Source organism: Pristis pectinata, chromosome 5 (genome assembly GCF_009764475.1).
Source record: "Pristis pectinata isolate sPriPec2 chromosome 5, sPriPec2.1.pri, whole genome shotgun sequence".
NCBI lineage: Eukaryota > Metazoa > Chordata > Chondrichthyes > Rhinopristiformes > Pristidae > Pristis > Pristis pectinata.
Genome location: NC_067409.1, coordinates 104,301,116 through 104,373,204, shown reverse-complemented (window position 1 = coordinate 104,373,204; position 72,089 = coordinate 104,301,116). Strand labels below are relative to the sequence as shown.

Sequence of the window (72,089 nt, the reverse complement as noted above, 5' to 3'; positions counted from 1 at the left end):
TTAATTGAACTGTGTTGAGAACAAGGTGACAGATTTGTTTGTAATTCTTCTGTGTTCAGAGACAGATCAAATTTCTCGAGTGGATATCTTTCTATAAGTCTAATGACTGATGTAAGGTAGCAAATCTGAGTTCCTGTATTTTAATCTATAGATTACAGCAACTAAACTGAAAAAAACACACGCATTGTTGAAGTATGTATAATACAATGTAAAATATTTAAATATTTACCTATCTTGTCCACCATTTTAAGCAAATCAATTATTTAATGCTTTTATATCCCCTCAGTCTTACACTGGGATATGCACGAGGTTGTATAATACATAACATCCTTCAGCATTAATACAGTGGCTATCCTGATAATATTCAAACAGAAACTGTGTCAGGTTTGTAGCTGTGTTGTAGCCAAGGGCATTAAAATCCAGTGGCAGAGACACTCAGTGCTCGATTAACCTAAAGCACTCCTGACAGAATACTTGATCCATCCCACAATCAAAGTAGCTCAGTTTATATGTTGTAAACCCCAGCAAATGCATGGATTAAAATGTTCACTTTTGAATGAAAGAAAGTGGTGATTAAAATTTATGGTATTTCCAATGATAGTCATTTTAAGAAATAGTGATAAAATGCTTTAAACATTAGCTATTTATGTAAAAGGACTAAATCTGGAGAACTTAGATATAGATGCCCCATTGTCCTGCTGAACATGGCAATAATTGTAAGGACACCTCAATCAAATACTGGAGCTCCAAGTTTTAACTAATTTAAGTATCTGTCTTGACATTAACCTTTGAGAAGGTCATTAAGGAAGTTATTTTGCAAAACAGAAGAATCTTCTGAAGTCTCTGTAGCCTTGAGGCCAATAAACAATGAAAATCTTTTATCATCTCTGTTAAATTTACATAGACTAGAAACACAGCCTGTTTTGTGCACTTTGTGCCAAGCATAAGCTTTAATTTCTTCCTTTCCCATGTCATGCATTCCAAGTTGCTGATTTGACCTCACCACTTGAATGAATTTGGATCATTGTGCTGCAGAAAAAAAACAAATTAATACATCAAAGGGTGCTGATTCTCCATGAGATGGCTAGATTTATAGTAATCACATTATCATTGGATTGAAGCTCTTGAACAGTTCAAGAGCAGAACATGAAGAATCATTATGACTGGATTTTACTAATGAGTTCTCAGAGTAATTTAAAATTTAGATCTTTCCCAATCTACCTCCAAGAAGACCATAGTTACATGTACAGTATTCACCATATCCTGAAATCAAGAATTCAGTCAAAACAGATCCACCAGCAGTAGATCAGTTAATGCCTCTGTATTGCAGTACTTAGGTTCATTGGCACATGGATGGCAATGAAATAGAAACTCAAATTCTTAATCATCCATCAGCTTACACCAAAACCAATCCACCAAAACAACTTACAAAAAATATGTGCCTGAAATTGGTTATAACATGATATTTAATCGTTAAGTATGAGTTTTGGGGTCAGCAGGTTTATGCGATTCTGTTTCTTGTGAATCAAGCCTGGATTTTTTTCTCCCATTAAGCAAGACTGGTAAAATACATGATTGATTGTATTTGCAGCTGGAACCACTGTAACACCCGGAATGTCACTAGCACAGATATTCTGTTAGAAATCCTGCTGAGAAAAATGTTATAGACGAGGAAGGTCAACATCTTTTTTTATTGGACCAATTCATCCTGGATCCAGTCCACCATCTGAATTCACTGCCACGGTGCCTGTCCAGTTGCACTGCCCAGCTGATGGTGTGGAATTTTTGCTCAGGCTGAACCAACCCTTTGCACCTGTGAGGGAGAGTGAACCACGAGTTATGACTAGGCCCTAGGCAGTACATCCTGATGCCCTGAACGTACTGACAGCTTTTTGATAGCTTCCTGCTGTAAAAGGCTTTGGAACAGTTTCTGATAGTCAGAGCTATTTTAAAAACTATTCAATAGACTTAAAAGTTAGCATTAAAATAATTGAAGAATAAATAATAAAATATATTTAGTTTAAAAACACCATTAAATTACAAGAGATTAATTAAAAGAAACATTTAGATCAAGCAAAGTAAGCAAACCATTTATCTTTCTGCTCAGGATTGGTGAACCAACTCAAATGAATGGGGTTAAGCTTCTTACATCAACCATCCCCAAGTGTAAACCTAATCCAAAGGAGGGACGGGCTGAAGAATTATCAGAGGATAGCCAGCTGTCCTCCGTAGAACCATCGGCTAAATACAATTACAATCTGAAACATTATTCATTCCTGGGATGTTGGTGTTGTTGGCTGGGCCAACATTTGTTGTCTATTCCTAACTGAGCTTGGAAGGTCTTCTTGATGCCTATTGACTTCAGTTTTAAAAGAGATCCTTGATGCCACATTCAGTCAAATGCTGCATTGATGTTATGAACAGTCGCTCTCACCTTCACCTCTGGAATTCAAGTATTTGGATCAAAGCTGCTTTTAGGTCTGGTGCTAAGTGGTCCTGGCAAAATCTAAATTGGGCATCAGTGAGCAGGGTATTGCTAAGTAAATGTCACTAGATAGCACTGTCAATGACAACATATCGCTTTGATCATGATTGAGAGGAGACTGATTGAGCATCTCAGGCGGGTCAGTCGCTGACGAAACAGGACGTACCCAGGGATTGATATGAAGGAGTCCGTCACATTGTCTATAAGGAATCATCCTTTGATGACAACTATGTCAGGTGTTGATTAACTAGTCTGTAAGACAACTGTCCTAATTTATACACCAGTCCTCGAATATCTTTTGGGAGGATCTTGCAATGTCAGCTGGGCTGGGAGTGATTTTGCCCTGTTTGGATTTGGTGCCTTGGTTGATGCTGGTTTGTCCATCTAGTTTGATTCTTTCTGTTTTAATGGAGCAAATTATGATATGGATGAGTGGCTTGTCAGGCCTTTTCAGATGGTATTCAGGAGTCAACCAGGTTAGTGGACCTGGAGTTACTATGGAGTAAGGATGGTATATATCAAAGAGTTCAGACAAAGAGCTTTGATCCGAAACATTGACTGTCCATTTTCCTCCACAGATGCTGCCTGATCCGCTGAGTTCCTCTAGCAGTTTGTTTTTTGCTCCAGATTTCAGCATCTGCAATCTCTTGTGTCCCCAAACTACATTTGGTGTCTCTAATGTAAAGGACACCACACTGTGAGCACCAAATGCAATTCTCTGAATTGGAAGAAAGCTCTTTGGTTGCTATGCCAATGAGGACCTAATCACCTGATTTCACCCTTACATATCAAATTAAAATTCCAAGACAATTTTGTAAACGGTGAGAAGTAGTCTGTAAATATTACATTCCCTCTCTACTGATCACTTGCTACGAGACCATTTCCAAATTGTTTAATTCAGGATGACTTTAAAGCTCTGGTGGGCTTATTTAGAAAGCTTGAATTTCATAACCAGCATGGTGGCTGATTTCTAAAACAAATCTGTGATCAAAGCTAGGGAAGAAAAAAATGCCAGGAAGCACATTCATTTGAGCAATTTAATGCTAATTAAAATAGGTTAGAATAATTATGTAGGAATAAATAGGCCAGAATTGAATCAAATCAAGACAAAATTAATTGTATGGTGACTAATTTCCCTCTGAGAAGCTCTACTTATTTAGCAGTTCCACCTTGTCTACTTTTAAATTATCCTCAGAGGGAAGTTAGTGCAAATGACTCCCAACAGTTTTTCTGTAGCTGGCTTGAACTGGCTGCTTCTATAATGGTGCTCATGAATTGTCTGTGAATTCAATTCCTGAAGTACCAGTCTTGGGAATTGGCTAGAACTGCAATGTAAGTTTGCTGGATTTTAAATGCTGTCACTTTGAAAAAACACAGCAAAAGATTGTTCCAGTTTATTTCACACTTACCTGTATAAATTACAGAGAATATTGGCCCCACCTGAAGTCATGCATTGACAAAAGGTGCCCGCTGAGTTTCCTTACTTTTAATTCTTTAGATTTGTTGCCTATAATGCAAAATTACTACCTCTGTTGCTTTGGTTTTAGTTACAGCTGTCTTAAATTGGATAAAGTGAAATACATTACAATGTGCTAGTGAAGTTCTGAATGCAAGAATATTTCAAGGGCAAGTAAGAGCATAATGGAAAATAATTGAAAATAATTGAATTTATTGGAACAACCTTTAGTTTGTGCTGAGAACCTATGGTTTATTTGTTCTTCCTGCTATACTGCTTGAATACGTCAAATGTAACTGCTTGTTTGAAATTTAATTAACTGTGGAATACATAAATAATATAAGTAATCACACACTCCCAAAACAGAAACATGAGCAAAAGGATCATGAATCAGATTCAGACCTTGTAAGGGCTTAATTTTTTTGCTGGCTGGTTTGTGTCTGAGTTAATGCTGATTTATTATTAGGGATTATATTCAAGGCCTTTAGACCAATTGAAACAAGTTTCCAAGTAACGATTTAAATAAGATAAGATATCTTTATTAGTCACATGTACATTGAAACACACAGTGAAATACATCTTTTTGTGTAGTGTTCTGGGGGCAGCCCGCAAGTGTCGCCATGCTTCCGGCGCCGACATAGCATGCCCACAACTTCCTAACCCGTATGTCTTTGGAATGTGGGAGGAAACCGGAGCACCCAGAGGAATAGTTGTTTCTGAACCAAAGCCTGTGAAGTCAGGAGGAACATGTTCATCCAAAGCACAAGTCACAATAGTCACTGAAGTCTGAGTCCATCCATCAGCACACTATCCACGACAATCTCACCACTATGGTGGTTGTAAGGCTGTCCAACCGTAGGGGAGCAAGCCCTGTGGAGTAGACAAAATCCTTGCTTAAGTCCTAAAACATAGCATGAATTCATGCTCATCTCTCATATCTGGGAAGAGGAGTGGGTGTCAGGGAATCTCAAGAGATGCCACAATTGTAGCCATCTGAAATCTGATTGTTGTGACTATGGGCGGGGGTGGGGGTGTGTTTGAGTCTCCCTGTTCTCTGCCACAGGGAAGATTATTGCAAGGATCCTACTCAACTAACTCCTCTTGGTAGCTAAAGACCTGCATCCAAAGGTATAATGTGAATTCCGCTCATCAAGCGATATAATGGACCTGCAGAGCATGACAAATCCAGAATAAGCATCACCGACCATTTTACATGGGCTTTTCCAACCTCTCAAAATTCTTTGAATTTGACAGCTGAGAGGGATCATGGAGAATCCTTCATCAATTTGGTTGTTCTCAGAAATTCATCATCATTCTACATCTGATCTCTGATGACACATGAGTCATGATTCTAACAGATCTAGAATACAGAGACACAGAACTGGCTCAGACACAGAGCCAGTCCCAGTAAAAACTGGGGTCAATTAAAGATGAGTCATCACATCAGTTCTTTTCTCTGTCTTGTTGCAATCCTTCATCTACTTTCAACATGCTTCCTGCCAGAATGGAGTTTACAGGATGAATGAGAAACTGCTAAACCTTTGTCACCCTGACCCCAGAACCACATTAACCTAACATCAGACGTCAATCTGTAAAATGCAGCTGATGCACATTTGGAACCAAACTCCAAATCATAGTTATCCCACGCACTTAAGTGCATGAAATCATGGGTCTCACACTAAGAATTTGGTAGACAAAGGTCATTGGCAACGTCAGAGATCAATCATAAAATTCACCACTGCCTCTGGTGACCCAGAATAACGTTCATCCAAGTGAGGAAAGGAATTTTCTAAGAATCTAATGAGAAAAATGAATTAAAAGGAAATTACTATCAGTAAAAAAAAAGGTGCTGGAAATATTAATGGGCCTGAACGCTGGTAAATCGCCACGTCCTGTTAATCTGTGCCCTAGCATACTGAAAGAGGTAACCATGGAAATAGTGGATGCATTGGTTGTCATCTTTGAAAATTCTATAGATTATGAAATTGTTTCTGCAATTGAAGAGTGGCAAATGTAACTCCATTATTTATGAAGGGAGAGAGAGAGAGGGAGAACTAGAGATCAGTTAACCTAGTAGCAGGGACAATGAAATGATTCTTTTATGCAAGATGTGATGACAAGACACAGAAAATATCAACAGGATTAGACTATGTCTCTGCGGATTTAAGTTAACATCGACAAATATATGGCAGATGCAGTATAACAAAGATAATTGTGGGGTTATCCACTTTGGTAGGAAAAACAGAAAGGCAGAATATTATTGAAAGGATGATAGAGTGGGAAACATTAATGTACACAGGGATCTGGTGCCCTTGTACACTAATCCGTGAAAAAAAACAAAGGTGCAGCAAGCAGTTAAGGTGGCAAAAAATATGTTGGAAAAGGTTTTGAGTACAGGTTCAAGGAGGTCTGATGTCAATTATGCAGAGTCTTGGTGCAACTACACATGGAGTATTGTGTGCAATTTTTGTCTTCTTATCTAAGGAAAAATATGTTTGCCAGAGGGGGTGTGCAACAAACTGATTTTTGGGATGGCAGGACTATTGCATAAGGAGACATTGGGTTGACTAGGTCTGTATTTAACAGAGATCAGAAGAATGAGAAATCTCATAGAAACATACAAACTTCTGACAAGGGCTAGGCAGGGAAGGCGGGGCAAGCACGGTAGTGTAGCGGTTAGTGTAACGCTATTACAGTGCCAGCGACCCAGGTTCAATTCTGGCAACTGTCTGTAAGGAGTTTGTACGTTCTCCCCATGTCTGCGTGGGTTTCCTCCAGGTGCTCCAGTTTCCTCCCACATTCCAAAGACGTACAGGTTAGGAAGTTATGAGCATGCTATGTTGGTGCCAGAAACGTGGCGACACTTCCAGTCTGCCCCCAGAACACTCTACACAAAAGATGCATTTCACTGTGTGCTTCAATGTACATGTGACTAATAAAGATATCTAATCTTATAAGATACAGGCAGGATGTCTCTACTGGCTGAGAAGAGTCATGAACTGGGGTCACAGTCTCAGGGTAAATGACAGGTGGTAACAGGGAGAACATGCAAACTCCACACAGACAGCACCAGAGGTCAGGATTAAACCTAGATCCCTGGAGCTGTGAGGCAGCATCAGCAGCTCTACTTAGTAGCACCAGTGTAGGAGCTACCACGTCACTCTGCATAGCAGTTGGCATGAACAGTATAAGTAGCTTCAAAAAATCAAATGGCTATGGTCTGGCAGATACCAGAATGGGAAAGTGAATGAATCCTTAAGTTAATTTAGAGTTTATATTATGCTCTTATGTAACCATTTACCTATTCTGAAAAACAAAATATGTTTCACTTATAATCTGTAATTATACTGATGGAGGGACACCAAATTTATTCTGTGCAAGGTAAATAAGAAATCAGAGGCATTCTGCAACTCAAATCACAGGAAGAGGTGAAAACTTTCAATTACAGTCAATGCAGGCTTGTTCTGGGGTTACTTTTGTCTGCAACCTCACATAAAGCACATGCACACATGCTTTCCTGGATACAATGCTGTGAAGTTCCACAGGAAGGAAAAGCGCACTGCATTTGGAGTCAACGTCTAGTCACAGAAGTGGCAAGTTAAACGGAAAATAAAGTTTGAAGTTTCAGAGAAAATGCTCATTAATGGATTGCAGCCTTTCAAGAAGGTGCCTCACTCTCCTCAATATTTTCAAGGGCAGCACAGACATGGACAAAAAAATGTCCTTGCTAGCTATTCCCTGAACTCAAACATGTCTTAATAAGCATCAATGTTACTGCCATTATGCAAAGCTCTTTAATAAACATTGTTCTGTCTCAGCTTTTGTATAAAAAAGTTTCAGTGTTATTCTCTGTCAGACTGTGAGATACAATATGCAACCAATGGCCTACAATATATCTTTACGAAAAAGCTTATGCCCATATACTGTAGCCATTCACGGTAGTGTAGCAGTTAATGTAACGCTATTACAGCGCTAGTGACCCAGGTTCAATTCCGGCAGCTGTCTGAAAGGAGTTTGTACGTTCTCCCCATGTCTGTGTGGGTTTCCTCCGGGTGCTCCGGTTTCCTCCCACATTCCAAAGACGTACAGGTTAGGAAGCTGTGGGCATACTATGTTGACGTTGGAAGTGTGGCAACACTTGCGGGCTGCCCCCAGAACACTACGCAAAGATGTATTTCACCTTGTGTTTCGATGTACATGTGACTAATAAAGATATCTTATATGTACTCTGCACACAAAACATGTTTAAAATCATTATCATATTTTCTCCGTTATAAATTACTCTAAATATGTGGATGTAGAAAATCACCAAAGTAATCTGCACCCCCTCCACCAAACTCCCATCACTGCCACCTACTACTGGCACTGATAATCAATAACTACCAAATTCTCCAGAGTAGAGAAAGCATCCATTTCCTTTGCTTTTTGTCCCATAATCATCTGCTTAGCTTGTGATTCTCTACCTCAAACCTTGGGTCCAGTACTTCTCTCAGGGCTCTTGGCACCCACAGCACATATGTCTCCCACTTTACAATGCAACTCCCACTGCTGTCTGAGTCCTCAAAATCATCCAATAAGTCAAATTCCACCACCCCTAGATTATTCCTGGGCTCTAGGCATGCCCTCTGCTGAACTGTCTTAGCCCAGAACAAATCCCTGGTGCCAAGAAAAGCTTATGCTGTTCACCCTCTGAAGTTCCCTCCACTATATGGCATTTAAGATTAAGATATCTTTATTAGTCACATGTACATTGAAACACACAGTGAAATGCATCTTTTGCATAGAGTGTTCTGGGGGGAGCCTGCAATTGTCGCCACACTTCCGGCACCAACATAGCGTGCCCACAACTTCCTGACCCATACATCTTTGGAATGTGGGAGGAAACTAGAGCACCAGTAGGAAACCCACGCAGACATGGAGAGAACGTAAAATCTCCTTACAGACAGCGGCCGGAATTGAACCCAGGTGCCTGGTGCTGTAATGGTGTTACACTAACCACTACACTACTGTGCATGCCTGACATATTTAAAAAAATTATAGGACAAAAATGAACTATTTAGGCCATCTATTGGTTGTTGCAGAAAGTGTTCAAAGTTGTGAATTACCATTGTAAAATTCCTGTTAAAAGATCATTGATGGGCTTGATAACATTGTATTACATGGCACTTGACATCCCCATTACAAATCTGCATACCCTTCAACTCACTGCTGCCAGTGCCATAGGAGAATGCAGATGGATAGATATATACATTACTTGGAAAGTATAAGCATAATTATTCAGTTTGTATTTGGTAATCTGAAAGTCTACACTTGCGAAAGGAGGGTAGTAGAACTGGAATTGAACCTGCTAATACTGTCAGGAATGTAGCTATAGAAATAACACTAAACACTGCCCTTTTCTATCTCAACTCTTTCTCAGAAAGAGAAATTTTAAATCAAGTACTTCAGTTGAATGTTGTATCGATAGTCTTCTTAGGCAGTCCCTCAGGATTGAGGATAACCTGTTTCCACTGCAGGTTCATGGGTTCTGTCATGGCTAATGAGGCCATTATGGGAACCATAGTCTGGGGAGGGCAAGGGGTTGCTGATGACGTAGATAGGTGTATGCCCCTTCCACTGCTTCTGTGTGTTCCTGATGCATGACCTTGCTGAGTTCCTGCACTCTCTCTATGCTTTAGCTCATGGATGTCTTCCTTCAGGTCCCTGTTAAGCTTCGTTTTCCCTTGAACAGAGGTGGACTTGTCAATCCAGAAATGCTTTCTGTCTGTGGGTGGTTAATTCCTTGATCTCCTTGTGATTCTTCATCAAACCCGTCCTTTTTTTTCTTGTCAGAGACATAATGTGTCTCTTCACATGGTAGACTTCAGGGCAGCACATCAGCTGTGGACAGTTTATGGGTCCTGTAGTCAGGGAATTGGTAAATTGGTTTATTGGTTTATTATCGTCACATGTACTGAGGTACGGTGAAAAATCTTTTTTACACGTGCCATCCATACAGATCATTTCATTACAACAATGCATTGAGGTAGTACAAGGGAGAGCAATAACAGAATGAAGAATAAAGTGTTACAGTTACAGACAAAGTGCAGTACAGGCAGACAATAAGATGTAAGGCCATCTTAGAGTCATAGAACTTAGATATAAAGGAGTAGAACAATTACAGTAGAAGAACTGAATAGATAAAAAACACTGTGATGATGGAGGAACTCAGCATCCGTGGAGAAAAGCAGGCGGTAATGAATAGAACAACTTGCAATGAGTCGTCATGCTCTGGTGCCATTGATCTCCTATTAATGTTAATTAAAGCTATAGAAAACAAACTGCTTGCCACCACTTTGAATGAGGGTCACTGCTTTAGATGGAGCAGCCGTGGTTGCTTACTGAAAGTGGCAACATAAGAAGGTAAGGTGGTAAAGGTGTACAGTATACTTGCCTTCATTGCTTGGGGCACTGAGTATAAAAGTTGGGAAGTCATGCTGCAGTTGTACAAAACTTTGATTAGGCCACATTTGGACTATTGTCTGCAGTTCTAGTCGCTGCGTAACAGGAAGGATGTCGAGACTTTGGAGAGGGTGCAAAATTGGCATGTTTCTCTTGAGGTGCTTTCTAAGAAAAGCTGTTTTTGTGGGGTTCTTGAGAGCTTCAACATTCATCTCCTTGCTAAAGAGCTTCTTTTGATGCTGTTGTTTTGGGCCCAGGTTGATAGAAATAATGTAGTGGATTGTGCAGTGCTCAGTCCAGCAATCGTTGGTGCCTGTCATTTTGAGGGTGATGCAGATGTCTTTGCAGTCCTTATTCCAACAATGATATAATCTAGCAGATGCCAATGCTTGGACCATGGTGTTGCCATGGCATCTTATGTCCATCTCTCTGAAACAGATATTTATTATGATAAGCCTTTTGTCAAGATGAGGACCCCATTAGAGTTGGTCTTCCTACTCCATCCTCACTGAATATGCCTTGCCCAAGCGTTGTGTTCCTTCCCACCCTGGTGTTGAAGTTGTCTAGAATCAGCTTGTTTTCCTTTGGGATATGGATCAAAATTTATTCAAGGTCAGAGTAGAAGTCTACCTTGGTCTTGTACAAAGATTCCAGGGTTGGGTCATGTGTATTGATGAATGTAGTGTGTTGTTTCCATGTTAGGGTGAGGTATGGGCCATAGGGCATTCACTAGTTCCACATGGGAAGGGGTTTGCTGAGATATTCAGCTAGCTCATTCTTCATGGTGAAACTCACTGTGAAGATGGTGTTCCTCTTCTGGTTTGCCCCTCCTGAAGGAGTACCCCCACTCCCCCCCCCCCCCCCCCCCCCCCACCATGATCTTTAAACGGGCCTGCTCAATATGTTGTACTCAGTTTGGCAATGCCAACATCAAAGAGCCTGGGTTTCTGAGCTGACAGCAGAGCAGTGTTCAGCTCTGTTGCTCTTGGGATTGTTCAGAAGAGTTCTTACATTCCACGTCGTGAACTTCATATTACAGAGGGAAAGTTGCCTGTGCTTGGTTATGTTTAATGGGGGAAACCACTCAGACTTCACAGAGCAAGGTCTTGTTCCAGTGCTAAGGTCACCTTATTTGCAAATGGTCACCAAAAAAGACCCTTTAAAACACATTTCTGTAAAATGAGTTAATTGATGCTGTTTCCTGGATTGATCTAGTCTATAAGTTGCTTTGAAAGCTCATTTAATTTTATTGCTGGGAGGTCAAATATAAGGGGAAAATGTACAGTTTGGATTCAGAACTGACTTGCCCATAGAACATGGAGGGTTGTGGTGAAAGGTGTTTTTCTGGCTGCAGATCCGTGACCAGTGAAGTTCCACAGAGATTGGTGCTGGGGCCTCTGTTGTTTATGATAAATGATTTGGATGAAAATGTAGATGGTTGGGTTAATACATCTGCAGGCGACACAAAGATTGGTGGAGCTGTGGACAGTGTAGAGAGCTGCCAAAAGATACAGCAGAATATAGATTAGTTTTAGATGCAGGCTGAGAAATGGCAAATGGATTTTAATTCAGACAAGCGTGAGGTGTTGCACTTTTGGAGCTCCAAGGGGAAAGTATGGTTAATGGCAGGACGCTTAGGAGCTTTGATGTACGGAGTGATCTTGGGGTGCAAGTCCATAGCTCCCTGAAAGTGGCAACACAAGTAGATAAGGTGGCAGAGAAGGCATATGGCATACTTGCCTGCATAGGTCAGGGCATTGAGTACAAGAGCCAGGAAGTCATGTTGCAGCTGTATAAAACTTTGATTAGACCTCACTTGGAGTATTGCATGCAGTTTTGGTCGCCCCATAACGGCAAGGATGCAGAGGCTTCGGAGAGGGTGCAGAAGAGGTCACCAGGATTAGAGAGTATTAGTTACAAGGAGAGGTTGCACAAACTTGGATTGTTTTCTCTGTAGTGTTGGAGGCTAAGGGGAGACCTGATAGAAATTTATAAAATTATGAGATAGAATTCATATATAGGTAGAGATTCAGAGTATTTTTCCCAAGGTAGAAATGTCAAATACTAGAGGGCATAGATTTTAGGTGAGAGGGGGAGATGTGTGGGGCAAGATTTTTTTTAAAGAAACACTGTGGTAGATGCCTGGAATGTGCTACCAGGAATGGTGATGGAAACATATTGTAGTGCATTTAAGAGACCATTTTTAGACAGGCACATAGACATGCAGGGAATGGAGGGATACGAATCACATGCAGGCAGATGGGTTTAGTTTAATTCGGCATCATGATCGGCACACACATCATGGGCTGAAGGGCCTGTTCCTGTGCTGTACTGTTCTATCTTCTATCCACTGTTCATTAGCTGCTGTCATCTTAAGAGTTAAGCATCACTTCTGAACTGAAGATTCTAAGATGTTGCAAATCTCAAGTGGACTTGTAATAGCATAAAATAATATATTCTGAATTACACACGTGTACATGCATATAGAAAGTTTTAGTTGAGTTTTTCTTTAAAACCTTCTACATTCATTATCAAACAATACTAAGTCAACTTAGTGAAAATTAAACTGGAATGAATTAAAGATAACATTAATGATAAAAGACACGATTCGTAAGATGCAGTTGCAAACCATTCTAGTGAAAATCAATATATTAAGCTTGACATTTGTATATAATCGGTTACATTTTCTAGTCAAGTCGATTTCTATCGGCTATCTTAAATAAACTGATGGGGCATTTTACTTCAACCCAATCTCCAGGGTCGCTGTCCTAAAGATTTTCAGTTAGATTTTTCAGTTGGACAAGGAGGATGTTTGTTGTTGTGCTCCATAGCACACTTCCACTTCACTGCTGCTGCCCACTCCCAGCACACATGATGCTGAATCTGTCCTAAATGGCCAATGTGCCATTTCTGCCATCACACTCAGTCCCTGAGCATCCAGCTCATAGCCAGCTCTGGCAGTCACAGGAGAGCAAATTGGGGGTTAATGCATTTCTTAACTAACTCAATAGTATGCTTACATTATCTCAAAAATTAAACAGGGAAATTTTTTTTTACAATTCTGAATATCTGGTACTGCAGGCACTAAATAATAAAGCCTGATGAAAGTGAAGACAAATATTAAGATGTGGGTGAGACTTGGGAAAGCTGAAGTAGTCAATTGGTGGACCTTGTGTTTTATGTATTTTTGTTTGATCTTGTGGTGCTGCCCTGTGAAGCATGTTTTGGAGAAGGAATCATTGATGCAAAGATACATCAGTAAACATTTCTGGTGAGGATGCTGTGCAGGCAACCCAGAACCTAGCTAATGTTAAATAAGGTGTTACACATGAACGTATGACACTCTCCTCTCATGGGTTTCCACTGGACATGTAACATTTAATGTACAAGTGCAAGTAAATGACAAAAAGAAATTTGTTCTGGCTCAAGACTGAATCTGGATACCTCAGTAAAAATGGGAAATGATAGTGCTCAGAAATGAGGCATCAAGTTTGTGTTTATATTTTAAAACAGTATTTGTTCAATGACATTTTTTCCATTACAACTTGTAGTGCACTTATACATTAAAATACCACTCAAAACAAGAAATGTGATTCCATATTTTATTTTAATATAAAAAGTGTTGCACATGAAAATTCCAGAGTTTGTATAAAAGTTTAAAAAAATTCTTGCAAGTGTTATACATATTTACTTAGTAATCTTTATACAGAACCCAAAACCTACATTGCACCTGTGACTTTATACATAAAACATTCCTAAATGGAACAAAAATATTCAGAAACAAAGTTTCATCTAATTACATGCATTCACAGAAAAAACATCGTTTTTCACTATGAATAATCATATATACATAGCTATAAGCAAAAGACATATTAATCTAAAGTTCTGCCAATCCAGAGACTTAGGGAAACTCAACACAATGCAATACCCAACACATCATTTACATTGCTATTTTTGTATCAATCTGGACATCATCCAACTGCTTAAAAACAAATCTCACTGAATCACCATGGCACAGATGCACAAACTCATAGTTTTAGACTGTGGTCTGAATTGAAATGGAAAAACCCAAAAATAGTTACTTTGTATTTGGAATTCTGTGGTCAGATATATCCTGTTAAATATTCTTTTCAATCCAAGTTCCAGATTTTTATTATTGTACAATACATCCAAGTGCATGGAATTTGTAAGTGCAGTGTAAATAGAAAGAGCACTTGGAATGGTGGCGTACTGGCAAACAATTTAAGGTGTAGTATGAGAAGAACTTATTTAACTCTCTCCCATTGGGCCTGCTCACAATATCCTCACCACATCCTGCAGCAGATGAATGTGGGCATCTCCCTATTTCCAACCTGCAATTTTCTACAAAATCCAAAATGGAGAGGTCGATCAATTTACAAAATAACTACTAATTAACTGACTACACAGCTGGAGATAGATGGAAGGTAGTAAAGAATTTTGTTAAAGAATAACAGCATGAAAACCATGGCTGTACTAAGTTTTGAGAGCAGCTCACAAAGGCTAATTCAATACTTGCTTCCCTTCCTTCCTTCCCCACTGTTCTTCACCCACCTTTCCCCCCTGAAAATGTTCTTTTCCTTCAAAGGCAGTAGCTGAAAATGAAATATTCTTTTATCTTTCTCACAGTACTCTCACATTTGCCTATTTATAACTCTAAATAACAAGCATTGACCATGTGTGCATACTTTTTGAGCTGAAGTTACTCAATACTGATTAACAACAGGCCAGAAACATTAATGCCAACACTTTCCCACTTTTGAAATTAGTAAACTCAGGCTTGAAATAACAGAAAACCTGGAAATATGCCATCACATCCTGAAATCCTTCAAGGCAGAGCTCGACAGCATCAAGGTTTTAAGACTACAAAAGTGACATGCTGTGATTAGTTTAATGAGGCTAAGATATAGTGAACTCTTTGCTATTACAAAACATTTGCTTCATCATTGTCTGTGTTCAAATATTCAATATTAGTACCTTCTTTGACAAACTTTAAAGAATGTGCCATTCCAATTTTTGATTTTAATCAAATGATGACTAAAGTAAAATAGCATCACCATACTCCCCTCTGTACACTTTGATAGACTGTAATTCACTTTATAGTAAAGATTCCTCAATCATCTTCTTTCTTTAGGCCCCGGCTCACATAGCAGTTCTGAGCACAATGTAGGAGTCCAGTCAAAAATAACAGCTTCTCTTAAATATGCCTTGAACTTGATTGGTAAGGGGGTTAAGGGTTACGGGGAGAAGGCAGGAGAATGGGGTTAATGACTGAATGGCGGAGTAGACTCGATGGGCTGAATGGCCTAATTCTGCTCCTATATATTATGGTTTAATATGTTCCCCAGTTGCCCATTCTGATTATGCACACTTTTTATTGCAGTGTCATGGATAACTTTCAGGGCAAAATAATATCTTCCCAAATATGTTTCCCTTTTTTAGCAGGGGAAATGTTATTGCTGACCACAGTGTCTTCTTTATCCAAGCCTTTGATTGGAATGAAAGAGGAGGAAAATATTACCTGAATGGGAATTAATTATAATAAAGGTTTAAAATGAAGAAAACCATATTTATTAGTTATTATTCAACAAATGTAATTTTTCTGTTCATTTAACTATTTGCTAATCTTACACCATTATGTTAAGATTGTACTTCTGAGCCGGTTAACTTTGTATATTGCAGCCATCACATTTGTTTCTTTTCAGCATTGGGGAAGGACCCTGAAAATGGGAATTATTGAATAACTGTTTGTAAAGAGCCAACATAGCATGATGACAGCCTTCAGTGTGATAAAACCCCAATTGGATGGGTGTTTTTGTATTTTTTTTTCAAAAAGGCATATAATCAATAACAAAGTGAGGTTGGGATTGGTAGAAATGAAAGAGCAGCAGAGTATTCTGTTGTAACCCAAAAGACCCGAGTAAAATTGGGAAGCGAACAACATGATTTTATACGTTGTTCATCTTTGCTGCTCTGACTGATGTTTATACACAATGCACATTGGGGTCATATTAAACTGGTGTTATGTTGCAATAAAAAGCTTTGGGAAAATTGACAATTATTAAAACAACTTCAGACAGTGGGCATCCAAATCACAGTCTTTTGGTTGCGCTACATGGAGTAGGTCGTATCTTGGCTCTGCTCCACTTACCTTTTAATTCCTCATGCACCACCCTTTAATGAGACTTCTATAATACTTTTACAAGATTGATTTTGACTTTTAAGTGTCGGAATTAATACCAGAGCTAAGGCTGGAGCTGATAGCAAGGGTAACAGAGACCGTCAACCCAATTTGGAAGCTATCTCTAAACTGGATAAAAAGCTTGACCAGAGATTTGCCACTTTGGAAACGCTGTTAAAAGATATTGAAGACAGACAGACCACACTCACACAGGAGCGCGCTAGACAACAGCAATTAATTGCTGAACTGGATCAAGCTGGCAAAAAGAGATCGCAGGCTGGACTTATTGGAAAAAAATTTAACTGTGACCAAAGACTGGAACAGAAAAGACAGAGGATTATTGATTTAGAAAGCCGCAGTCAGAGAAATAATGCGAGGATCATCGGCCTCTCTGAGAATGCTGAATCTGGTAATCCCACTGAATTCTTTTCTAAACTTCTGTTGGATGTGTTTGGCCCTGAAGTGTTTTCTATAAGCCCTATACTTGATCGTGCCCATTGAGCGCTAAGACCAAAACCGCCGGCAGAGCAAAAACCCTGGCCAGTAATATTGAGATTTCACTATGTGAGTACTAAAGAACATTTGATTTGAATTGCTCGTCATCGAGGAATGATCCAATATAAAGATTGGAAGTTTCATCTGGTTGAAGGATACACCCCAGAAGTTATGGAAGAGAGACTGCTTTACAAACCAATTATTGTTGCAGCTTTATCAAGGGAATTATCAACCTGCATTACTGTTTCCAGCCCGCCTGAGAATTTTACTTCCTGACAAATCACACCGATGGTTTAGTTCCGTTAAAGAAGCCGAAGATTTCCTCCAAGGTTAACTTTTTGACTCCAGATGGTCACGAAATGTGCTTTTCTTTGATTTTATACTTAATTGGTCTACTAAGCAATGATTAACTTACAGGTTTAAACGCTTTTTATTCCCAGAGATATTTTCCTGCCCTTTGTTAATATTTTCGTGCTTGGTTCTGAAACATGGATACTTACCCATGTTTCAATTTAATATTTTTTCTCTTTATTATTTTACTTTAATATTTTTAATGATCTGTTTAGGTAATAATTAAGAATTTAACTGAGTGACTGATTGCTTTTTTCTCTTTGAAATTAAAATAAGACTATTTCTTAAATGTCAACTGTTTATATTTGTGACTTTGTTGAACTTTCTTAGCAAGTCTGTTTACATTTTGAAAAGTTGCTTTGGCTGTTTTTTCCCTTCATGTCTAGACTATTGATAGTGCCTTGCATTCTTTTCAACTTGGAGATTTGCCACCAAAAGAGTTGGGGTTAAATAATAGTGGGTAGCATTCTGGCTGCCTATTGGCCAGTTTTCAGGCTTTGGTGGGTGGGGGGTGGGGCTGTTTTTAGGTTAGTTGTTTTTTTCTTCTTCTGGACTGATAAACTACTAATATGTCTGAATCCAGCTCCTCTGAACTTTTTTTTACCTCTTCCTGTTAATGAATCTCCTATGCAACAAGGTTAACCCTTTACATACCATATTTTTTTTAGTCTATTAAAATGGATAAGATGATTAATTTTGTTACATGGAATACAAACAGCTTGAGTAATCCAATTAAGCGTAAGAAGTGGGCATCCAAATTAAAAATGGTGGTAGAAATATAAAACAGCTTCTTCAGCATTCAAAAAGTATCTTTTCTTATTTTTCAAATTTATTTCAGGAATAGGATTATAATCATTAGGGTTTACTTTGGAGTCCTGCTTTTCAGTGAGCAGTACTTGATTTTCAGTGACAAGTAACTAAAAACAAAAATGATCTAGTGTTTGCACAAATCTCTCCAAAAGTTTAAATTTTCGTACTTTGCATAAGTAAAACAAATCTCTTTTTAAAAATATTGAAATAATTTTTTAAAGTCTTTTTTAAAAATTTTAGGGTATAGCAAATTTAACACAAAAAAATCTTTTAGTTATCTCTGAAAATTTATACCAAAATGGATGTTCATATTCAGGCATATTCCATAACTGCAGTTCCAGACTGTATCAACACTTACTTTACACCTCTGCATTAAGAGAAGATTTTAGGTAATAATGGTGGGGAAGGGAAGGTGGGAATTGTTGCCTTTTATCTTTCATTTCACAGCTTGTTGGATGTGATTTTTATGGGTTATTTTTTTTTCCAAAGTTTAACTTTTCACACAAAGTCTCCAGTTCCATTAGGCAGTTGTTTGCCACAGGAGGAATTGGTTCAGTGACTGATGCTTTCCATTTCTGAACGGCCTCCAGAGCTCCCTTTGGATTGCTAGGAGCCAGGTCGTAAACTGCATAAGCTGCTGATAACTGTACAGGCCATGGGACACCTGAAAAAGTTGTAGATCAGAAATCATGATCACACACACTGTACAACATATAGTCAGCTCAAAACACAAGATAATCATATTGTGCTATTTACAATCAGTAGTAGCGACTTTTATCACTTTCTTATGATGGTGCTGTGATATTTGGGTACAGAGACTTATTAAGAAATAATCAGCACATGACATGCAAGCTAAAGATATACCATTAGTACTGGATCTGATTTCCTCTTCAAACCAAGAGTTGGCTCCTGTCCTCTTCAGCCTCAAGTTTATTTAATCAAGGGGTAAGGATACTCCCTAAACCACCCAGTGTTCCACACTTTCCTGACATAAAGTTGAACTTAAGAGCTAGCAGGTCTAACATGTACTGACGGAAATAAAGAGAGATAAAGAGGAACATTTAGAATTAATACCTCTCTATTAACACAAAACTTGCGAAAGAAACCAGCGCTTGTTTATTTCAATTATGACAATATACTTTACCTTCTTTTTACATATACTTTGGTGTCCAAAGACGTACATGCAGAATTTTGACTGATGTTCCAAGCTAATCAAAGTAGTGATCAGGGACACTCGCAAAACGTGCTGCAAATTCATTTCAAGAACCCAACATCAACCAAGGAAGAGGCATTTCTTTGTCCAAGGAGATGGCATGTGTAAGATTCATGAAAATGCACAAGACACTGCCACTGGAATGTCTTTCAATTACACTGCTGAATTCGCACTAGTTAGTTTACAGAGGACGGCACCAAATTATATTTGACTGAACTGGCAGAACCTAGGATTACATAGTTCTTGGACCAACTCCGATAATCAGATAATCTTGGCTGCCACTATCCTTAGGGTAACTGTTTGCAGATGAGACACTGGCTGGATGATCCAACTCATTGCTGGTCTATAAGTGGCATAGATGGTGGCAAACCTGCCAATCATGATCCACTTATCCTCCATGTCAAACTCCTGGTGGTGTCCCATAGTCTTCATCAGCAAATCCTGCACAACTCTGTTCTCATCAGCTTCTGCAGATGACCGAGTGACTAGTCCTCAGGTGCAGTGATGATGTAACTTTTAAAACACACCCCAATCCTCTCCCCCCTACCCTCACCACCTGAAAAACTATCCAAGTAGTAATGAAGACATCCATCAATTAAGACTTCCTAATCTTTGGACACTTGGTCCAACATGCAACCTCTATCACAGGAAACAGCCATGAGTAGCTGTTATATGATTTCACTCTCCTGTATCTCAAAAGCTTGAGTTACTATTGTAAAGTTTGTAGGGCCATTAAAGCTATTAAAACAGTGGAGAGTTTGGACAACAGCTCAGAAGCATCTGGTGGAGATTAGATGTTTACCTCAACTATGAGGGAATCAGTGAAAATATCAAATCAAAGAAGTACATCCACAAGATGTTTGGTCAATTTTATCCCATGTTGGAATCAGACTGTAATCTGAAAAGCCATCAAATCCATTTTAAGTCTGAATTTTGGATATTTATCTCTTTAGGGAGATTTTAAACTTGTTTCCTAGAGGTGGTGGGGGGGTGGAGAGAAATGGGTCAGAAAGTGGTTTTCTGATTTTCAGTTATTTTATATTAAATCACTGAAAAGTGAAGAGACAAAAATGTCTGCAGAATTTTTTTTAAAAGCAGTTTACAGATGCATGATAGAAACTGACAGACTAGGTCTTCAAAGGATTTTTTAAGGATTCCAGTCCAATGAAAGAGATGACTTATCCAAAGAATCTCTCGTAATGATGACAAATATTTTCATTCACCATCATAATGTGTGAAACCAACTGAGCAGCAAACTGAACAAGTAATCACAATGAAGACTAATTTAGGCCAATTAAGGCATAGGTTTTCAATTAACCCCCAGGTCATAAACCTGTTTGTAATTTAACAAAATAGTGATAAAGACCTTGAATTGAGGTGGTTAATTAAGTATTGTCCCAACTCTGCCTGGATAGTCAGTGCAAGGCTGGGAGATTCCACTGAGGCACTGAGCTCAATGGAGGGCTCAGCAGTGCACTGGTGGATTGAACAGTCAGCAGATCAATGGACTGTTACTTGCATTTAACGCACTGCCTCAAGTAAGTGAATTTCACCTCTACTGACTGGAAGAATCTAATGGCTATTAAAATAACTAAAATAAGACTCTATGCATTTTCCCACATCCAGCTTGCAACATTTGGCAACTTTCAGTAACATTTCATAGGCTTAAAGCCCACGACTGCAATGTTGTCATCAGGAGATTGTATGGGTTACATCTCATGTGCCATTTTCTGTTCTCACTTTGATCCTGGGGACTCTATTGATGATGCTTCAGATGTATACTTTGCTTTCTCAAAATGGTCCACCTGGAATATTTAACTTTTGTGGCTGGTATCTTTCCATCTCAGTCAGGAAACATGAGAGATAAGCCTACTGAATCATATTTTTTCCCACTTACATTTTACAAAGACTTATTTATTTCCATAGTTTCCCCTTCTTCAAGCCACCTGCTCTATTGTGGCACCAGATCTTTTGTCTCCCCTCTGCCAAAGAATAGTTTTTCTTTCCTTTTTATAGGACAGCATGCAACACTGCCTCCTGATGTCTAACACTAATCTCTCCTCATGAGCTGGTTTCATGTTCTTTTAGCCTTGAACAAGTTTTCTCTGCCTCAGTTCCTCTAGATTTATCCCTATGGAACTTATTCAATCCAATATTCAGTGCCTTTATTCACAACATTCTTCCCTGAGAAGGGGGCCTTGCTTATCTTCCAATTTTTAATACTGCCAAAAGCTCCACTAGATTTTAACTTGTCTTTTTCCTTTACCCCTGATACCCCTTGGCTTTGTGAAGGGAAGATCTTGCCTCACTAGTCTGATAGGGTTCTTTGAGGTGGTGACCAGGAAGATTGATGAGGGTAGTGCAGTAGATGTGGTCTACATGGATTTTAGTAAGGCATTTGACAAGGTTCCACATGGTAGGCTTCTTCAGAAGGTTAGAGGCTAAGGGATCCAGGGAGGCTTGGCCGTGTGAATTCAGAATTGGCTTGCCTGTAGAAAGCAGAGGGTTGTGGTGGACGGAGTGCATTCAGATTGGAGGGCTGTGACTAAGTGTCCCGCAGGGATCTGTTCTGGAACCTCTACTTTTTGTGATATTTATTAATGACTTAGATGAGGGGGTGGAAGGCTGGGTTAGCAAGTTTGCAGATGACACAAAGATTGGTGGTGTAGTGGATAGTATGGAGGGCTGTCGAAGCTTACAGAGGGATATTGATAGGATGCAGAGCTGGGCTGACAAGTGGCAGATGGAGTTCAATCCGGAGAAGTGTGAGGTGGTACACTTTGGAAGGACAAACTCCAAGGCGGAGTACAAGGTTAATGGCAGGATTCTGGGCAGTGTGGAGGAGCAGAGGGATCTAGGGGTTCATATCCACAGATCACTGAAAGTTGCCTCACAGGTGGATAGAGTAGTTAATAAAGCTTATGAGACGTTAGCTTTCATAAATCGTGGGATCGAGTTTAAGAGCTGCGAAGTAATGATGCAGCTTTACAAAACTCTGGTTGGACCACACTTAGAGTACTGTGTCCAGTTCTGGTCGCCTCATTATAGGAAGGATGTGGAGGCGTTTGAGAGGGTACAGAGGAGATTTACCAGGATGCTGCCTGGATTAGAGAGTATGGATTATGAGGAGAGACTAAAGGAGCTAGGGCTTTACTCATTGGAGAGGAGGAGGATGAGGGGAGACATGAAAGAGGTGTACAAAATATTAAGAGGAATAGACAGAGTGGACAGCCAGTGCCTCTTCCCCAGGGCACTAATGCTCAATACAAGAGGGCATGGCTTTAAGGTAATGGGTGGGAAGTTCAAGGGAGATGTCAGAGGGAGGTTTTTCACCCAGAGAGTGGTTGGTGCATGGAATGTGCTGCCTGGGGTGGTGGTGGAGGCTTATACGTTGGTCAAGTTCAAGAGATTGTTAGATAAGCATAAAGAGGAATTTAAGATAGAAGGATATGTGGGAGGAAGGGGTTAGCTAGTCTTAGGTGTGGTTTGAAGGTCGGCACAACATGGTGGGCCGAAGGACCTGTATTGTGCTCTATTGTTCTATGGTTCTGATAAGGCTATGGCATATTCCACTATTTTGTTTTTAATTTCTATTTCCTATCAGATTGGGATTGCTTTTTAATCAGGAAAGAAACACTTTCCAGTTTGAACTATCTATTGCATAATCTCTCCCTGAAAAATCAAATTCTTAAAGAATGAATTGAATGACTGGCAAAGATAATTTCAATAAAAGCAGTGATGTTGCCTAGGCTACTTCTGACAGACCTGTGCTAATTCCACCATAAGATCTGTATTTTGAGGAATCTTCCATTGCAAAGTAACTCAATCAACCTGAGCATACACAGTTAGCCACTTGCACTATAGTTGATTGCAAGATTACTTGTACTTTGGATCTACAGCTAAAGAACAACCATGTTTTTTTTAATGAAATGTGGAATGTTATCCGGTAGCAGTATATGCCAACGTTATCACAGAAACAGCAGTGTGCAACCATTTGGAAAACAGAACAAAATGAGATGAGGAGGTTAAAATGTCTTGCTTACCATACTGATTAAAACGTTGCTTTTAACAGTGAAGTGGTTGCCAGTTTATTTTGTTGATAATTTAGTATATAGAGTTTGAGGGTAAAATACAAAGAATTCTTGAAGTTACCTTATCTGGTGTTTAAAAGACTTAAATTTAAGCAAGTAGTTATTTCAGAAGCCAGAGTGATGTACACTGGGTAACATACCTTCTTGAAAAGCCTGTTGGAGGAACTTGTTGATTACTGTTGCAATGCTTTGTACAGCCATTATAGAACTTTTCTTCAGTCCTTGCTGACCCAGGCACCCTGGTAATTAAATAAAGCCCAGTTAAACAAACGTTCCAACAAACAATTCCGGCTAGCATTAACTTTTGCAAAAGACCTGAAATACTTGATTTTTAAAAAAAAAATCAGAAAACAGCTGCAGATGCTGGAAATATGAAACAAAATCACAAACTGCTGGAAACACTCAGCAGGTCAGGCAGCATCTGTGGGAAGAGAAGTGGAAGTGTTTCAGAACTAATGATGGGTCGCTTACCCAAACCATTAATGTCATTTTTCTTTCCACAAATGCTGCCTGACTTGAATATTTCCAGCATTTTCTATTTTTGAAACATTTGATTCTTTTAAAGTACAGATAAGGATTGTTGTTTCAGTTCGTCACTTTCTCTACCCAAAGAAAATCTTGAAAATGGTTCCTAAAACTCACCTGACAAAATCAGACCTGCATCAGCAGCTCACATTTCACCTAAGCAAAGAGAATATATGTGGCAATCTGTCCAAGCAAAGAATCAAAACAGCATATAGCAGTGACAGATCCACATCGATAGTGATGAAAGCAAATGAAACGCAGCCAAGTTCCAACATGGAATCATCACTCACTCTAATAACCTGACAGAGTCATCCTCAAGTTAGCTCTAAACATACAGCACCTATTTTACAGCCTAATGTTTTTAGTGCAAGTCCGTAATACACAGAAACAAAAATAATTACAATAAAAATTTCTCTCAACCACACAGATGGAAAGGAAATGTTAACGATGGAAATTAAAATTGATTTTTCCACAATGTATCTGTGGATGGATACATCCATAAAGCAACACATCATGTAAAATATATTTCAAATACACAATTGTTCAAATAAGTAAGCAGAGTGAAATGTCGATCTCAACGCAAAAGCTGAATAGTGTGGAATGATACTGAAGATCTTAAGATGGAAGAAGCTGTGAAAGCTCAGCAAGTCAGGCAGCATCAATGGAGAGAGAAACAAAGTTAACATTTCAAGTCAATGCTTTTGTCAGTAATGGAAGGTACAAGAGCAAGTACAAAAATGGAAAAAGGAGGAAGGAAAAGGAGAGAACAAGAGAGAAGGTGTGCAGTGGGGTGGAAGTCAGGGTGATTAAATGACAAAAGGGACAGTTGATACAGAGTGAAATGTGATAGCACTGGGACAATCAAGACACTAAAAACAGGCCCACAGAGGGGGCTATTGTCAACCTCAGGACCACAAAGAACAGCTGTTGTCTGAGAAAATGGGAGCAGTGGTAATGATCTGGTTGTTACAACTCCACGATGAGATTAGGGGATTGAAGTTTTATAACTTCGTCAAACCAGCCTCTGTCTCTGATAATCTGCTATCGAGCAATATAAAAGCAAGGTAAGGTTTTGGCTAGTTTACTAGGGATAGCTCCCCAGCTCCTCTTCAAATCTGTGGCATGGAATCGTTTAGATTAAATTTACTTTGGTTAATCGCTGATCTGGAAAATAGCACTACTTTTTTTTGAACAGTCAATGACAGGATACAACAATGCTGACACAGCCAGAGCTACACCCGTCCCTCAAGGTGGGGGTAATGCACTTCCCTGAAATACTGCAGTCCTTTTCATGAAGATACTCCTACAGTACTGTTGGGAAGGGGACTCCAGGATTTAGACCCAGCCACAATGATATACTTCTAAGACAGGACCGTATGCGAGCTGGGGGCATTCTCATGACCTGCTTCCTTTGGTCTTATGGGTTGGCAATGGGGCTAGTGAAATAGGTTTGTTTTGAATAAGGTATACATCGCAGCCATGGTGCACCAGTAGAAGAGGGTATTGAGTGTTAAGGGTGGTTGTCACTTAAGTAGGCAACTTTGTTCTGGTTAACATTAAGCGATGTTGAAGCTGCACCCACCCAGAATCAGGATCAGGTTTATTGTCACTGACTTGGTGAAATGTGTTGTTTTAGTAGCAGCAGTACAGTGCAAAGACATAAAATTACTATTAATTATAAAGTAAATAAATAGTGCAAAACAAAAAGGAATAAGTAGTGTTCATGGACTATTCAGGAATCTGATGGCAGAGGGGAAGAAGCTGTTCCTAAATCAATGTGGGTCTTCAGGCTCCTGTACCTCCGCCCCAATGGTAATAATGAGAAGAGGCAACAGAGAGTATCCTATCACACTTATAACTTGCTTATGAATGATGGAAAGGCTTTGGGGAGTTGAGAGGCGAGCTACTCTTTGCATGAGTAATCAGTTTCTGATTTGTTCTTGTTACAAGTGTTGATATGCCAGGATGAGTTGAGTTCTTAGTCTACTGAAAACTTGTCTCTCTCATGTCCCCAGGGAGGTTGACTGAGTGATGGTGACAATGTCGCACCCCCTGCATAGAAGTAACAGCTTAGATTTTTGTACTCCACCCACAAGCTCCTGACTCAGAAGTATGACCAACTGAGCTACAGTTGACGTAATGGAACAAGTCAAATCGCAGAACAGCTCATCAGTAAGTGAAAATTAAAAAAAAACACTGCAGAGGCTGTAAATATGAAATAAAAAACAGAAAATGCTGCAAAAACACTCAGCAGGTCAGGCAGCATCTGTGGAAAGAGGAACTGTTAGTGTTTCAGGTCTGGGACTCATCACAACAGCTGGGAAGGAGAGAAAACAAGTCAGTTTTAGGTAGCAGAGGAGGTTGGGGAGAAGGAGAGTGGGAACAAAGAGGTACATCTCTGATAGGGTGAGACCAGATGACCTAATGCGATAGTTGAGATCAGATTAAGCTTCTCTAACTGTGCAATATGTCGCTGGCGGCAAGGCTGTGGGACATCCCAGGTCAGACTGTACAACGAAAAACTGAGCCAAGATGACGATGGGCATAAATGGCCAGTTCTGATACAGATAGAAGGAGCGAGTTACCCAAGTTTAGAGAATTTGATGCTGAGTCCTTCGGATTGCAACCTGCCCAGATGGAAGATGAGGTGTTAATAGAGTAATACAGCACAGAAACAGGCCTATTGGCCCATCTAGTCCATGCTGACCTGATCCTCTGCCTAGTCCCATCGACCTGCACCCAGACCATATCCCTCCAAACCCCTCTCATCCATACCTCTCAAGTGTCACAATTGAACCCACATCTACCAATTCTACTGGCAGCTTGTTCCACACTCACACCACCCTGAGTGAAGAAGATCCCCCTCAGACTCCCCTTATATATTTCACCTTTCACCCTAAACCTCTGACCTCTAGTTCTAGTCACACCCAACCCGAGGGGAAAAAGCCTGCATGCGCTCACCCCATCTATACCCCTAATAATTCTGTATACCTCTAAGATCTCCTCTCATTCTCCTGCGCTCCAGGGAATAAAGTCCTAACCTATTCAACCTTTCCCTACAACTCAGGTCCTCAAGTCTCAGCAATATCCTTATAAATTTTCTCTGCACTCTTTCAAGCTTATTGATATATTTCCTGTAGAAAACAAAACAAAGTTGTTCCTCAAGCTTGTATTGGGCCTTGTTGTAACACTGTCAAAGGCAATAGAGTTTAAAAGGCAAAGACTACATGTACCTAGATACACCAGAGACTTTTTCAAGTATTGTTGGGCCATATTTTGATTGGCTGATTGCTAAATTTCATTTTAGACATACTTGTTCCATTTGTCATTTACAGCAATTTAATATGAATCCATTGGGTGGCCTTAAAAATAGTAGATGTGGGTAACAAAGTAGCATCAGTCAATGGTTTTCTCCATCATTTCAACTAAATTTTCCCTATGGTTGACTACAGAAATGCTTGACTTGACATTAATGTCCCTAACTTCTGCAATGAAGTGCCACATTTAAAAGACAGCAATCTCAATACTCATTGCAGACGACATTCTCTCATAGTTGATGTTTTTAAAAGATCCCTTGTGTGAAAGTCTGCTTTCATTTAAGTGCTTTATCAATTTTTAAAAACAACATTAAAGCACAACAAGCAAAATCCACATGTGGCAAAATTTATAATTATCTGCATAGGATTTAATTGGAATATTTCATTGGAGTTATTTTCAACTAAGCCTATAGTTACCAAGCAATCAAATTAATTACCAATAAGTCTCATGACGCCTGCAACTGTGACATCCTGAATGTGCAGAACATTTCTATGTCCTTTTCTGCGTTTCATCCATTTATCCATCACAGGCCACACTTCCTTCCTAAGGAACATAAAACCAGAGCAGATAAGTCATCCACCATTGATAAGGTAAAATACACACTATAAACTTTCTAGACAAAAGATGAACAGGACTTTTCAGGAAAATATTTTCAAAATAAAGAACACAACTTCTTGCATGTTTGACATTTTGCTCCAGAGAAAGGGAAGACCTTATTATATCCTGCAAAGGAAAATTTTATAGCTCTCTGTTCATCATCTGCTGTTAATTTCCTTGTGGTAGTCTTAAAGCCTCATTGTTAGCCATACTGAAAAGCCACCTAAATGATAAGTATCAACAACTATTAGAATTTGCTTTTAACAATGAATTTAACAGCAAGGCACTCTTCAAGTGCATTTCAAAAACTATGGCTCTCAAGTTGATGATCTCTGTGTAATTGCAAACTTGAAAATGATTCTAAAATATTGAAATCCTTATTTAAACTGGTCCACACTGAGAGCAGCACTACAATCCTTCAGGGCCCTTGGTGTCTACTCAAATGCATACACAGTACGAGTCTTTGAGAAGCACTAAGTGTGAACCTTGAAGATTTTCACCCTGCTCAAGTCTAGGGTTTGGAGGCTAATAGCAGCAGTTCCTTAACAAGGAGGTTCACATGGTTACTAGAAATTGAACCATGTAGCACAATGTTCCATATAGCCGTAGCTTTTTCCATTAGTGTATAGAAACTGAATATAAATGTTAGAATTAGTGAAATAGTCCTACTGTTATTTGAAAAAATAGCATTTTGTTAACTCTCCATGCTTTTCAGTCCAAGTACACCTAAGTAATACCTTATGAAGCAGTCATGTGTCCATGTCCACTGTTGTTGGGAGCACAGCAGATCAATGGCATATATCAACTCCCACATATCGCCATTGAAATCCATTCCATATTCGCTACTTGTTTGGAATCTTACTTTAGGACTCTGCTGCATTGCTACAAGGAAACTTGAAACCAAAGAACTTATATCCAGAGGTGGATTCTAGAAATGAAACATTAACATAATAAATAAAACATCTTCATAAAATAAAATAATACATCTTCATTAATGATATTTACAGGACAGTGCCATGGACTAGCTCAACACTCTTTCACTGTTGTAGATTGAGAATGAACTCCAGTAAACGATAAATTATTAAGCAGGAGACAACTGAGTATGAGAGTAACTGACAAAACATAAAAATAGTTAAAACTTCTACAGGTATGTAAAAAGAGAAGCTAAAGTAAATATTGATACCATGAAGGATCAATAAAATAAAAGGGAATTAATTAAAAAGGGAAATAGAAAAATGGGAGAGATTCTAAATAATTTTGGATTAGTCCTCATGGTAAAAGAAAACTAGAATCAATAATAGATAATCAAAGGAAGGGAGGAACTTAAAATTATTTCTCACACTAGGAAAAAGCTAGAAGAAGCTAGCTCTGTTCTCCTTACAGCAGAGAAGGATCAACATTATGAATTCTTTGCAAAGATTAAACAAAACTGCTCTACAAAATAAATAAAAAGAAACCACTTCCAATCAGTAACCATTTGACCATTCAGCTAACTCTGTCCAAAAACATTCCAGATATTCAACCAGTAATCCTATCCTTCTATGTTCCTCCAATGAAATATATCTGATGCTACCTGCCTTTCTACATATATCTACCACATTCTCAACCATGTCTAATGTAGACATGGATGTTTCCCTTTTCACTATCGTGTTCTGTTATTAATATGTCCCCAATGTTATCTCTTTGTCTAGACTTATTATGCTTAACAGCAAAAAAAAAATCAACCGTTGGGAGGTCTGGCCTTTTTGTTTTGCATCTTTTAGGACCATACATAATAAATCCAGAATATTTGTATTTTTGCTTTCAACAACATCTTAGCAAAAAAAAATCTTTTAAATATACTCAAATTCTATTATGCACTGGAGCAAGTCACCCAAAGGTACACATAGTCAAACAACTACATTGCTAATGAGGATGATAACAAAATGGTGACTAACTAGCAGTGAGCAGCAAGTGAGTACAACATTTAAGTTCCTTACGTCAAAAGCATAAATGTTGCACACCTACTTAACAGCTAAATTAAATGACAAATATTTTTAACATTGTAATGGTACAGAGGGGAATGCTATTATGAATGTAATAAAGAGATATTACCTTCTCCCAGTTGAGGTATACACTCAAACAATTCAGAATGTCTCCTTTGGCACGTTGCTTGGCAACAGCTTGCATAGCTTTATTAACTGGTCCTTGCATAGAAAATATGTTTTGCCAAACACTCAAGATGAGCAACAGCAGTTTGCTTGAGTCTGGAAAGTCTGAAAACCAAGCATTATCAAATTGGAAGTATGGTGCGATGCAGGGCTGCATACATTTATGACCAGCACACTTCAGGTTCATGTGGAAATGCAGTATAAAAAACACATTTTATAGATGAAATGGAATAGAAAGAAACTATAAACCAACCAAAATTCAACACTTATGAGACACTCAGAGAAGCAGAATTTCAGACATTCATTTCATAACTTGCAGAAAAAAAAAACAGTTGAAGAATTAAATGTGCTTGTTGTTCCCTTGACCCCCAATCCTGATCCAGCAGACCTCTTGTAAAGCAGGCCATCTTAAAAGGAGTCATCCACGATATCCTGGAGAAGGTATGTGGACACTAGGAATAGCACTGTGGAGGTTGCTAACACTGGGCCAGGTACCCAAGGTTGAGGTACCCAGGGGTCCGTGTCAAGCTTGGTCTAATCTTCCAGGCCAGAGTTCAGACCAAGGTGCAAGGCCCAGGTCACTATAAACAGGTGCAGTACTGGTGGTTATTTAAAGCTAATGTACGATTAATTTCAATGCCTTGATCTAGAACAGTGGTGCGCAACTTTTTTTTTGCAGGGAGGCACAAAACCCACACATGATAAACCTGCTTTTGTTACAATTGCACATAATCAGATCAGCATCACCCAGGGTACAGTACTGGTAAGGTGAAGAGGAGAACCAAAGATTTGGTGAGAGGACCAGCCTGAGGGAAGTGGCTGAAGTGGGCTGTGGGTGAAGCTGCGAAGAGGCAGTGACCAGAGCTGCAAGAACGATGGCACTGGTGTCTTTAAACAAGATTAAAAATATCTCTACCTGATTATGTGCAATTATAACAAAAACAGGTTTCTCATGCGTGGCTCTCGAGCCTTGCTGCAAAAAAGTTGTGCACTATTGTTCTAAATCAAGGCAATGACATTAATCGTAGACACAAGAGATTCTGCAGATGCTGGAATCTGGAGCAACACACCCAAAATGCTGGAGGAACTCAGGAGGTCAGGCAGCATTTATAAAGGGAAATAAACAGTCAACGTTTTGGGTTGAGACCCTTCATCAGGAAATTAATCTTACGTTAGCTTCATTAAAGAAACAAGCAGTTTGATGATTGTCCATTTATGAACTTCTACCAAGTTGCCAGAAGTTCTGCATCTACTTTAAAGTATACATTGAATATAAAGCAACTCTTAATCTGATTACAACACTTAAAATCTTTCTCCTAACATGCCTTTATTTATTGTGATAGGTGCAAGTTAAGCAGAGAGACCATCTGTTTCTCAGTGGAGAGACAAAGAATTAAAACTTTTCAGGTCTGTGGTCTTTGCAAAGTGACTACAGCCTTCCGCCTCTTTCCCTAGGTTATTTAAAAAATTCTGCATTTAACTGTAGGTGGAAAAATGCAAATAGCTATAATGAGAAATCCCTTGCATCCCTTTTTGTCGACGTGGGAATACCTGGCTGGGAGCACGGTGTAAACCCCAATATAAATTAAACTCTCTTCAAAAAGCCTGAATAATCATTACTAGGATTAATGGATTCAAAAGGTAAATTTTACAAGGAAAGTTTTACTTACTGAGGGGCATCTTATTAATGATTTTTGCAAAATCATCCAAAATAACAGGTTCCATTAGTTTAGAGTTACACAATTCAAATTAAATTTTCTTACCTTCCTTTAAGATACTGTAGGAAAGAAGACGAGCTCGTTCAAGGTCTCCCTGGTGTCGGCAGATTGCAACATAAACTCGAGAAAGTGCTTGAAGACAGTTACCATCCAGGGTAGTTTGCTCAACCTTCAGCTTCTTAATGATAGCTAAGAGCAAAGCTTCTGTTAAATCCTGCCATTAAAGAAAAAAAATGAAGTGACTTTTGCAGTAACAATTACCAATGAGCTACAACACCTTGGAAACTTTACACAGAACCTATGGTGCAGGAATAGGCCATTCAGCCCAACTGATCCATGTCACTATTCATTCACTCGAGCTTCATTCTAATTAGTTCTTGAACAGAATCAAACACAGTCTAATCTAGCACAGAAAAATTAGCAATTAACCTAAAATCACTAAAGTGAAAACCAAAGCCCCGTTTCACTTCAAAATAGAAAATCTGAATCTCACAAGTAATTGTGATCCAGTGCTTCCTACCAACTTGGGGAAAGAAAATTCATGCAATAGAAGTAAAAACAACCTGACTTTTAATCATTTCCCTTTGTATGCATTAAAAAAAAACTGCATTGGGCTTTCTATCATTGCCAGAAGCCAACAACCTCAAACAACACTGATGAAAATGAAGTCAAATATGCATGCACACAAGATTGGGCAGGGATCATCATTTTGCTCAGCCTCAATTTTCCTCTCCCCATGTGTACATAGTAACTATTTTCACTACCAACTAGACTAAAAAGAGCCATGGACAGAAAGTTGCGATTCTCCTGCATCTGGTTTCTCCACTCATTCTGCTCCACTTTCCTGTCCTAGCTCCCCTGCATCACCACTATCTTCCACAGCCTCCATTTCCTCCTTTGTACTCCTTCTCCCGCATGCATCCTCCCCGACCTAATTTTACTGCCCATTGCTTCTTTCTTCCCTCCACCTTCCGCATTCCTTTAATACCATGTGTCTTGAATACAGCACTGCGTCTTATTCTCCCTGGTGCAATGCCAGGCAATTCAACGAGTAATTCAATAATATCTGCCACACTATAAGGATGGTTGAAGTAGAACTACCAAATAACTATTTGCTTGACTGACACCTATTTAATATACATCACAGTAACCCTTCCTCCCCCTTCTGAAGCTGAGGAGTCTGGTCTACATTTGTGGATGATGCTCGTCCTCTGACACCTTACCCAAGCAACACATTTCGTCTACACTCTGACAATGAAACAGGAATTCCTGGGCAATCATTAGAAATGGAAATCTGTAGGGGCCACGTCATCCAACCAAGCCAAGATAAAACATCTCAGCAGGGAACAAGGACTGAATCTTAGATTTTCCTGATAGTTGAGAGATCTATATGCAATTAATTCTTTATGAAGAAATAAATTCATGCTAGCTGCAGCTTGCCCCCCCCCCCCCCCCAATAAACTATGGACTAGGGCTGATTTTACAGTAAAATAATACATTCACTTCATACAGATCAAGAGATCAATTTCATATATACTAAATTTGACAGATAACATCGAAGATTTTTAGTTGTTACTATGTTAATAACCAATATAAACAGGATCAGGTGCAATAATCTCTGGATTATTATGTAAACCATGTGCAATCTGTCATGTAGGCAGATGGATCAGATGAGTTAACATATGACATGATTAAACAAAGAGTATCACAGTGGCATAGCTAACAGAGCTGTCATCTCACAGCGCCAGTGACCTGGGTTTGATGCTGACCTCTGGTGTTGTCTGTGTAGAGTTTGTATGTTCTCCCTTTGGATTTCCTTTGAATGCTATTGTTTCCTCCCATGTGCTAAAGACCTGCAGGTTGGTAGGTTAATTGGCCACTGTAAATTGTCTCCAGTGTGTCGGTGAGTGGTGGAATCTGGTTGGACGGGGCAGAGGGGGGAAATGGGAAATGTGGGGAGAAAATGGGTTGAGGCAGGAATAGTGTAAAAAAAAGTGGCGCTGACTTGGTGGGCCACTGAACAGGAACAGGACCAGGTCCCAGCAGGGGGTGGGAAAGAGAGATTTGGTTGAAAGGCTTCTGCAAGAAATGAAACAATATTAAATGTAAACATGACAAGAATATTGATGGTCCAGGTTAAGGGAGAATGTAAATTGTCAGAGAACAAATAATAATGTGAAAAGAAATTAAAAAGCAAGAGGAACTACTATTAAGAGTAAATTGACAACAGCAATGCACAAACGTGTCCAGGTTTTAATCTGACTGCCATCTGCTGGAGCAATTTTGAACTAGGAACTGAGATTTCTAAACTGCAGCTTCTTTACATACCACGTTTATACAGAAATGTTATTTCAAATAATAATTATTTTAAACTTGCTTTGACATTCTTTTCCACTTTATTCAAAGAACTCCTTCTGAAAGGACTTTGACCAATTTCCTGTAGGCATCTCACCAAATGGTTATAATTCACATTAGCTTCAACATTAACTGTTGGCATACTGGAATCTATTGGCCAGAATTTCTTCACAGCAGCTAGTTGGTCGCATACATACCCTGTGCGGTCCTGCCCTTGAAACAGTAGAAAAGTAATTGACAGAGGACTAGGCCACATCCTTTGGTAAACCTGGCACAGATTGCTCTGGTGGTCTCCCCAACATATATGCATGTTGCTGAATTTAATCGCAAGACCTAATAATGGGATCAACATTTGTCATGTCTAGGCATTCAGAGAACACCACTGCCGAGACTCCAAGGTGAGTTCAACGCTGGAGTACACTTGAGAAAAGGCGGCAAAATAAACAGTGAATTTGCAACTTCTGTATTCACACATTAATACACAAATCCTAAAATGGGCAGCACAAATGTGGGAAATGCTGATATTTATCTGAAAAATCTGACCTTTTTCATTTTTATGGATCAAATATTCACTCAATCACAAGCTAAGCATTGACAAGGGAAGTCAATCAGCCCATCTGGTTTATCCTTCTAAAGAAGCTCACCGCTCCAAAAAACAAATTTTAAATGAAAATCTTATACACATCCAAGGTCTTCACATATTTGTAGCCTTTAAAAGCTCAATTATGTTTTATTCCCCTCATGTTTTCTCCCAGATCTCCCTCTGATGATGGCGATCAGCTCATGGCACTGGAACCACTTCCAGGGCTTCGATATTTCTCTTAAGCTTTGGTGACCACAACTGAATTTCCATTCAAGGCATGTTTGCCCAAACCACTGAAATTTAACCAATTTGCTCTCAGAATTGTGTACTACTGAACTAGTACTAACAAGTCCCAGTTAGTTTATTGTGCATTATTCTCCTAACGACTAAAAATGGCAAATGCTGATGCCATTATCAAGTCCTACAATGTTCAGCAACACGCACATACTACTTGCTTTATTTTATGACCATGTGTTGTACAAGTAGTGTTACATTTTAACAGTTTTATACCTACCTGTCTTTATTTCCTATTCGATCAACGGATCTTTTGTAAATCAATAATGTAAAAACCAGGATATGATTCTTTATGCTTTGTAATGGAAGTTTAAAACACAAGGACTTATTATATCTTATAATTAATTTGCCAGGTTGCCTGATTTAACTTACAACTTCATGTTTCTACTTTTTGATTTCCTGAAAGAAAATAGTTATTACAAGATATTTTCTTTCATACATGTAGCACTAACTTTTTTTTACTTCTGGAAACAGTTGAGAATTTAAATTCCATGTTATTTGGGACAGTTTGCTATTACTTTTGAGAAGGGGGAAATTCATGGGAATACAATAGTCTGACAAAATGGACTAAGACAAAAAGCTTGCAATTGCAATGAAGAACATGTCTTGCAATAGTGTTCATGCTTTGGTTAATGAAGTACGATAGATAAAAATCAGATATTTTGTTCTGCATACATTGACTAAATACTGCCGTTTTTGAGAAGTTTTCATTGAGGAGCTTAAGTTTTAGAAAAATAGAAGGAATGAGAGTCAGAACAAATGAGAGACAATACTTACATTTGATTAACAACTTATCACTCATGGCAAACCAAAGTACTTCACAAACAGCCAATTTATTTTGAAATGTAGGTGCCATTGTTTCATGTCAGCAGAAGAGACTTTGCAAACAGCACCATCCTTTAAACAGCAACAAATGCTGCACCAATCTATTGCTTTTTTGGGGATGTTATATGGTGCTTATTACTTAATTCCCAATGAATCACTTTCTCTCAGTGATACAAAGCTGGATAGCACAGTGGGTTGTGAAAATGCACCAAGAATTCAGGGAGATATAGATGGGCTATGTGAATGAGCAAGGATATGGCATATGGAATGTAGTGTGGGAAGAATGTGAGGACATTCACATTAGTACAAAAAAAAAGTTGAGTATTTTTTTCTAATCGTCAGGGAATGAAAGGTATTGGTGTTCAGAGAGACCCTGATGCCCATGTACACAAATCACTGACAGTGAATCTACAAGCAATTAAGGCGGCAAATGTTATGTTTATTGCAAGAGGATTTGAGTACAAGACTAAAAGCATCTTATTGCAAATAAATAGGGTCCTGGTGAAATAGCATCTGTTATATTGTGTATAAGTCTAATCTCTTTAACTAAGCAAGGATATACTTCTGATAAAGAGTTCAACAAAGGTTCACTAGAATGATTTTTGGATATGGGAGGATTGTACAAAGAGGAGAGATTAAACGAACCAGATCTATACTCGCTGGTTCAGAACAATGAGAGAAGGTAGAAATATACAAGATTTTTTACGAGGCTTGATAGGGGCCATTGTTTCACGATAAGATATCTTTGTTAGTCACATGTACATCCAAACACACAGTGAAATGCATCTTTTGCGCAGTGTTCTGGGTGCAGCCCGCAAGTGTCGCCACGCTTCTGGCACCAACATAGCATGCCTACAACTTCCTAACCCGTACACATCTTTGGAATGAGAGGGGAAACCGGGGCACCCTGAGGAAACCCACGCAGGCACGGGGAGAACGTACAAACTCCTTAAGGGGCTGGTCATTCAGGACTGAGATGAGAAGAAATTTCTTTACTTAGAGGACAGCGAATCTTTGGAGTCTTCTCTTAAGAGGGCTGTGGAGCCTCAGTTGCTGATTATATTCAGACTGAGATCAATGTTTTTTGGATACTAAGGGAACAAAGGAACATTAGTACAGGAAAATGGTGTTGAGATTTAAACAAAAATTAGTCATGACAGCCTATTCCTGCTTCTATTTCTTATGTTATTATATTTTACACCACAATACAAAAATTGCTGGGAGACTTTTATATCTTTACTTTCCTTCACTATCTGGAATTATCAAGAACTGTTCAACATTTATTGCACATTAATTACTGCCATGAAACTAATTTGACAAAAAATAAGCCAGTGTTTGGATGTGGGGAGGATCCGCTACTTCAGCACTGTAAATAGAACTGCCCACGTGCTTACCTTATTGCCACTTAATTCACAAATCAATTCTTTCTCTTCATCACGGAGTACTGGGATCTGAGGAATGTTCCCAACAAACACATGGCTGCGAATAACAGGGAGCAAGTCAAAGCAGGATTCAGTAATTTTCTTTAAGGCACTGGCTACAGCCTCTTCATTTGTATTAACAGGTTCATGAGGCTGGGAGAGAAGTTCAGTTTTATTTGTTGGTTTTGGCTCTACAACATCACTAAGAAGTGGTTTGGTTTGGTCAACAACATCCACAGCAGGGGACTCTTTTGAGGTGATTAAATCAGCAGTATTACTGTCATGCTGACAATTATTTTCAGTTTTCATTTTTTTAGCCCTGCTTTCTGCATCATCTCCTGCACATCTTTTGGCAGCCTTTTGGTCTTGTGTGGATGTATCCATGGCGTTCGATGTGCCATTATCAACTGGCTTCTGCTGCTCCAAATCTTTCGCAGACCCTTCAGATCTGGAATTGCTTCCTGCTTTTACAAATGCAGTTGGAGATGAATTGATTGCTTTGAACCCCATGATTTGGTTCACTGGCCCAGCTTGGTTCTCACCTTCTGCAGGGCCACGCATGCTGAGCTGAACATTACCACGGAGAATATTTAAAGTTCGTGCTCGGGCAGAGAGATTGGGATACATAGCATCCAGAATTTTTACAGAATTCTCCTGAGGTAAAGCTGAACCTGCTGATGCTGACGTAGATGGAGGTAGTCTCCCAGGCACAGGAACAGCATGCTTTGGGGTTGTAGTGCAAAACTGTAATGGAGAAGACTGGATTCTTTCATTTCTTGCAAATTCTAAAGGGGATGGGGAATGCATTTGAGGAGACTTTTGCTGCAAATGATCCAACAGAGGTGAAACCGAAGCCGCCTTTGAGGTCTCTTTTGAAGGAGAAGCCAAGTCATCCACAGGGGAACACAGAGAAGCCACACAGGATGTTCTAACAGGGGAGGATTGTGCTCTTGTAGATCTTATGGTTCTTGGAGGAGTGGCTACAAGTGGTGGCAGCAAAGGTGGCAGAGGTTGCCCCATTTCTAACATCACTTGATGGATTTCTTGCATGCACAATACCGCAGTGGAAGCATCAGTATTCACAATCACAGGTAGATCGTTGGGATTCGAACCTTTGTTCCTCCTCCTTAAAGCTACACGCCTTTTGTAGGTAGACTGTATTTTTGACTTTTGTAAACTGCCCTCTTGTTGTACATCTCCATTAATCAATGTATTTGGCAACATTCTATTCAAATGTACTTTCCTGCTACTTGCAGACTTGCAGGTTTGGTCAGTTCCAAATGACTTCGAATTCACCGAACCATCAATTGTACTTTCAAGTAATACCTCTTTCCCGTGGATTGACGCTGATCTAACAGGCCTGTGATAGTCTGAAGCAGCATCAGGAAGGGAAGAAACACTCTTTACCTTTGGGATTTTATCTTTATCCTCTCTGATAATGCCCATCTGAGAAAGCGTTTTCGAAGTAGCTGGCCAATTATTCCTAGCAAAAAGCACAACTTGTGAACCATTACATATTAACTCTGTTTGTGTTGAATTATCTACTTTTTGTACTGGAGGCATGTAAATGGAGGCTTCTTCCAAGGTTGTGTTTGTATAACTATTGACTGTTTTCATACTTGCCTTGCAATCGGGCATCTGCTCTGAAATTCCAATTCGACTACTGTTCATTTGGATGCCAAAGTGCTCTTTTGTACAAAAGTTAGTATCCTGATAGGAACAGATTTCAGAGAAGCTATCTGATTTCTCCAGACCTACTGGATCACTTTGATTACAATCATTTCCCGCCAAATGTTTATTTTCTATTTGCGTACAGCCTAACAAGTCATTTTTAGGGCTTGACTCTGAACAAGTCTTATTGTCACAAACTTTTTGTGCAGAGTTACCCAAATCTGAAGTTTCACATTCTACAGACATAGTATTATCACAATTTCCTGCAGCTTCATAATTTATGTTTGTATTGCTGTGCACATTAAGCATTGGAGTTTGACAGGGGTCTTGTTTAAGCTGTTTATCCAAAGTGAGCTGTTCAGTTTTACTTTCATTGCAGTCAGGATGGACAGCTGTTGACTCTTCCACAACATTTGTTATGCTTTCATTATTGCAAACAGTTTCGTTAGTAGCTGATACGCTTTCAGAATCAAAGGGGAAGTCAACAGAATGAATAGTAACATGGTTATTAACAGAGAGGCAGTGCTGCCCAAATTCGGTTTTGCAATTCTGAGCCTGAACTTCAAACTCCATCTTTTGGCTTTCTGGTGTGGCAGTTTCCGTTGTCACATCCATATCATCCAACTTACGATGAATAGCTTTCTGCGTTTCTTTAGTGGGTCTTGGACTCTTTCTGTGCCATTGCTTTCCTTTCTTTATTTTCCTAATCAGCACTGGGACTCCTGCCTCATGGGTCTGAGGGTCTTTATTCACCTTACAAATTTGAGTTGAAGGAGAACAAGATTTCTGAACTGGCTGTTGGATCCCATTATCAGGTAGTGGTTTTTCCAAAGGTTCATCCTTATTTTTTTCTGTGTTTGAATGTTCCTCAGATTCTAAAGCTGTATTATTTGGAATATCAGCTGTTCTGTTCTGCCCAACATGCGTAAAATGTTGCCGTGCAATATTCTGTGACATATTTGGTCTTGAGGATTCATCTGAGACAGCATCAAAATGTGGGGAAACCTGATCAGAAGATAAATAATCCCCTGATGGCTTTACAGTATGATTGTTTCTCTCTTCTATTTCACTTCCCTCCATTTCCTTATTTTCCATTAACTGATCTTCTTTCCATTTATCAACTGGACTTTCACATTCAGTAACCTCAACGGATTTGGACTGTGTGCAAAGGATGTCCTTATTGTCAGATTTATCAGGCACTTCTTCAGTAAGAAGTAAAGAGGTTTCTTCTGTTTTGGTAATAACATCCTCTTCTTTTATTACAGAGTCTGTTTGTGATTCTTCAGTGGAGGACTGAATCGAACTCAACAAGCAATGAGGTGGTGTAGATCTGTTGGATGTAACTTCCTCTATCTCGTCAGTGGAACTGTAGTCATTTCTCTTGTCCAACATAACCACCTGTGACACTGAACTATTAGACTCAACAAATGGAGAAGTTTTCTGTGCTTTGTCAAGAAAATCTTGACCCATTATTGCAGACTTTACTTGGGTTAGCTGAGAACTGAATGGCACCAAAGCAGATAGGCATTCATCTTTTGGTCCATCAGATCTAGGAGCATTCATGTCTATTTCCATGTCCCCAATATGAACATTGTGTTTTGAACTGTTTTGGGTGATATCAGTTGCCACAGGACCATTAAACTCCAGAGAAACAATCTCCGCTGATCCGTTGAGTCTGTCTTTTCCCTTTGTTGTTAAGTCTGATTGATTCTGTTGAATAAACTTTTGTTCTGAAGATACTGCAAGTCCATTATCAGAAGTGGAACCTAATACACCTCCTTCACAAACAGAGTCTTTGGATCCACCCTCAGCAATGATAGAACTCTCAGCTGCAACAAGTACAGTAGTTCCTTGTATTCTGTCAAGCTCATTTTGTCCCTTTGCCACAAAGTCTTCAGTTGCATTGAGCAGGGCAGAAGCCACTACTGATTTAGTTTCTTGATTATCAGATATTAAGCTACTAGAATCAATCTTCTCTATTTCTTTATTCTCTACAGAAGCATTTTTCTTTGACTTGCCCTGAGATAGTTCAGTTTCTGCAGGACAGTCCAAATCTCCTGGTGGTGCTCTCTCCTGCATTTTCTCAAGCTTGCTTTGCTCTTCTACTCCAAATTCATTACAAGTCCGCTCAACATCCGACTCCAGCACTGAATTCAGTGGCAATTTCTGTTTTTCATTACGGGATACTGAATCAGCGGAATTATTCTCCTCCATCACTAACTCTGTAGAGGTGAATGTTTTGAAACTGCCTTGAAAAGTACCATTTTTCACAGCACAGTAACTCTCAGCGTGTGGTGGTGTTTCCATCATCTTAGGATCTTGCTCCTTTAGCGGTGATTCTGCTTGAGGAAGCTCCACATCAGTTGGTTGCAGCGAAATCTGAGTACATTCGGCATGCTGCTTGTCAGATGTAAAACTATTGCAATTAACTTCTTCCATCTCCATATCCTCCTTAGGAATACATTGGTCCTGAGCAGCACCATTTACCACAGTACTGTTAAGCTGTGAAAATGACATTGTTTCTTCTCCTGTGCTAACGTTTGTATGTCCCTTTGCCACATCAACCGATTTTGGGTGCTCCCTATCAGACACCAACTCAGAAGCTACTGTACATTCATTTTTTTGACTGTCACATGTAGAAATTTTATAATGGATTTCTTCCACCTCCATTTCTTCTGAAGTCATATCTAGTTGTCCACAAGAACTGGTTTCTTGTAAAACAAGACTTTCCATGTCCCCTTGCTTAATACCCGTGTCTATTCGGTCTTCATTTTTGCTGTTTGGCTTTGATCTTTCAAGTTGGGGTTCCACTATTTTAAGGTTAGATACAACGGAAACTGCAGCGTCTTTGGAAGTATCATTCCCCTGCACACCCTCAGAATGATCTTGCTGGGTAGCCATCAAATCCTCTTCATGAAAACCATTGGGTGCAATAATATCAACACTCTGCATTTCTGGGGTCGTGATCATATCAGAGTCCTTTCTTGTTTCCTCAAGTAATGAGAGTGCTTTGATGTTGTTCTCATTCTTACACTCAACATCCTCAGCAATCAAACAAGGGTATGATACTTCATCCCCTGTTTTGGTTTCAGCCAAACACTGCACATTCATATTTGTAGTTTCTGTTCTAGTGCAATCCATTTTCTCAGTTTCAAGTGTATTTTCAGAAATGCCTGCTTCTGTCAAGGAAGATTGATCTGTTGTTGTGGTCTCTGTGCACGTAGAAGTATCTGGCTGATCAGTCTCTGAAACACTTTCACTGCAGCTTCTTCTAGGAAGATTACTACCACCATCATCATCACTCGAATCCATAATATTTCCAAATACGCTTTGCTGTACAAGAGGAAAAAAACAATTATTTGACATTCAAGTTATTTTTATATAAAAGCTTGGTAAAGCAGCATGACATTATTCTCTCAACAATTATCTAGATTTGTTACATTATGGGATTAAAATCAGAAGATGCCAGGAATGCCCAGCAAGTCAGGCAGCAGCTGTGAATCAGAATCGGGAGGTCATTTGATACAGAATGTTAACTTTGTTGTTCTGTCCACAGATGTTGCCTTACCTCCTGAATGTTTCCAGCATTTTGTTTCAGATTTTTAGCATCTACAGTTTCTTTGATATTCAATATTGTTACATCAGTGGCTCAGTTCATTTGATATCCCAGTAGCTGAGCCCCAAAGACAAGTGTCAGTCTTCAGGCTATGCAGAATTTCTAACATGTGTTAAAGCACAGTGGGGATGCTACAGTTTGCATCATGTCTCAGGGATGTGGAAAGCAGAAAGAAATTCTGAGGATTCAGACTGCTGCGAGTGTGGAAGTATGGATTTAGTGACAAGGTAGCAATATTTGTGCCTGATAAATTTTGCGATTGAATAGCCAGTGAACATTTACACATAAATATTAAGTTTGGAGTTGCTCACTAACCTGGAACAATATCTCAGCCGAGGGTTAACAAGTTTCAAACCATGGTAGATAGTAGGGAAAACTGGCAGGTAAATCAAGTTTGCCCCAAAGATAGAAATATTTCTGGTTACCAGTACTTTTAAGATTTATTAAAAAAAATGATAACATTTGTAGTTTAGATCAGCATAGCCACTTAAAAACACAAGAAATTTACCCCCTTCCTCTCTTAAAATTACTCCCTTTCCCCTTCCATATAAATTTTGATTCTTCTTGGGTCTCAGTTTCTACTTGAAATGTTATTTGGTAAAAGTTACCTATGTGTATCAATTTAGCTTTACCCCTCAATACCTCGATACATCAGTCAGCAAAACATTAAATGCCATTAAATTACATGCTTCAGTCACACAGAAGGTGCATTGCCTCTTGTGAAGCTTGGACAGCTTCTGAGCATGCAAAGGCATATGAGCATTGTATTCTACACTGGTTCATTGTGAAAATAAATGTTACCACAATTTATGGAATTCGTTGCCACATACAGCTGTGGAGGCCCGATCATTGGGGGTGTTTAAGGAGGAGATCAATAGGTACCTAATTAGTCAGGGTATTAAGGGATGTGGGGAAAAGGCTGGGAATTGGGGCTAGATAGGAGAACAGTTTAGCTCATGGTGAAGTGGCAGAGCAGACTCGATGGGCCGAATGGCCTGCTTCTGCTCCTTTGTCTTGTGATCTTGTGATGAAATTCTGACCATCTGATCTCCTAGTTATGCCAGTATGGGGAAATGGGGAGCTCACACCAGTAAAGGTGATGCTCTAAGGGAAAATAAATAATTTTCCCTCCTGTTAGCAGATATGGGCTAAAAAACAAAAAGCACTTGAATAGGATTCATAATCCCCCATGCATAGTTAAACAATGTACAGTCAAATTTAGAGATAATCTAGTTCAAGAGAATGACTAGTAGAGTGCCACAGGGGTCAGTACTGGGACTTTTTTGTTCATTATTTATACAAACGATTTGGATGCACACATACAAGGCATGGTTAGTAATTTGCAGATGATACTAAAATAGGTGGTATCGTAGACTGTGTTATCAAAAATTGCAGGGGGATCTTGATCAACTAAGTGAATGAGTCCAGACTGGCAAACGACTTACAACTTGGATAAGTGTGAAGTGTTGTATTTTGGGAAGTTAAACCAGGGTCGGACTTGTACTGTGAATGGTCGGGCCCTGGGGAATGTTGTGGAACAGGGGACCGAGGAGAACAAGTACGTAGTTCGCTGAAAGCAGCGTCACAGGTAGACAGGATGGTGAAGGCAGCATTTGGGATGCTGGCCTTCATCAGTCAAAGCGTTGAGTATAGGAGTTGGGACATAATGTTGGAGTTGTACAAATTGTTGGTGAGACTGCACTTGGAGTATTGTGTACAAGTTGTCCTGTTATAGCAAAGACATCATTAAAGTGGAAGGAATGCAAAGAAGATTTGCAAGGATGCTGCCAAGGCTCAAGGGCCTGAGTTATAGGAAGTTGGGTAAACTAGGACTTTATTCCTTGGGGTGCAGGAGATTGAGCCGTGACCTTAGAGGTACACAAAATCATGAGGGGTACAGGTAAGGTGAACGCAGTCTTTCTCCCCAGCAAAGAGGAACTAAAGACTAGAGGGCATAGATTTAAGGTGAGAGGTGAAAGATTTAAAAGGGACCTGAGGGGCAACTTCTTCATGCAGACGGTGGTGCATATATGGAATGAGCTACCAGAGAAAGTGGTAGAGGCAGGTACAATAAGAACATTTAAAAGATATTTAGATAAGTGCATGGATAGGAGGGGTTTAAGAGGGAGATGAGCCAAACACTGGCAAATGGGGCTTGCTCGGTGGGCATTTTGGTCGGCATGGATGAGTTGGGCTGAAGGGCCTGTCCCTGTGCTGTATTACTCTATGACTTTAAGCATGGTGACAGTGCCACATTTCCATGGCCGTGCTTGTGAATAGTAGTTTGGTGTATAACTGTGATGTTTTAGATGTGAACTTGCCTCCCTCCTTTAAGTACTCCATGTAACAAAATTGTGAACATATCACTGTAGATCATCATGAACAGTTGCAAAATGTGTAACTTAAGCATCTGTACTCTTTAAATGGTAGGCCATCAGCTGACAATATTTCTCCTTATTCAAAATGTTTGACCACAGTGCCCATCAAGCAAGCCTCATTTGCCAGTGTTTGGGGCATCTCCCTCTAAACCCCTCCTATCCATGTACTTATCCAAATCTCTTTTACAATATCTGTAAAAGATGTTACATTTTCCTTCCTCTTTCTCTCACCAACTCCCCTACATCTCATCTTGGATGATGAGATTCTACTGGGAAGTCTGGAAAATTCTACCCCAAAACACTGATTCTGCTGAGTCACTTAACTTTTCCCAGACAGATTTACAGATATTGTTAGTTTCCTTTGTTTTGAATTGAATCACAGCACAAGCTGAAGTGTCTGAAAGCCTACTCCTGTTCCTACGTAACAAGACGTTATATTTGGAGACACAAGATGGCAGCGGAGACAAGTACCCAAGTTGGATATGTGGCTGTGGAATGGAGTCTGGGTAAGCACATGGTCGAGGAGCCAGAGAGTGGCAGAGATCACAGAGGGGGAGCAGTGAGAGAGGGTCTCGTGGAACTCTTATGTTATATTTGCCTCCCTTTCTCTCTCTATAACACCCCTACTTCTCTTCTAGGATGCTGAGATTCTATTGCGGAGAGGAAGGCATATTGGAGAACTAAAACTATTGTTTGATATGGTTTTTTTTATTATACTGTTGAAGCAGATTACAGTGAAACTATTTTTACTCGACTTTACTATGATCATCACCCCCAACAATAACCCTTGACTGCTAAGTTACAGGATGTCACCCAATCTGTGGACATACCCCTATCTGATAACTTCCACCCTAATCCACCACAGTTTCCACTGTGATAGAATAATACACTTGTACACAGAACCACGTGCTACCTCAAGATACTTTTACATTTTCACCTTGCAATTACAGAGAACAAACTGAGTTGCAATTTTCTATGGTACATCACAGCCCTGGTCAAATGATCCGAGGATCGATAACGTCAATTTCATTGCAATAATTAGTGTAACATTAGAAATATTAGAGCACCCCAATAATCTGAAAAAATATAGGTAATAGCTATTGAAATTATTTGCCAAAGTGTACAAATTTACTCTTTAATAACTAGCAACTTTTTGATTACACCTGCCTTTCCAGAAGAAGATGAATATGGCAGTGGAGATAGCTGAGGTGGAAGGGGTTGAGTCCAGTAAAGTATTTCTTGCAGTTGTTGGCTTAAAGCATCTTGCTCATCATTATCTCCATCTTCACTATCAGTATCAGTACTTGACACATTGGGACTGTCAATGGGATCTTGATGTCTAGTCACTTCTACAGTCTTCTCATCATAAAAGGCACTGTCACCATTGCTTTTCAGTCCTTCATCAATCATACACTCATCCAGCTCACTCTGATCATTTTTTTCTTGGTCACACTCCAGATGATGCAATGATGAGGATGGTGGCAGCTCTTTCTTCACTGGACTGCTGTGACTTGGGTTAATTAAACTTCTTGGGATCTTGCATTTCTTCTGTGAGTTTGCTTTCTTGCCTATAAATGCATAGAATAAAATGTTGTTTTTCAAATGTGAACTTAATAAAAAAGGCTTTTCACTCCCAACCAACCACTTAAATTCTAATGATGAACGTGAGGAATTCTTATACTATATCCCCTAAGTGAAAGGATTAAACAATTCAAAACAGTTGCGACACACCTGGGCTGTATGTGCTTCCCTTGCTTTGCTTTTCCTGTACATTGGATTTTTCAATGCACATCCATATTTCTTCAAGTAACAGTTTCACTTTATCTGTTGACACAATAAACAGTTAATACACCTTTCTGCTATTTAAACTTTACAGAATGGTAAAAATCATTATCAAACAGCCACCTGCAAATATTTGGAATAATTTTCCAGTGCCATGTTTCTAACGTGGATACTTGCCCATCAAGAGCATGCATTAAAAGTTCAGGCATGGAGACCCTGCAATCTCTCACTTTATAAAATGATGGTCAAAAAATCATGGTAGTGCATGCCTGAATTTCTAACATGCTCTTGGAAAGTAAGTCTTGGGCAGAAAAAAATAAATCAGGAAATTAGCATGACACTTTAAATTCTGCTCATTTTAATCTTTCTTAACAAAGAAAAACTTGCCTTAGTGAAGATGCTGCACAAATAAATAACTTGTACATTTGAAATAGCCATTTCAATTTACATCGAATTTTTTTTATAAAGTTTCTCATGCATTATTTTATTTAGACTAAATCTCAAATATTATCTGATTATTCACCCCAAATTTCAACAAATGTAGATTACACACATCTTAGCACATGATTGAAACGTTTCAAAGGTTGTTTATATTAAAATATTCACATTGAGCATACACACATCTTAAGATTTAAATATGAAGTGGGTAAATTTATTTTTTTTGCTATTTTTAGCCAAATGAAAGTACATTCTTATTAAATCAAATAAACTAAAGATGTGAACCTTTTCCATAATGACTGTGCTTGTTTCCATAATGACTGTGCTTGTACAATGTTGAACATTATCAAAATCATTTTAAAGATCAAAACAAACAAAATATATATGCATACTACAGAAAGACTATTTGAATGCTAAATTACTTACTTTTGTCTATTCTTGATACATCTTGTGTGGAATTTGGTGTCCCTGTATCTTTCAAAACTGCAAAATATATTACACACCCTTTAAAAAGATGCACTTAAACACTTAATTGATGAAAATGTATTTCAGAATATGTTATGGTTTTACCTTTTACACCATTCTTCTGTTGAACCAGCAGTTTTTCCTGTTGATTTTGAGAAACAACATTACCATCCTCAAAATAACGTACAAATTAGAAGCTTAGAAGTTTTAGAACATTACAGTACAGGACCTTTGGCCCACGATATTGTGCCGACATTTTATCCTGCTCTAAAATCTATCCAACCTTTCCCTCCCACATAGCCCTCCATTTTTCTAACATTTATGTGTTTATCTAAGAGTCTCTTAAATGTCGCTAATGTATCTGCCCCCACAACCTCTGCCAGTAGTGCATTCCACGCACCCACCACTCTCTGTGTAAAAAAAAAACTTACCTCTGACATCCCCCTTATACCTTCCCCCAATCACCTTAGAATTATGCCCTCTCGGTTTAGCCATTTTCGCCCTTGGAAAAAGGTCTCTGTCTAATGCTTCACAACAAAGGAATACTTCCAAAACTTTCATTTAAAGGTGGAAAATTCCTATCACCCTCCTATGTACCATTCCCCAGTAGCCATCAGAGAAATTTAATCACTTATCACAGCTCTACATTGTGATCTTGCTTTGGCTGTTGTGCCCATAAACTACACACATCACCAAAGCCATGAGTGTGCCAGATTAATGGAGTTTTATTGTATCTTCATCCAGTCAGTCCCAGGTTGCTGCGACTGCTGGCACATCTTAAATATTGCAACAACCCTCCTTTGTGATTGACTAATACCGCTGACCTTTCAGTGTAGGGTTACTTGGGTTGCTTTTCTTCTTGGGCGATTCTTTAGGCAGGTTCATCAGGCTGTTCTCCTCTCCAGACCTGAATGGCCATTGGCTTGCAGACTCTCTGGTAGGTCATTCAGCCTTGGCAGGTCTTGTTTTTAATCTTGCTCAACATCCATAAACCTTCCTTACCGTCCAGGGCAGTACAGATGAGGCAGTAGTTTAGGTGCCAACCTCATGTTGTAAGGACTGTGCAGGGGTACGTGGCACTAGATAGCAGATCCGGAGGCCTACCCTGCCTGATGAGCTGGCTTGAAATGTGCTTCATGGCACATTTATTCTGGAGCACATTCACACTTGTCTGTTGGCAAATCCAGCAACACATTTGCACAGGAAAGTTCCAGAAACATGTGATGAGGATATCACAATTCTGCAACAGGATAGTTGGGGAAGTGTGTGAAAATTTGGCAAGTGAAATTTAATATGGGAAAGTTTGATGTTATGCACTTTGGTACGAGGAATTGAAAACAAACTAGCTTAATGGAGTGAGACTGCAAATGAGTGAAGTAGAGGTGTTTTTGTGCATGAATCACAAAAAGTTAGCAGGCAGCTGCAGCAAGCAGTTAAGGCAGCAAATTGGCCTTTAACACAACGGTGTTGCAGTTTAGAAATAGATAAATATTGTTACAATTACACAGAGTGTTGGTGAGGGCACAGCTGGAGTAGTGTGTATGGTTTTGGTCCCTTTAAGGGAAATGGTGGTACTGGAGGCAGTCCGAAAGAGATTCACCATGGTAATTCTTGGGATAAAAAAAATTGTCCTACTACAAGAGGCTAAGGAAGTTGGATCTATATTTTTTGAAATTTAGAAGAATGAGCGGTGATCTTATTGGAAGTTCTTAATGGGGCATGAGGGGGTAGAAATCATGATGCTTCCACTGGTGGAAGAGACCAAAACAAAATGATATAGATACAAGATAAAGGGGGTGATCAGTTAAAACTGAGTTGCATAGAAATTTCTTCTTGCAGAGGGTAATCTCTCTGGAATTGTCGGCCCAAAGGATTTTGGAGGCCAGATTTTAAGGTATTTAGAATAGAGCTTGATAAATTTTTGAAAGATCAGGGGACTGAGGGCCATACAGGACCACAGAGGAGTTGAGGCCTGGGGAAGATTGGACATTATTGTATTGAATGGCGTGACAGACTTGAAGGGCCTCCTCCTGCTCTTATTTTCTTGTGTTAAGAAACCACATGAAGAAACCAATCTCTTGTAACTTCGATGAATAGCCTAATAATGAGAAGTGGGGTCAGGGGCAGCGGGTGCAGATCTAACCTCAGCATCTAAGAACTTTTTCCACTGATAGAAGAAAAGTATTTTCAGTGAAATCATTCTTTAGAAAATTATGTTTCTTAAATTAATCTTTCTAGACTTGCCTTTCATTTTAATTTTCTTTTCCACATCTTAAATGCCATGTCATAGATCAAAAAACAAAAATCAATTGTCTGTCAGTCAGATTACTAAAACCATTGTTCTCAAGTAATTTTTTTATTTAAGTTCTGTGTGGGATTCCACGTGCAAAGACCAATTTTATAAATTACGTTTCTGATTATGTTTTAGTCACCTGGAGGATATATTGTAATAGATGCACTTTACTAATATTTTTTACCTGAGTTTTCTTTAAATTTCTTTCCAACGTTGTCTTCTCTTTTTTCAATTGCTTTATTTCTCCACTTTGTTTAGTTGTTGTTTCTTTATTAGGATGGAAAAAAAACAAGAAATTGTCACAATGCCTTGTCTGATTGCCGTGTAAACTCAATCCAAAACTCATTCACACCTGCGACGAATTGCAGGAATATAACTGTTGATACAAGAGTGTTCCATTTAAATGAATGAAAGTGCAATGATTTTTCATCAAGATGGAATTAATCCACTTAGGTTAAATTAGTTTGAAACCATGGATTCTCTGTTGAATATTTTCTGCTCGTATTACTAATATTTCTCAAGCTAACAATGATCTTCATTTGTTGCAGGTTAAAGGGGTGAGGGAAAGAGATCTACTTTAATTTGATAAATGCAGTGGAATCCAATATTGTATATTGGAATTCACTGTACATATTATTGATTATTACAGAAGACAAGATGGACATTTGCCAACAGAACAGAGTTGTGTGTGATATAGGTTTCAATAACAAACTGGTCTTTCAAGCATACTAGTAACAGATTCTTGTGGAGCATTTCAGAGAGTAGCTTCTGAAACTAATTACCTTCCAGCTTTTTTATCCGCATTTCCAATTTCTTGTTTCTGAAATACAAGGTAAAGATGAAAACATAAGGCTAAGAGAACTAGAATGTTTTTGATGTATTTATGAAAGCTTAACTAAGAAAATCAATAAAGATAAAACTTTGCACTTACAAAGCATCATTTTTTATCCGCTCTTGCTCCAATTTACTGAATTCTAAATGCGTCTGCTGGTACATCTTGATGGAACTCTATCAGAAAATAAACAAAGGCCAAGAAATGTATTAGACAGTGAGAAGTGGGGAAGTTTCATTTTGTTAACACTCTTAAAGTTTTATCTCGCAATGAGATGTGCTTTAATTGTAAAGTGAGATTTTAGCATGCATGTAGCCCGTTATTCTGAAAACATACTAATTTGGTCAGAGTAAACAATAAGCCCACTCTCTCAAATAATTCAGATTTAATTAGAGATGTATTAATCAACCCAAACCAAAACAGCACCCATGTATTTCCAATTTGATGTCCAGTATACTTTTTAATCCTAATCCATATTACCCTCTTTTCTTCCAGTTCTATCCTCATTGCATCCATTTCTTCCTTGCATTTTTCCAGAGGTACAAATTTTTGCAATGACTCATCCAGTTGATCTCGGAGTGTTTTACGATCTCTGCAGAAGAGAGAAAAAAATTAGTTAAATAGGACAATGCAAAGTGGGATGAAAACAAAGTGCATACTACAAGGAAAAATATATTTGCAATATTATCAGGACTTGATCATAGCTATCTGCATAAGTCACTTCAGAAGTGGAATAAAAAGGTTATGTGGATCTTGGGAGTAATGTGGACCTACCTACAAAAATTTCTTAAAGTTTGCGTTTACTTTTAAAAAAAATCCCTGTGGCTCAAAGGTTTTATTTAAATAGCTTTATTTAACTTCCAACTTAGTGCCCACAATGGGAAAGGTAAGGAGGAAATTGTCAGCCGTTTGATTACTCCATTCATTTGATCACTCCATTCTTCTACTGAAAGTGCACTTGAGTGGATATTAGACAAGGATAGAACTCGACTTGGTTCTGTTCTCCCTACTGAGACTCTCATTAAAAACAAATGGCCCCTGGGGATGTTACTGAAGGCTAACTGGCACATCTGGAACAAACCTCCAAAGAGAAATGAACTTCAGAAATGAGAAAAAGAAAATATCAAGCCTGCTCAAGCATTTGTCAAGATCATGGTTGATCCACCCTAACCCCATTTTCCTGTAGTATCCACACATCTTTTGTTTCTCAAAGTCCAGAAATCTATTGATCTTGATTCTGAATAAACTCAGTGATGAGACTTCACATCCTTCCGAAGATTCACCACTATTCAGTTTTGCCCCATTGTAGTGTTAAATGGCCTACATCTTATTCTGAGACTGTGACCCCAGATCCTAGACCCCTTAGACAGAGGAAACATTCGCCATGCATTCAATCTATCATGCACAGGAAGAACTTTACATCTTTCAATGAGATCTCTTCTCATTCTTCAAATCTCAAGAGAATATGGGCCAAGTTTAGTCAGCCTACGTAAAACCAAGTATCTCAGTATACGGTGTCATGCATCTTTTTTGTACTCCCTCTGCAGCAAGTATAAACTTTGATAAGGTAAGGTGACTAAAACTGTACAAAATACTTCAGGTGCAGTCTAAACAAGGCCCCATACACTTATTGTATTTCCTTCAGGGAATGAAACCTGCCATCCTTACCCTGTCTGGCTTTTAAATGATTCCAGATCCACCCTATTATGACTCTTACAGTAAATGTCCTTGTAAATTGTTTAGCAAGCCACTCAATTGTCACCACCTTTTCTGGGAACAATTAGATATGGGCAAAAAAAAAACTGGGGGCCAATGAGAGACAGGCAATAAATATCGGGCCTACCTTACAATCAGATGAGCCATGATATGTTGTCTACCTCAGGTCTTAAAAAGTTCAAACGTTTTGCTTCCACGCCCCTTTTGAGGAAGACGGCTCCAAAGACTCACAACCCTCAAAAGAAAATGACCTCATTTCTGCCTCAAATGGGAAAGCTTTATTTTTAAATAATGATTCCTAGTTCCAGATTCTCCACATGAAAAAGAATCCTTCACATACACCTCTGGATCTTATATTTTTCAGTCAAATCCTCTCTCACCCTTCTCAACGTCAGTGGATACAAGCCGAGTCAGTAAAACCTTTTCTCTTTAGACAACCTGCCCAGAGTGTGTCTAAATCAGATGACATGAACAGGAACTCTCAAAAGAATATTCATGGCAATGATAACAATAATGAAAAAGAAAAAAACTGCAGCACTGAAAGTCCTCAGCTCTGAAACAATTGCGTAACACTATTACAGGACCAGCGAGCCGGGTTCAATTTCGGTCTGTAAGTAGTTTGTACATTTTCCGCACGTCCTCTGGGTGCTCCGGTTTCCTCCCACATTCCATAGACGCATGGGTTAGGAAGTTGTGGGCATGCTATGTTGGCACTGGAAGCATGGCAACACTTGCGGGCTGCCCCCAGAACACTCTACACAAAAGATGCATTTCACTGTGTTTCGACTAATAAAGATCTTACCTTAACAATGGAAAAATAACCTGAAAGTGCCTTACCTTTCAGTTTTCTGGAGCTGTAATAATCTGTTAAGAAAAATCTCAGACAGATCTTTTACTTACATAATGACCTCATTACACAGAAGAATGAGAAACATAAATCAGTGAATATTAAAGCACGTGTAATATTTATAATGGACTCACATGCACTTTATTTTAATAGCATTGCATATCACAAGATTAATAGATTTACTCATACTTCAAATTATTTTTTAATACCGTGTGTACACTGAGGTGTCTATATACTTCACAACAGAGCTCGAAAATAATGAACAATAAAGTCTAGTCAAAGTACAACATAATACCCTTTTTTTTTGAAAAAGTGTCATTCCCCACAAATTGTATTTGTTCATTTCACTGATATAGTGAATGACAATGTTATCGTAAAGAACACACTGCAAGATCAATTTCAAAAAATCCCAGACCATTAACACTGCACGGGATTCTTGACAATAATCTGCTATATGAGAGTCATTTGTTGAAACACAAGGTACAGACACTTCATAGAATGCAACAGCATATGAAACTGTTATTTGGTCCTCTGAAAGCTATTCATCTATTCATTTAGTTCCATTTACCTCTCTCCCCCAAAAAATGACTTTTTCCTAATTATCCCTTTCTTTTTAGAAATTACTGTAAAATCTGCTTCCATCACTTTTTCTGGTGAAGTATTCCATACCCTTCTAAACAAAAATAAATCTCAAGCTCACTGTTGACTCTTTGGTGATGATTCTAACATTATGGTGTCAACCTTAAAAATAAAGTTACTAAAATATTAAGAGAAGCTTGATGCTCAAAAATCATGACGTGAAACTATGTACATTCAACTGCTTGTGATGCTTCAATGCACATCTGTTGTGAATGGCAATGAGTACATTAAGTAAATCTATGAGCTTAATTTGCATTTTTAGTATTGGGCTATACAACAAACTGAAAAGATCTCCCAGGGAGCCCCAAATCTTCAACGCGGTTTCTGTTTACTGTTGCCCTTGTGTAATCTGAACAAACAGCAGGTCACCCACTGCTGCAACATGGTAAACTTACTGAAGCATCGATCACAACTGACACAATATACTTGGAATGTTGTTTAATAACATCCCAACAGTTAAAAATCTTATTGCTTCCAGTTCCAAAATGCCCAAATCTTTTACTTAAATGACACAGTGGAATTACATCATTTAAGATGCAAATACGTCTATTCTTTACACCAAAAACCCTCCTTTCTTAATCATTCTCTATTATTAGTACAGAAGATTACTTGTGCATACACTTATTTTTGTGTGGTTCATAATTCTTAATGAAACATTAGCTGTTTCAGCACAATCAAAGCCTCTCTGCCAGCTAAAACTTCAAAGTCCAACAGCCAATACACAATCCATCAAAGCAACATTCTATTCCATTTTTCCAAATTACAGCAGCAAATTTGAATTCTTAGTCAATTACTTAAAATTCTACAGGACATTACAAAAAGGTAACTATTTTGATTACATCATTCCAATCCTGCCACATTGTGTACACCATAGCAGTTGTTACTCAAAAATAAGATTAAAGAACATTGAGTGATTTGAATACTTGGTTTTCTGTAATTACTCATCTTTTTCCTCCACTGTTTCCACCACCTCCCCCCCCCCCCCCCCCCCCAGACTTCCTGAAACAAATAACTAACACTTCCGGTTATTTAAGTCATTCACATTTTTCACTGATTAATATTCCAAAGGTTACACTTTCAAGGATATTGTCTTTGAAACTATGCATGCTGTATTCAAAGGTATTAGATATATTGATTTTCTGCCCTTTGAAAAGAAGTTCAATCAATCCTGAAATAACAATATTGTGACATTACTCCCCCACTTCACTATAAATTGAATGAAAAGGCACATAAGCATTACATCAATACCATAATCATTGTTAAGTCATTCTTTGCTTAAGAAAAACAAGATGAAACAATGCTTGCCAAACTACCTTGACGACCCCAATAAGTTGCCTTGTTCAACTCAAATATCTAAATAAATTCAGCTAGTATTTATGCACACAAAAAGCTTGATGTTCAAGTACGTATTTGTTGTCAAAGGCAAATGTATGTGCTAGTCTAAGAAATTAGTGTGTATTTTTAGTATTCAGCAATATAACATAGATTGAAAAATAAAACAAAAGTTTCCAAGAACTTGTACCAAACTAGGACCTGCACATATGCATCGAACTCTGGCCATCAGGCTTAAAGGCAATGATTCCAATTAGTATTGTGCCCCAACTTTAAAAGCTGTGCATCTGCACTATGAAAACTCTTCACAAAACTGATTGGTAAAATTCTCAGGTACTAGCCAGTTATAAATGCAGCACGCACTCTGTACTGCACTTGAACATCAGCATAGAGATATGCGGCCAAAACTACCAAGTAGTACGAATGCTACTTACTGAGCCAAGGATTCAAGCATTAAAGGTCTCAAGGATATGACTAAACAAATGATTAAAAGTAGCAATGCAGATTATCAAAGCCATAACACAGGCAAACAAGCATTGGGACTCATTTCTAGATCAGAATTCAAAAGCAGAGAAATGTTAGATTACAAACTTGAATATTGTTAAGATTCTATTCAGAATTCCATTCTCCACAAGAACAAAAATGATAAACTATCAGGAAAGACCAAAGAGGCTAGGGTTCTTTTCTGTACAAGAGAACATAGAAAGGAGCCAAGAGTATGACAGCTTATAAGCAAGGAAGATATTGTCATGTGGGAGAGTCCAAAACATGAGACCAGAAGTGGAAGTCAGTCCCTAAAAAATCCAATGAACGACTCAGGAAAATGTTCTTCACTCTAATACTGAGGCTGTGGAACCAACCACCACATCAAATAGCAAAGATAAATAGCACAGGTGTATTCAAGATAAAGGTGGATGGATCTATCAGAAAAGGACAGAATATATTGAGAGCTAAATAAAGTGATCAGAATAGGACCAGGGCATGCATGGATTTTGACAACACTTCCTTTTCCTATGCTCCGCCCACTCTGATTCCTCTCTCTCAATCTGTGCCCTTGAGAGCAGTATGGAACAATCAAACAGTAAATTCCATAAAGCACGCACTTTTAAAAAATGGAACATACAGGAGGAAAACAGAGAAACTTTTACATTTTTGAAATTAAACAGCAACACCATATCTGCATATACAAAGGATATCATCGCATTTTTTCTGATATTCTGTGAGAACATGGCTAGAAAGAGAAAATAAATATTTAATGTTAGATAAAATATTTTCACAAGTTTTTCTTCAACCTCAACAATTCGCATTTGAGAGAGCACTGTTTACAAAGTGACATGTCTGAAAGTATTTCACAGAAGTATTAACCAAATTCAACATCAGAAGGTGTGTTCAAAGGAGACTCTTAATCAAGGAAAGAGTTAGAGACACAGAGAACTTGTATAGTAAATTCTTGAGGTTAGGACCATTGGTGTTGAAGGCACAATAGTCCTAACCTCACATTTAGGACCAAAGTAAAATGGTACTAAATACTTAGTACCATTTACAGTAAATACAAAAATGATTTTAATCATTTTATAATTATTTATTACTATGAGTAATACAGTAAATACATATTTTTACTAGTATCATATATATATTTAATTAAATATATATATATTTATACATAGTGTATCCATAATGTTATACATAATATACAGTATTATATATGTTATATAAAATACAAAGTACTATACATCATATACTATGTATTATATTATATAGCAATGGTATAGTTACTATACCATTAGCAAAACAATTTAAATTGGCGTGGTACCAGTTCAGATTTGGAGAAATGCTGAATTTTCAACAACTTTGGAGTCCAGAGGAGCTTCCACACAGACAGCAAGGACAATGTTATGGAAGGATTTAAAAACAAGGACGAGAAATTTAAAACTGATGGGATATTGTGTGACTTATTATACAGGTAGCAGAGTTTTAGATGAGCTCAAGTTTATGTAGAATGGAAGATAAAGGTGACCAGCAGCCCAAGTTCAGAGGCAACAAGGGGAGGGATGTGGATTTCAGTCAAAGGAAGGTATTGGTTTATTATTGTCACTTGTTCCGAGGTACAGTGAAAAACTTGTCTTGCATACCGATCGTACAGGTCAATTCATTACACAGTGCAGTTACACTGGATTAGTACAGAGTGCATTGATGTAAAAGTGTAGAAAGATTATAGTAAGGGTAATGAGTAGATCTGTAGAGAGCAGCTTGCAATGAGTCGCCACGCTCCAGCGCCATCTTGCTTCACTCCAGCACATGCAGTACAGGTACTCAGTGTTGCAGCATTGAAAGCATGCAGTCTCAGTGATGCAGCAGATATGGTTTCAAATACATCGATATTATAAATATATTAGTGAACAGCTGCCAGGTAGGGGTGGCTTTAGTCTTCCCAGTTGCAGAAGTAATTGAAATAATGGAAGTTTTTTTTCAAATAGAAAATAGTTCTTGATTTAAAAGTAATGAAAAAGTTTTTGACAGCAATGAGTTGTAACTAGGTATACTTACTCTGTGTCAATGATTTTTTGTTTCAGTGCAATAAATGCAGCTACATATTCATTTAAATTCTGAAAGAGAAACAAAAGCTATAGATCAAAATGCAGAAAATACCGAGAGACTTTTTAAATTCTGACTATACTTTGGGATCAGTCAGACTTGTTAAAGTCTAATTTTCTTAAAAACGTCCTGTTTTCTAACTTATACCACTGATATTTCATTACAATCCATTCATAATGACACGTGCACTGCATTTACAGATGAATCAAAAAAGTTCTAGCATTTTCTTAAAAAAAACATGAATATGAAACATGGCATTGCTTTCTTATGACATAGGAAGTCATTCAGCCCATTGAATCTGCGCTGGATTTCAGACGATTTTCATCTCTCCCATTCACCTGCTTATTTCTCCAAAACCTACTTTCTCCCCATATAAAAGCTGTGATCTTCGCTGCTAAACTTATTTCTTAAACTCCTCCTACTGTTCATATTGTCTCAGCATTATCAAAATTTAAACATCAAAATAACTCAAAGCTCAAAACTAAAATTTTCTTTACCCTCCCTGAAAATCCAACAGGGCCCCAGTTCACTCAACTGTTGGAAAGAATACAACTCTCTACATAATTTACCCCTTGGCTTACTGACACTCAATATCCAGACACAAATGAAAAATGGTGACTGACAGGAATTCAGCAACTAAATATTGCAGAAACTTGAAATACAATAATGCATTTCTGATTTAATTCAGATTTCTTGCAACTGAAGAATTGTATTCCCAGAAATAACAAATCTTTAGACCAGCAAGCTGGTGGAGAAACTGCCTCAAATAATCAAGCAGAACACATTTTCAATATACTGTATTTTGCCATAACTTTAGCCCTTAAGTCGAATGATTTCAGTTCATAGATTCAGAGTTATACAGAACTGCAACAGGCCCTTTGGCCCAACTCGTCTATGCCAACCAAGACATCCATCCAAGCCCTTTGAAAGAGGCTTTGAAAAGAACCCTTTACTTCTTCCACCTATCACTTCCAGCTTCTCGCATCTTTCCCATTTCCCCACCCCTCCACCTACCTACCTTCCCCCTCTCACCTGGTTTCACCTATCAACCGCCAGCTCATGCTTCTTCCCCTCCCCCCATCCTTTTATTCTACCCTCTTCCTTTCCAGTCCTGATGAAGGGTCTCGGCCTGAAAGGTTGACTGTTCATTTCCCTCCATAGATGCTGCCTGAACTGCTGAGTATTTTGTGTTGCTCCAGATTTCCAGCATCTGAAGTATCTAAGCTAATCCCATTTACCTGCATTTGGCCCATGCCCCCCAAACCTATCAAATTCATATATCTGTCCCACGTTTTTTTTTAAATATTGTAATTGTTGTTGCCTCTACCACCACCTCTGGCAGCTCATTTCACATACCCATCACACTGCTTAAAAAAACTTGCCCCTCAGATCCCCTTTAAATTTTTCTCCTCTCAACCTAAACCTATGCCATCTAGTTTCAGACTCCCCTACCACCCTGGGAAAAAGGCTGTGACTATCTACCCTATGCATGCCCCTCAATTTTATAAACCTCCAGAAAGTCACCCCTCAGCCTCTTTCCAAGGAAAAGAGTCCCAGCCTATCCAATTTCTCCTTAGAACTCAAGCCCTCCACTCCAAGCAATATCCTTGTGAATCATTTCTGTACCGTCTCTAGATTAATCACATCCTTCCTAGAGTGTGGCAAACAGAACTGCACACAATACTCCAAGTGCAGTCCAACCAACATTTTGAACAACTGTGACACATCATCCCAACTCTTATGCTCAATGCCACAGCTGGTGAAGGCAAGCATGTCTTATGCCTTCTTCACCACCCTGTCTACCTGTGTTGCCACTTTCAGGGAACTATGTACTTGCACCCCTAGGTCTCTCTGTTCAATAACACTCCCCAGGAACCTGTCATTCACTGTGCATGTCCTGGTCTGGTTTAACTTTCCAAAATACATCACTTCTCACCTGTCCGAATTCAATCCTCTTACAGTCACGCTACAACGTTTAAATTACAATTGTATACAGTGTTCTTCTGCCCTCTGAAGGTAGTTCTAACTTTAGCATGTCTAGGTTTACAACACGAAATATTAGTTGCCAGGGCAGACCTGAAGCTGCACTGACATTACAACTCTAACGTTGGGTCAGAGCACTGACAACACTGTTGTACTGCAAATCTGGAATAAGAGCCTATCGTCATTCTGGGACTGGTGGCATGGGTTGTTAGGGTCTTAGGCTAGACAGGCATCAGCAAATGCAAAGAATTCATGAACAGAGCAGCATCCACCCAAGTAAAATTATTGTTGGAGTAAACCCATTAGGATCTGGCAGCATGTGACAACAATTATGCCTACATGATCAGCCAGGTGGCATTCTTAGGATGAAATAGTTTAGAGGAGCCATACCAGATAAAAGAAAAGCCAAGAGCCATTTCAGAGGAGAAGATGAGCAAGCAATATTGAACTACGTAGCAGTGAAATACACAGTAACTGTGAACGAGAAACACATTTACTCGAGCTGCAGTATTACAAAGTTTAATAAAGGAGGTGAAAAGCTGTCCAGCCTCCTCCTGAAATTTGATCAGCTTGAGCTGCTACAAGATATTAGTAAATCATAGAGAGAGGTACAATATACAGGAAAATAACAGAACTAGTTACAGGTTAAAATTCTAAAAGCTGTAGTTTTGAATCTTAGATGTGGTGCAGAAACTTTCTTGTAGAAATTAAAAGGTGCTGGATTTACAATTGATTGTTCGAGTGGAAGAACTTCAAAGGAACAGAGGGAGAGAGGTAATGATGGGATTAATATTAAATGAGCTATGAAAATGCAGCTGTTTCTTCAGAACAGCAAATGAATTGAGAAAAGATAATTCAGCTGGTAACGGAGAGGAATGATTCAAAGATTCTGGCTGTCACTGCAAGTACAGCATCAAGATTTACAGTGGGAAGCAAAGAAAAAGGACTAACATTATGAACCAGTCTAGATTAACTTGTGCTTAAGGGATTTGCAGACACTAGCTCACATCACAAATCAAAAAAATTGGTAAATTGGTTTATTGTCATCACATGTACCAAGGTACAGTGAAAGACTTTGTTTTGCATGCCATCCATAGAGATCATTTCATTACAATAGTGCATTGAGATAGTATAAGGGAAAACAATAACATAATGCAGAATAAAGTGTTACAGTTGTAGGGAAAGTGCAGTGCAGTCAGACAATAAGGTGCAAGGTTATAACATAGAATGGTACAGCATAGAAACAGGCCCATTGGCCCACGATGTTTTGCTGAATTAAACTAGTAATTAGAAGCCTAACTAATCTAATCCCTTCTGCCCACACAATGTCCATATCCCTCCATTCTCTGCACATTCATGTACCTATCTAAGAGCCTCTTAAACGTCACTATCGCATCTGCTTCCACCACCACCCCTGGCAGTGCATTCTAGGCACCCACCCCTCTTTGTGTAAAAAAAACTTGCCCCAGACGTCTCCTTTGAACTTACCCGTCACCTTAAATGCATGCCCTCTAGTATCAGACATCTCAACCCTGGGAAAAAGATACCGGCTATCTACTCCACCTATGCCTCTCAATCTTATAAACTTCTATCAGGTCTCCCCTCAGCCTCCAGAGAGGAAAAAAAAACCAAACTTGTCCAACCTCTCCTTATAGCACATGCCCATAGAGTCCATCTTATTGTACAAGGGGACCAGACGACTAGGGGAACAAGAATCCAGATACTGCCACGTGGTGGGGTGGGAGAATTAAAAGCAACAGGTACGTTGGGAAGTCCAAGTAAAAACTGGAAGTTGCCTTTCTGAATTTTGTAGTTATTGAAGCTACAATTCAGAACCCAGATTTGTCTTTTCAAACATAAATTCAGTCAATACAATTCAGCTGACAATGAAGTTGCAGGATTCAAAGCAATGCTTTTCATTAGTGGAGAGCTCCCCGCCCATTCCATCTTATTGGCTTTGCTGCCTTTTATTTTTCTTTTAAAAAGCACGTTTAAAAAAAATTGTGACCATAAGTGTTACAGGCCAATCATTCATGCTTGATATTTGAATTTTAGTAAATATAACTGAAAACACAAAATTGGCCCAGACCAAATCATCTTCAGCAGCTTTATCAACAACTTTCCTTCAAAGATCAGGTCAGAAATGGAAGATATTCATTGATGAATACATAATATTCAATTTCATTCCAGTTCCTCAGAGAATGGAGCAGTCTTGCCTCCCTACAATGCACCTTAGACAACATTTTTGAGTTGGACAAACAAGACACAAGTAACATTCATACAAGTATCAGGCAATGACATTTCCAACAAGATAGTGTCTGACCACTTCCCTTGGCATTCAAAAGTATAATTAGCATAATTATACAAAAGTGTAAAGAGTCTGGTGGTAATAGTCACCAACTTGACTATTAAAAGTCTTCCCACCATCTACATGACATAAATCAGGAATATGATGGAATATTCTCAACTTGCCTGAATGAGCACAGCTCCAAACACATTCAAAAAACCAAATCACCATTGTCCAGGTCAAAGCAACCCATATGATTGGCACCATAATCTGCTTGCTAATTATTCCCTGCCCTCCATCAGTAGCGTCAACGCATAATATCAAAAAAATGCATTGCTGAACTTGCCAAAGCTTCAACAGCATCTCCCAACCCCACAATGCCTCTATTTAGGACAAGGACAGCACAGACATAGAAATACTATCACCTACTCATACTTCAAGGCACATAATACCTTCACTTGGAAATGCATTGTTATTCTTCATCATAGCCAGTGGCTTAAGAAGTTTCTTCACCATCACCTACTTAAAGCCGATTCAGAATCAAAGTCAAATTTATTGTCATATGCACAAGTGCAATGAAAAACTTACTTGCAGCAGCATCACAGGCACATTGCATAGAGACACAACTTTCACAAGAAAACAAATTAAAAATAGATTCTACAAGAACACAATTAGAATTAGAAAAGTCTATTGTAATGCAAATTGGCCAGAGTGTTGCTATACTGAGGTAGTGATTAGAGTTGTTCAAGTTGGTTCAAGAACTGAATGGGTATTTACTACTGTTCTTGCCAGTAATGCTCAGATTCCACAAATTCATTTAAGAAAAAGTCCCTTGTTCCTGATATTGTCCTTATAAACCTCCTCTGCATCATCTCCAGAGCGTCATGTCTTTCCTTTAGCATGGTATGCCACTTAAGGATGATTCAGCAGGGTTCTAATCAGATATTTGTAGGTTTAGCCTGACTTCCTTGATTTTGTACTTTATGTACCTATTTACAAAACCAAGTATCACAAACTTTATTAATCGTCTTAACAACTTGTACTCAATACATTCAAACATCTGTGAACATGCATCCCTGAAACCTTCTGCTTGTAAATCTCTTTTTAGATTATAATTTACCCGAATACTTCAGTTTATCCACATTATATTGCATCTCTTTTTCATCCTTTCACTACTCTGAATTCTGTTATGTTGTTCATTTACTGCATTAATATTTTTATCTTTCCTGCCACTGAAATTAAACATCCTACATTCCAAGTTCAGATCACTTACACATAGAGGCAACACCAATCTTCAAGGGACTTCATTGAAACAACAATGCTCACCATTATTCTTTGCCTATCTCTTAATCAATTTCATATCCAAGTTACCATCTTCCTTTTAATGCCTTGTTCTTCCATTTCCTGAAGAAATTCCTTATGAGACAAAGTCATCAAATTTCTTTAGAAAATCCATCTATACAACATGTTTTCATCAACTCTCTCCACCATTTCATTTAAAGTTTGAAGCATCTGCTACCACCTTCACTCTGAGAACCTAGCTGATGATCCAAGCCCTTTCTGATTCCTATCATACTTGCAAATCTTCTGCCAATTTGATTCATTCCAGTTGCCATCAAGGAAAAACTGACCACATTTGACATGATATTCCAAACTGCTGCACACAACCAAAGATGAATGTGTAGTCAAAAACATCTCCTTCCACTATTTTCTGGACAGAAACTGCCATACTGTGATTGAACATGGCAGCCAACTCACCAACATCAGAGTACAACAGCTACATATAACAAATCATGTCACAACATTTGAGAAAATGTCCTCAGCATAAGATAACTTGTGAACTGCAGATTTAACCAAGTGGTGCACAAAATGCACAGTTAAACTCACTGATTAAAAAACATTATTCAGCACTATGTAAGTGAATCACTCTTTGGGTTCAACATTTTAGAAAAGCACCAAGTAATATATTCATTTTATCTTGCATGCTTTATAATGAAGCATTTACAATTTTCTTTCAATACACAGGTTGAATTTATAACTTCTAATAATCTAGAAATTCTGTCACAGAAGCTACTGCAGACAAATCCCTAACTTCTGAGTTAGGTTGAAAGTTCACGTTCACCCTAGAGACCCGAGCACAATCTGTGCTGACGCTCCAGCGCAGCAGTTCGCTATTGAAGTGGTGTCTTTCAGGCAAGACATTAACTCAAGACCTGCAGTGACCTGCCTTTTCTGTGTGCTGCACTGACATATCTGACTCCATTGTAGTCCAGTTCAATTTCCCTTTCATTACCCATCGAGAAATGAGACAGTGAATTGAGCCTTACCATTATTCGCACTTCTCTTTTTTGCTTTCTATCATTTACAACTGCCTGTTAATAAAATTAATCACACAAACACACAAGATACTGAACTGAAAATTGTTAGGCTGCAAATTTAATACATACTATACTAATCCTTATTTGTATTAGATCTCAGAAATGTTGCAATTCCACTCTTATGAAGACTCTCACAAGGTTATAAAATAACAGGCAGATCAAACGCAATGTGTTCTAAATGTACCTATTGACCCAAGTTACAGCAGTCAGTACAGTGACAACAAAAAAAATGTCAAAATCATGTAATGCCCTTCACCACCTCAGGATGTCCTAAACAGTTTACAGCCAAAGGAGTATGTTTGAAGTGTAGTTGGTGCAGGAATATAGGAAATGAGGTCGACAAGTTACATGCAAATCCAAAATCAACAATGAAAAAAACAACCATACACAGTATTTCCTTTAATTATTTTGTTGCTTTAGAGATAAATATTGTCCAGGTTATGGAGGGGAACTTTGTAGAGGCAGGAATAAAGACAGGAGGACAAGTGGATTGGTTCAACATCAGACCCAAAATTTGGCAATTCCAATAATACAGCACCAACACTGCCCTGGAGTGTAACAGAGTTATAATAGTGTTAACTCATTCTACGATTATAACCTGGTGCTAACCCCCTCCACTCTCTACTTTAACCCAGAGCAAATCCCATCTGTTACTACAACCCAGCATTAATCCATTTTTATAATGCAAGCACTAACATTCTCCATGATCATTTTGTAGTAACCTACACTGTCACTGTAAGCTGTTGCTAACCCCTTCCACTATTGTGAATTATGCTAGTTCTGGATACGAGATTCCCACATATTAAAAATATTGAATTGTATTTTAGGAAGTAGTTGGAACCACTGGGCAATAATCTCAAATTTTGTTTGCCTTAACGAGAGTGCTTTTCCCCCCTAAAGATTAGACCTAATAATAATTCTGCATTTTTTGAAACTAATGAATCCTATTTTAAATGCGGCTAGGAAATAAATCAACTCAAAGGAAACATTGGGGTGGCCCAGAGTGGTGTGTTTGATGGAAGAAACCTGTCACTATCACTCCAAATCACTGCAGGTATCACCTGTGGGAAGTGGAAAGCATTGGCTTGGTAAGAATATCTCTGTATCAGAGACATGCAAATGTTATTTTGGCTTACAGAGGGAATAGGATGTTCTGTGCAACCACAACTGTTTCTTCTGATGACAACTTGACATGACCAATTTTATACTCAAAATTTTGTATTGGGTCTGCTCAGATAATAGGACACAGAATTTTACAATTTTTGCATGAAAGAATAAAACTGAATAGGAATATATCTGCGCAATTGTTTAAGTTAAGTTTGGAAGAATATATCAACAGATTTCTATAATGCTGTCTTGCTTGAAACTGAAGTCCGAGATACACCCGTGGATGAAATTGTGGTGCATAATCCAACTGTGCATTTTTATCTGTTTTACTATATCTAGCAATGATTGAGAGATGATGACAGAATAAGTAGAACTTAATGCATGAAGTTCTATCTCTGCAAGAATGAGAGTAGCCTTTTAAAAGTGACCAGTGAGAAGTCAAGACATCAGTCATTAGGGGTAGAGTCCTGTCAGCAGTACTTTCAGGAAAATGGCCATGACCTGAAGAAGTTGCAAGGAAAAGTTCTTTCCATTCACAAATGAGATTTATTCAAGGATACAAGTTACATTATCTCTTTTCTCCAAATCTGACTGGATGTTTAGTGGAGTATGAATGTTTCAAGGTGCTTCCCCACCAAAGGACCCTTCCACTGACAGAGGACTAATTGTGTTTGGCTATATGGACTTGAGGAAAAAAATTGTGCATTGAAAAGAGAATCACAAAGGGAGGGGTTATGTGTGATTTTATGTTATAAGAAGGGGAGTTCAGGGGCAATTTGGGGAGTTAGAAAATTGGGAAATTGTTAGTTGCATAACATGTAGATGCCTTTATTAAAAGCAAGGACGATATATCACAAAAATATAAAGAATGGAAGAAGCTACAGGGAGATGCTAGACTAAACTGACTCATTGCTGATATACATGGAGATAACAGGGCTAACTCAAGGATACTAGGAGAGATAGCTCCAGAAAGCCTCTAAGGATGATGCCAGAGTAATCTGAGACCCAGTTAAAACAGCTGCAGACTTAAGGGATAAGATCCGACCAGGAGACCACCAGAGTATGGTGTCTTCATATCCACTGATCATGCAGGATTAATGACGTTAGCAACAATGGATCACGAGTTCATCTGCACCTGATTGGCTTTGTGTGCTTAAGAAAATGTCTGTACGTTGTGTGAAGATGTTGAGAGACACTGTAACATCGAAATGTATAAAAATGACACACTCTGTATAATCAGTGAGAGTGTGTGGACCAGCGAACGGGACATGTCTCACTTGCAAGTGTGAGATCAATACAAGCAAATCTGCTTTTGCGTGACTTGAAGAACAGGCTGTGCGAGTGATCCTTTAAACCACCGCCGTAACCTGGCGTTGATCACCTCCATTTATAATCACCTGCAACTAATATTCCCCCACTATCCCCACCCCTACCACTCCGCACCCAATTACCCCTCCCTCCCCACCCACCACTTCCCCACCCTCCCATCTTATCCCCTCTGCACCCACGCTTGCCCCTCCCTCTGCACCCACCATAACCCACCCCTCCCTCCCGCCTAGTTACCCCTGCACACCCAGTTACCCCACCCATCACTCTGCACCCAGTTACCCCACTCTTCATCCACTGCTGCTCCTCCCCACCCAGTTACCCTTCCCTCACCGCTACCCCACCCTCCCATCTTTACCCCTTCACACCCACACTTACACCTCTCTCCCCACCCACTGTAACCCATCCCCTCCCTGTCCACCTAGTTACCCGTCCCCACCCACCACTCTGCACCCAGTAACTCCTCCCCATCTAGTTAACCCTGCCTCCCCACCCAGCTATCCCACCCACCGCTCTGTACCGAGTTACTCCTCCCCACCCACCGTTCCCACCCCTCCCTCGGTACCCATCACTACCCCTCCCCACCCACCGCTCTGCACCCAGTTACCCCTCCCCACCCACTGTAACCCACCCCCTCTCCACCTAGTTACCCCTGCTTCCCCACCCAGCTATCCCACCCACCACTCCATACCCAGTTACCCCTCCCCACCTACTTACCCCTCCCCCCACACCCACTGCTGTGCACCCAGTTACCCCTGCCCACCCACTGCAACCCCTGCCTCCCCACCCAGCTATCCCACCCACAGCTCCGCACTCAGTTATCCCTCCCCACCCACCATAACCCATCCCCTCCCTCCCCACCCACTGTAGCCCACCCCCTCCCTCTACATTCACTGCTTCGCACCATTACCCAACCCTCCCTCCCCACCCACCATAGACCAACCCCTCCCTCCCCACCCACCGCTCCACACCATTCCCGACCCACCCACAGTTACCCCTCCCCACCCATCGTAACCCACCCCCTCCCACCGCACACCCTCCCCACCTAGGTACCCCTCCCTCCCCACCAGGCTATCCCACCAAACCGCTCTGCACCGTAGCCCAACCCCTCCCCACCCACTGTTACCCCACCCACCATAGACCAACCCCTCCCTCCCCACCCACCGCTCCACACCATTCCCGACCCACCCACAGTTACCCCTCCCCACCCATCGTAACCCACCCCCTCCCACCGCACACCCTCCCCACCTAGGTACCCCTCCCTCCCCACCAGGCTATCCCACCAAACCGCTCTGCACCGTAGCCCAACCCCTCCCCACCCACTGTTACCCCACCCAGTTTCTCCTTCCTCCCTCCCCATTTACCCCTCCCCACCCACCACTCCATACCCAACCACTCCCTCCCCCACACCAACCACTACCCCTCCCCACCCACTGTAGCCCACCCCCTCCCTCCCCACCCACAGTTACCCCTCCCCACCCATCGTAACCCACCCCCTCCCACCGCACACCCTCCCCACCTAGGTAGCCCCCCCCTCCCCACCAGGCTATCCCACCAAACCGCTCTGCACCGTAGCCCAACCCCTCCCCACCCACTGTTACCCCACCCAGTTTCTCCTCCCTCCCTCCCCATTTACCCCTCCCTCCCTCCCCATTTACCCCTCCCTCCCTCCCCATTTACCCTTCCCCACCCACCACTCCATACCCAACCACTACCCCTCCCCACCCACTGTAGCCCACTCCCTCCCTCCCTCCCCACCCACCGCCCCTCCGCCGCTCGGCCCGTTTACCTGCTGCAGGCTGTGACAGTTCTGACAGGGGCCGGTGGCGGTGCCGGAGCCCGGGTCCCCGGAGCCGGGCCCGGTGCCCGCCGCCTGTGAGCGCGGTTCCCCGGGCATCATGCTGCCGGGCCAGGCGCCGCCGCTCCCTCCTCACTCGGCCGCTCGCCGCCGCCGCGCCATGCCCGCCCGCCCGCCGCGGCGCACACCACGCGTCACCCGCGCCGCCGCCGCCTACTCAGGACCCCACGGGAGGGGGCCGCGCAACCCGCCGGCAGCGGCAACACAGGGGAGAACGAAGCCCGACGAGGGACGGAGGGTCGACATCGGAAGGCAACAGCAGTGTTTCAGTTCATAAATGAAAAATATAGCAGGCAGTGGTTCGGACTGCATATCCTACTAAAGCTGTCCGAACCACTGCCTGTTTTTTTTGTTGTCGGAGGTCCCCGTTGTTAAAGGTGGGGAAGAGAGTGACCCCAGGGTGAGGGGAGTGACTCTAGGGGCAGGGGACAGAGAGTGACACCAAGGGCAAGGGGCAGAGAGTGACTGCAGGGGCAGGGGGCAGAGGGTGACACCAGGGGCAGGGGAGTGACTGCAGGGGCAGAGAGTGACTCTAGGGGCAGGGGAGTGACTGCAGGGTCAGGGGACAGAGACACTAGGGGCAGGGGGCAGAGACTGACTCCAGTGTCAGACTTAGTGTGACACTGGGGTAACTCCAGGGTCAGTCATAGAGTGACACCAGGTTCAGACATAGAGTGACTACAGGGTCAGTAGACTCCAGGGACAGACACCATGTGACACCAGGTTCAGTGGAGTGACACCAGGGTTAGACAGAGAGTGACCACAGAGTCAATGGAGTAACTCCCGGGTCAGATAGATTGTGACAGTAGTGTCAGTGGAGTAACTCCAGGGACACATATAGTGTGACTGCAGGGTCAGAGGAGTGACTTCTGGGTCAGATAGAGTGTGACATTGGGGTCAGTGGGGTAACTCCAGAGCCAGACAGAGAGTGACACCAGGGTTAGACAGAGAGTGTCTACAGGTCAGTGGAGTAACTCCATGGTAAGATAGAGAGTGACTGCGGTGTCAGTGGAGTAACTCCAGGGGCACACATAGTGTATCATGCCAGGGAGAGTGAGTGTAATACTAGGTTCAAACAGTGTAACACCAGGGGGAGTGTGAGATTAACACTTGGATCAAACAGAGTAACATTAGGAAGGTGAGAGTGTAACACCAGGATTACTGAAAGCATAAAAGCAGCAGCAGTGAGACCTCAGCATGAGGATCAGACAAAATGTTACACCAGCATTTGTGTGAGTACTACTCCAGAATCAATTGGAGTGTAATACTGAGAGTCTAAACCCAGGATCAATGGGAGTGTAACACTGCGCTCAGAAAAAATTGTAACACCAGGATCAAAGGTGTGTAACATCATGGTCAGAGAAAATATAATAGGAACAGTGCGATCAAATTATAACAGGAGGTTCTGTGAGTGTGTAGCACTAGGATCCTGGATCATGTAACACCAGGACAACATGGAGTGTAACACCAGGATCAGATAGGTGCAACATGAGAATCATTGAGTATAACACTAAGATCAGTAACAGTGTAATACTTGTATCAATCAGAGTGCAACACCAGACTCGGGAAGAGTATCACACTGATGTTATACTGTGACTGATCTTGGTGTTGCACTAATTACTGATCCTGGTCTTACAATTAAGCTGCCATTTTAACTACATTACTTCATTATATTGCTCAGGTTTTTATCTTTAACCTTGTGCAATTGAACTCGAAGGCAGCAGACAGAACAAATTGCTTAACTTGTGTACGTAAGAACTGATGGGAGTGGTTTGATGGTAATATTCTCATGTTCTTCCAATCACTAAGTTCAAGACTTGCCAGTATGTTTTGTCTTCTGTTATAATCGTTATGCAGCCAGTATTCCAATATTCCTGATAACTCAGGGAGCTCACAGTTTTGGGAGGGATGAGGGTTGCTAAAAGTTCCCAAAATATATACTCAAAATATGAGAGTTCAGTGTACAATGAAAGACAGTTTATGTTAGAGTAAAACATGAAGTTTAGTAGAGTATCTGACAAGCTGGATAGCCTCTCTTTCAAGGAACCATATGAAAAAGTTGATGCAGCAACCTGTTCTGCAGTGTGAACATAAGCAATTCTTCATTAAGTCACTAAGAGGCACTGTCTGACCATTATATTCAACTTGTCATTTGGGTTTCAAAGTCATTTTAAATAAAGCTTTTTATAATATCAGCAATGGTGCAGCAGTTGTTCAGATAACTGACTAGTAATCCAAGGAGCAGGATGGCCAATGCATAGGTATAGCTCACATTACCACCACTTACCCCCCCCCCCCACCTCCCAAAGCAGCTGTGGAATTTCAATTTAATCAATTAATGTGAATTGTTTTTAATAAAGCTAGTATTTGTATTAGTTTATTCTTAAAAACTCAGGTGATTCATGGGTCGTTTCTCCTTAGCTGATCCCGCTGCTTTTGATGATGTAAAGTGGTTTATTCTTGAAGCATTCAGTTACATTAAAGCTGCTACATTAAAAAAATACATTAAGAAAAATATAAAAAGACAGACTACCTGGCATCAACCTACACATCAGATGTGGGCATGGCAATGTTGTTCTCGATCCATTCGATCTTGTAAAGTCTTCTTCATCTGGTGACGAGCATCTAAATTGAGAGGGTTATTTACAGACTGGTCAAAACAGCCTGACCTAGTAATACAGAATCATATCTTGGTTGGTATAACCAGACATCTCTATTATAATTCTTGCATATGTCCACCAGAGGCAGCAGTACAGTAGGGAGCAGCCATGGGAGCCTTCAGCATTGAGTCCAGATCCCACTAAGTCTCATTGTATCAGTTTGAACACGAGCAAGGAAATCTCTTCGTGAGTGCTGCCCTCCCTCAAATGATGAGGTAATACTCCTCCACTTGGAAGTAGTATTGAGAGTTGCAAGGGCTCAGACTTTACTCCGAGTGTGCAATCCCAATGCCCTTCAACAAGACTGGTATCACACATTAACCAAGCTGGCTGAGTCCTGAAGGACATGACTGGTTGATTGAATCTGCAGCAGGAGGTGAGCAAGCTAAGATGAGGGATAAACCTACTTGTCATCACCAATCTGCTTCTTGCAATTAATTATGAAATAGTTAATCTTGCAATCAGTTTCAATTAATTATGAAGTTTGACTTTATATCATCCAAATTAAAAATAATGCCAAAGAACAAAAAAAACTATGATTTGCATTTATTCAGGAAAT

The 72,089-nt window shown here is 39.7% G+C and overlaps 1 protein-coding gene across 1 annotated transcript; it reads right to left on the bottom strand.

The window, feature by feature from the left end:
• Positions 1 to 14,003: 14,003 nt before the first annotated feature.
• On the bottom strand, positions 14,004 to 68,992 carry ice1 (KIAA0947-like (H. sapiens)). The gene is made up of 19 exons (XM_052016430.1): positions 68,802 to 68,992; positions 57,884 to 57,942; positions 56,533 to 56,567; positions 53,356 to 53,374; positions 51,283 to 51,394; positions 50,902 to 50,978; positions 50,753 to 50,790; positions 50,155 to 50,237; positions 47,783 to 47,819; positions 47,639 to 47,695; positions 46,724 to 46,816; positions 46,160 to 46,560; positions 37,301 to 42,331; positions 31,895 to 32,063; positions 30,076 to 30,236; positions 28,719 to 28,909; positions 27,821 to 27,927; positions 23,682 to 23,780; positions 14,004 to 18,901 (listed from the first exon to the last, which is right to left on the bottom strand). The coding sequence occupies exons 1-19, from the start codon at positions 68,910 to 68,912 to the stop codon at positions 18,702 to 18,704; spliced, it is 7,080 nt and encodes a 2,359-aa protein (XP_051872390.1). The 5' UTR covers positions 68,913 to 68,992; the 3' UTR covers positions 14,004 to 18,701.
• Positions 68,993 to 72,089: the final 3,097 nt, after the last annotated feature.

Bases quoted from the DNA above. Each gene is read 5' to 3' on its own strand.
- ice1 (XM_052016430.1), bottom strand. From the start codon at position 68,912: ATGATGCCCGGGGAACCGCGCTCACAGGCGGCGGGCACCGGGCCCGGC. The intron at 47,696-47,782 runs GTAAAACCATAA...TATATTTTGCAG, and splicing joins ACAGAAGAATGGTGTAAAAG to TTTTGAAAGATACAGGGACA. The intron at 42,332-46,159 runs GCAGGTGTAATC...CCTCTTGTACAG, and splicing joins ATTCATCTTCTTCTGGAAAG to CAAAGCGTATTTGGAAATAT.